The following is a 71,478-nucleotide window of genomic DNA, read 5'->3' on the forward strand; positions in this document are numbered from 1 at the left end:
ATTTGGTGTGGATCTTGTCTACAAAGGTTGACGGAAGTGAACTCCGGTGAGATGACACACAACGACAACGATGGTTGTTTCTTATTTTCAGAGAGAGAGAGAGAGAGAGATAGAGAGACAGAGAGAGAGAGAGAGAGAGAGAGGTCCCACATTTTTTATTAAGAAAACTTTAAATTAAATAGAAAAAACATAAAAATATTATCAAAAGGGTATTTTAGTCTTTTCATTTTAGTAAAGGACCAAAATCACAAGCAAACTACCTCAAAAGTACCGTCAATTCAAAAAAACTATGGCTTATACTAAAACTACAAAAAAATACATACATAAGGATATTTTTGTAGTTTTGTAGATACATTACTAATTTACTATTATATAAATTTTAACAACAATTTTTAGCCCAAAAGTGGTCATCGTGTTGTATTTAACTGAAACCCTACACTACAATACTACATGCTCACATTGGATTAACATCCCGGGTACAGAAAATCTTGGCCCATAAATTTGAAAGGGCCGCCAGTGTTGTGCTCGGTTTTAGGTAGGTTCCTGACTTGATTTGAATTGAAGGCTTGAAGCAGGGGCTGAGAAGCTGAGTAACAACCGTGCATTGGAAGGGGAAAAATGGAGGCGGCGACGTTCGGTTCTTCGCAGTTCACCAACATTTCTGGTTCAATGGTTTCACGGAGGAGGTTGCTGCTTAAATTGCATAGAAATAGCATCACTTTCAAATCTCCACCGAAATTCTCTGTCCGCGCTTCCGCTGTTGGAGGCGACGATTCTGGTTCTCTATACGCTCTCTCCATTTTAGTAGTCTTCCGTCAACTTCTGCACATATCGATTCTATTTTTAATACTATTTGTTAACTTGCATGTGCAGCCGTGACTCTCCTTGATTATGGTGCCGGTAATGTTCAAAGTATTAGAAATGCAATCCGGTATCTCGGTCTCGATATCAAAGATGTAAGTTCTTCTGAGCTTCTTTCGGTCTATTTTCTACAACGGCATTTCCGATTCATATGGTGAAAGTGAAATTTGGGTGTATAACAACAACGCCATATATTGTGATACATTATTGTCCAGGTTGAAACACCGGAGGACATTCTGAATGCAAAGCGCCTTATTGTTCCTGGTGTTGGAGCATTTGCTGCAATGATGGACGTCTTAAACAACAACGGGTAACTTTTACATCATATTTACAATGTTTTTTCATCCATTAACAAACAAAATCCATTTTGATTGTTTTAGGATGGCTGAAGCACTGTGCACTTACATAGAGAATGATCGCCCATTTTTAGGGATTTGTCTTGGTCTGCAGCTACTCTTTGAGTCAAGTGAAGAAAACGGGCCAGGTGAGTAGTTGGTTGCAACTCTGTTCTATTAATTGACTGAATATTTGTCTTGAATCAATGATTTATTATTGTTTGGTGTTTTCAGTGAGAGGTCTTGGTTTGATTCCTGGGGTGGTTGGACGTTTTGATCCTTTGAATGGTTGTAGAGTGCCTCATATTGGCTGGAATGCTTTACAAATCAAAAAAGATTCAGTTATTTTAGATGATATTGCAAACCGCCATGTATATTTTGTTCATTCTTATCGTGCTGTACCGGTATGTTTCCTTGTCTTTTTTTTTCACCAAATACCAATTATACCCCTGACCCTGGTTTTATACACAACAGTCTGAAGAAAATAAAGATTGGGTTTCATCGACCTGCAACTATGGAATTGACTTCATATCATCTGTTAGGAGGGGAAATGTGCATGCAGTTCAATTTCACCCGGAAAAAAGTGGAGGTAAGTTCCATATAAATTGTTTTATTTCTAGGGTGGTTTTTACTTTGTATGACGTTTGTTTTTAATCATTAAAAAAATTATCAGATGTTGGTCTTTCGATATTACGGAAGTTCTTGTTACCAAATTCTTCTGTTGCTAAGGTAACCTTTGAGCTTTTGAATAATTGAATTTGATATATATGTATATATAACAATTAATGTGAAGACAGAAGCCATTGGAAAGGAAGGCTACAAAGCTTGCAAAGAGGGTGAGTTGTGGAATTGTAATGCTTTTGTTGTTATAATAAATGTTGATCATATTTGAAGTAATTGTAATATGTTTCAGGTAATTGCTTGTCTTGATGTGAGAACAAATGATAATGGTGATCTTGTTGTGACTAAAGGAGATCAGTATGATGTGAGAGAGCAGACAAAAGATAATGAGGTAATTTGATGATGATATTATATAATAATATAAGAATCATAGATAAGTAGAGATGGAAACAGCATTAACAAAATAATATTTATGAAAGATGGGTTGAAGATATATTATGTTTTTGTAAGCAGAATAATTTAGAGTGGTATTTGTTATGTTGTATAGGTGAGAAACTTGGGTAAGCCAGTTGAACTTGCTGGACAATATTACCTAGATGGGGCTGATGAGGTACTTACTGTCTCTTTTTTTACATATTTACATATTACATATTACATATTGGGCCCTGTTTTGATTGGATAGAATGGAATGGAATGGAATGACCCATTCCATTACTGAGTTTTGATTAATTTGTGGATTCTAAGAGATAGTAACATTAACACACGCACACGTTGCAGGTTAGCTTTTTAAATATTACCGGTTTTCGAGATTTCCCTCTTGGAGATTTGCCAATGTTGCAGGTATGTGTTTTGACTTTTGACTTACATACAAAGAGATTAACCTTATCATAACAAATATAATTCATAGATATTGAAACACACATCGGAGAATGTTTTTGTACCACTTACAGTTGGTGGTGGTATCAGAGATTTCACTGATGGAAATGGAAGGTACTGTTAACTGTGCTTATATAAATATGAGGTTAATAATTAATTTAATAACTGTTTATTCCCATAATATAGGTACTATTCTAGTTTGGAGGTGGCTTCAGAATATTTCAGATCTGGTGCAGATAAGATATCTATCGGGAGTGATGCTGTTTATGCTGCAGAAGAGTATCTAAAAACAGGAGTAGGCAACTAACTTTCATCCTTTATATTTTATTTTACATAATTCATGTGCTTGTGTTTTTTGACTTTTGTAGGTAAAAACGGGAAAGAGCAGCTTAGAACAGATTTCCAGAGTCTATGGGAATCAGGTAGGTGATACACCAATTAAAAAAAAGAGTCTATATACAAAGAAAAGAAAGACATGTAAATATGTGATATGATGTTTTGTTTATTTGTAAATTGTAAAGGCGGTGGTTGTAAGCATTGATCCACGTAGACAGTATTTGACAAGTGAAGATGAGGTTGGATTCAAGGCTGTTAAACTAGAAAACTTGGGTGAGTAACAGTAAATTATACAGTATATTTTATGTTAATAAATTTGAATATATAAATTTTTGGTTTTGTTAGGCCCAAATGGGGAAGAGTATGCCTGGTATCAGTGCACTGTAAGTGTTGTTACTTTTCATTTTTACCAAAAAAAGTTGTTTTTTTTTTTTAATTTGGTTATGTATGTAAATTATTAACAGGTGAATGGTGGACGAGAGGGTCGTCCAATTGGAGCATACGAGCTTGCCAAAGCTGTTGAAGAATTGGGAGCTGGTGAAATTCTGCTCAACTGTATCGACTGTGATGGTAACTACTCAATATTATTTAATTATTTATTTTTTGAAAAACTGAATGTTTGAGTTTCTTTAATAAAAAAATTTCAGGTCAGGGAAAAGGATTTGATATCGATCTGATAAAACTAATCTCGGATGCTGTGAGCATTCCAGTGATTGCAAGTAGTGGTGCAGGAACTGCTCAGCATTTCTCAGAGGTTTTTGAAAAGACAAATGCTTCTGCAGCTCTTGCTGCAGGCATTTTTCACAGGAAAGAGGTATTGCACTAGTCTTTTACAGAAAAAAAATATATATATTATATTATATTAATATTTTTCATTTGTTATTTGTTTGTAGGTACCGATTGAGTCGGTAAAAGAGCACTTGTTAAAGCAAGGGATTGAAGTTAGGATGTAGCCGAGCCATGTGTCAACCAACACCTGGTCAACAATAAGAAGATTTTATGTCAAACTTTCCAATTCATATGGATCCTTTAGTGTACCATAAAAATATTGGAACTTAGTTTCTTTGCCGACCAATAATTTCTTGATTAGGTTTTTTTATCATCTTTTTGTATGATGTTTTTGTAACTTTTGTTGTAACCTTGTTCATTGTTCCTGTACTTTTGTGATATTGTTTGAAAATGTGATTGTTAAAATAATCTTGATAGCTTCCAAAGATTTATCAAAACTATGTGAGCATTTAAAGGGAATTTGAGGTAACTTCTTACATATAGATCCAGCTGCTAAAAAGTAACTTCTAATAGACGTAGGCTTTTTTTAACTGTATCGAGCTTGAATTGAGATTTTAGGCTTCTTTTTAAGTATTAATTGCAATGAGCACATGAAGTAACATCACAAAATAACTTCTTTTTAGTATTTCTTTATCCATCACTTATTTTTAAGAATTAATCAACTACTGGTTTCATCACAAAATAACTACTTTTTAGTATTTCTTTATCCATCACTTATTTTTTAGAATTAATCAACCACTGGCTTCATCCAAACTCTATATAATGGTTACGATTTCAGACATAATCTCGAATTACTTGGGGGTATATTGTAGAATGTAAAATACTAGTAATATTTTTGGTGTGTTAATATTTGAACCTTGAACCTACTTAGAACACTAGAAATATCTTTGACGTGTCAATGTTTGAATTCTTAACCTATTCTGAAAAATTAACCACCAACCGGGACAAATAGTATTTCATTGTATTTATTGGGTATTGAACCCATTACATGGCATATCACATAGGTAAATTGAATAAGACTAGGAGGGTGTTTGGGAGTGCTTTTTATACTTAAAAGTGTTTTTTTAGAAAAATGTTTATTGGCTTACAACTTTTTTCTAAAAGCAGTTTTAAAAATGTGTTTGGATTAGCTTTTAAGATAGTAAGCTAAAAAATCAATAAGCCCTAAAAAACCACGATTCTGTTTCTTTTCAAAAACTGCTTTTTACTTCTTTACCAAAAAGCCCTTTTTAAAAACATTTTTCATTTACCCAAACATATTTTCAGTTTATTTGCTTATTAGATAAGCAAATAAACTAATAAGCCTTTTTTATAAGCAATCCCAAACACCCACTAGAATTTGTATTGAAATGCGAAATTTAAACCATAAACCTCTTGTGTCGATTTTGTACCTTCACGACTAAACTCTCATATTTGTTTTATTTTAACCACAAGGATCTTTTTCTTTAGGAGTGAACAAAAAAATGGTGCCTCACGTAATAATCACATTTTATGAAATTATCATCATATCACCATAATCTTCGAAAAGACCATTTTAAAAAATAATTTCTGACATAAAGGTGTTTTGAAAATCAAATTTTTTGAATTCCGATATAAATATGTTGGAACCCAACCATATGATTTTCTGATGTGAAATTATTTCGAAAACAATTTTATTATAATGTTTGAATCCGTGCCACCTAGATTAACAAAAATTTATTCCTAACCAAAAGTAATTTTGAAATTTGATTTTTCTATTAATTTTGAACCTAGTTATTATTTACGAAGTAGATTTTTTGTGAAAAGGTGGTTTGAAAATTTCTAAAATTTTCAAAATATCTCTCCATTTAGTACATTTAATTTTACATCTTCGGTCTATTTAAGGGTATATTTATGTGATTCAATACATTATTAGTGTACAAACTGTATGTAACATAAGAGCCTTCTTAATGAGATGTGTTGGGGCTACAAATAAACACCATTCAAATTCATCAGCAAAGAGATTATCAAAACAAGAAAATCCTCCTCCTAGAAGAGATCTATGAATCTGTAGTAGGCCAATGACATACAACATGTGGTCCCCAATGCTTGAATAATGATCTATAATGCCAGATTCTTAAACTACATAAACAAGTCTAAATGATTAAGTTGTGAGAGATCAAGCTTTTTGACTTAATTCTTAGTAGTAAAATATGGTTGGGTTTAGGCAGATAGTAGGGATATAACAACAATAACAACGATTTAGGAAATTTATATCCACTTCTTGGTTCGATGGCAATTTAGACAAAAATGTGTTGGAGACTAAATTTTTACGTAGATTGTCATCGTCTAAGAAGTAGTTATATATTCATAGATCTTTAGAAAAATGTTGTTACGAAATCACAATAAGAAACAATTTATATTCCTTTCGATTTGTGATATGCACACATTAGTTACATTAATAATTTAAGATGCTTTCTAGGAGTTCTAATTTATAATATTCCATTTATGAGTTATTATTGTTTTCAAACAAAGTCAAGTAATGGAAATACAACCATCATAAAATCCTATTTTACATAATAAAACACTTTTATTTATAACCAAATTTCTTCTATAACATATTTCTTAGATAATGGATTATTCCGCGCCAAAAAAACTAGAAATGAAATTATATCTCTTATTCGACAACCTCTTTAGTAAAAGATTACTTCCCAACATTAGAGGTGACAAAAACTAACACGACATGTTAATCAACACGAATCCGACATGAAATTAACGGGTTTTAGTAAAAGTTTTCAACCCATTTTATTAAATGATTAAGGTTTGGATAAGACTTAATTTATATGCAAGTTTTTTTTTTGTATTTTTTTTGTTGATAAATAAGAAAGATCCAAATCCAAAACGAGATATAAAAGAAAAAGTACTTTGGTTGAGTCACATTGTAAAGTCTTGATTGGCCACTCTCCTCCTCATGATCTCTCCCTACGCTTTCCAACTCCTACCTTTTCCACTTATGTAGTGTTTTAACCCAAAATGACACAACACATTTACAAGGTCTATAACCTTACTGTTTGAGTGTCAAACCAACAATAAAAGAATAAAATAATAACAATTTAGAACAAGTCACTCTTACAATATACTAAGAGATAGTATAGAATAAACAGAGTTGAACCACTGAGATACGAGACTTTATTGTTTAACCATATTGTCACACACCTCAATATCATTTGTTAAAATGGAGGAGTTTTGTTGGCATCAAGTTTAACTTCATCAAACGATAAATTAAAGATTAAAATTCATAATTTAAAAGACATTTCTGATTCTAATTTCTATTCAAGTACTATGTTGTAAGGTGTAATATGACAATAATTCATGTTCAGTCTAGATTGGTAATCAAGATATTAATAAGCTCTAATATCCAAATTGACAAAAATATTTTACTCAAAACATCTATTCAAGTACTATGTTGTAAGGTGTAATATGACAATAATTCATGTTCAGTCTAGATTGGTAATCAAGATATTAATAACCTCTAATATCCAAATTGACAAAAATATTTTACTCAAAACATGATCCTTAAGTAAAACTTCATCAAGTTGATTTGATACAGATATGCTCTTGGTTTAAATCTTACTAATGACTTTAAATCCATGCAATTAATACCAACAATGTTCAATATTCCTCATATGATTGGGAATGTAAAAACATATATTCTTTGATTTCACTTACTTTGATTCATTTGAAACCAATTAAGTGATTGTCACCAACATCAAAAAGCAAAACATTTACGAATTTCATAATTTGACTAACAAGAATGATATGAAACCTAATTTCATTTATCAAGTGAAAAGAGTGCAAATCAAATATATAATGAAAACCAAATCAAAGATTACTAACTAACAAGAATAATAGAAACATAGAGTCTAGTACATATCACAATCTAAACAACATGTAATTAAGGATCTATAACCGGAAATTATGAGAAAAGTTAGCCACACATGACTAACTTAGAACACAAATTCAACAAGATTTGATCTTAAAACAAACTTACAAAATCAAAGAAAAAGTGTTTCCAAAGTGCTAAATGATGATATGATCTCTCAAAATCGCCCCTTCAAAGTACTTGGTCGAAGTCCCCTAAAAATGACAATAAATCTCCTTTTAATCGTAAGTTTCAAATCTAAGATAACTACCAGATCATGTTACACAACCCATGTAATGACATACCTTACATTACATGTAACAACCCGTGTAAAAAATTATTCAATGTAACCTGATCAATGACATGACACATTTACAACTCCTACCTTTTCCACGTAACAACAAGAGTACCAAAGCGTGGTTCGTGCTTTAACTCGATCAATGTCCATTTTTTGATTTTCCAAACTATTCAATTTAGCTCCAAAAATTTCGAAACTTTAATGAGAGCTCCCTCGAACATCCTAAGTATGCTCCAATCTTCAAATCATCTTGAAACATCCACAAAACCGTGAAAAGTAGATAGATCCTCGATTTGTCCCGAAAATGCAAAATACTTGTAAAATTACACTAAAATACAATGCAATGTTATAAATAAACATGAAATGAATATGTAAAATGGTGCAATTCATGCACCTAAAACTTACCCTCTAACTCGACATAAAAATAAACGAGTTAATACATCACGATATGTTATTAAACAACGGGTTATAGTTAAGTTCTCTCAACACGTTTAATGTTTAAACTCGACATGAACCCAACACAACACAACACGTAATAAAGGGTTGTTGTGAAACAAAAAACTAGTAATGAATTTCTATCTCTTTTTTGAGTATCCACGTGAAAGTTTATCAGTACTTTCACTTAGAAGATTATCAAAACAAGAGATAAAAAAACATTAATGTTTTTATATCTCCCTAAGGATCCTATCTACATCCTTCTAGATCCTACTTTTACTAGATCCTTCATATGGGACGTTTTATTACCAAAAAAAATTGTTCCCACACAATATTGGCGATGAATCTTGGCAACAAAATCCACCAAGGCCTTTAACTCCAGTTATAAGCGACATTCCCTGAGCCTAAAATACACCATATCATATACATGAGTGTTTGATTCGTTGGCTCCATTTTTCATGTTTTTGTAATATCTTAGAGCACACACACATGAATTTTTTGTCCCCCCCCCCCAAAAATAAAAAAAAATAAAAAATTAAGATTAGTTAAAAGTCATAAGAGAATTCGAAAATAGTCTATGATTTTCCAAGATAGAATAATGTCCATCTTTTTGCAAAAAGATTTCGAAGAAGGAACTTCATCAAATTAAAGATTTGTATAATGATTTTCGAAAATGTTTTAAAGCATTTTTTCATAGATTTTCAAAGGGAAATTTTCGAAGCTATGAACAATATTGTGAAAAGGATATCACCTTAAATAGAGGACTTCGAAAAAGCTATCTTTGGAAATCATCACTTCGAAAACATTACGAAAGCAGTAGAGTATAAATTTGAAGATCCAGATTTTCAAACATCGCGGTAATTTTCTTATACTTTTGAAAAGAGTGGGTAATATATGAGATGTTTATTTTTGTGGTCATTTATGATATATTTTTTCTTACTTAATCATTAAAGGTTTTTCTTAAAAGGCCATAATATTTTCTATGACAATTGTAGTTTTTTAGTGTACAAAAATCAATTTACAAATCTTTCGGAGGGTATGGGTGAAGTAACAACGTAAAAGACGTTGCGACATGTACAAGAAAGGCATGAATACTAACACATTTTGTGCGATAACCCTCCCATGTGGCATTTATTTCCCCGTCATCTCTTATGTGCACATATATACCTATTTTCAATGTGAATCTTTAAACACTTAAGGTAATCATTTTCACTTGATATACTTTAGGTGAATAGGTAATCCATTTTAAGGTGAATAAAATGGATCTATTTTCAAGATAAATTCATATAAATAAATCCATTTCGTATATCATGATAATATTTAAATTTAATGTTTTATATTTTTTAGTTATTTAATCAAAACTGAGTCTGTGAAATGAAGGAAAGAAAATATATAACCATTTGCATATAATTCAGAAAAAGTTTAGAAAAAGGAATAAAAGAAAGAGAAATAGTTAACTCTAAAAAGCTACATATCGACTTTAAGGATATTTTTTGCTCTCACTCCTGGTTTGCACAGTAATATTCTGTTTTGGAAAGACATGTGGTGCAATAATATTCCACTTCATCTCAAATTCCCTCATCTGTTCGCGCTAGTAACGGTTAAAAAACTGTTGATTGGAGGATAGATTTTCTAGTAACGGGTTTTCATGGATGTGGAGACATGAACCAACAGGTAGTATTGAACTGAATGAATTGTTGGAGCTATATTTGGACATTGGTAACATGACCATTGAGAAAAATTCCAAATATGGTTTCAGATTCCTTCTCAACCCCACGGGTGAATATATTGTGAAAACAATGAGAAATCTATTGGAATTAAAATTGATTCCGTTCAAAGGGCCGACAATTTGGTGGTCCAAGCTAATCCCTTTGAAAGTAAGTGGATTCATATGGAGAGCTGTGCTGGGAAGAATTCCAATGACATATACTTTGGCAACTAGGGGAATTAACATCCCCATAATTTTTGTCCTATGTATAATAAGGTGACAAAACTGTGGATCATATACGTGTTACATGTGAGTATTCTAGGGAGGTACAATATTGGATACTTAAATGGTGCGGAATTGAAGAGATTGGGTTCACCAATGTGAGGGAATTCATAGATTACTCGGCTATCTGGGGAAATTGTCCTAGGAAGAAATTAATACTAAACATGATGTTTCACTGTCTCATCTGGAATTTATGGCAAACCAGAAATGATAAGATCTTCAAGGGAATTGGAGTGCATCCGACGAAAATTGCAGACAATATTCTCTCTCTCTCTCTCTCTCTCTCTCTCTCTCTCTCTCTCTCTCTCTCTCTCTCTCTCTCTCTCTCTCTCTCTCTCTCTCTCTCTCTCTCTCTCTCTCTCTCTCTCTCTCTCTCTCTCTCTCTCTCTCTCTCTCTCTCTCTCTCTCTCTCTCTCTCTCTCTCTCGTATGTTTTGTGCAAGCACAAAGGTAGACTTGGTTGTAGGAATTGGATCGAGTGGAGTATCATTGTCTGTCACTCGTCTCTCATCTTAATCATGTTTATTTTTTTTCCTTTGTTATGTTTTTCTCGTTCACTTGCTCTGTTTTTGTTTGTATTGTTGATTTTTCGGTTGTTGTAGCTTCTTGCTATGTGTCTTCTTTAATGATATTTGTCTTTTCTAAAAAAAACATGGAGCTAATACGACAAATGTGAACCAAGGAAAACATATCATCCATCCTACTAAATTATTGCAAAAAAAAAAGAACAACATTCAAAAAGTATTTTTACGGTTAACTTTTTGTTAACTCAAATGTTTCATGGTTAAGTATTAAAACAAATTATTTTGCAAGTTAAACCGAACAAATTTCAACTGAATTTATTTTTGTTAGGGATTCAATTTACATAGTGTTTAAAACAAATAAAAGCCTCAATGATAATGAGAAAGACATTCTAGTGATGCTTAAACCACCAAAGAAGTTATTAACCTACAGTCGTTTGATGGATTGAGTGTTTGGGACTTTGGGGCGTTGAGCAAAATAATCGTTGGAGTCGGACCGATTTGGAACCAAATACGCAATTTGACTTGGTTTCCGGTTACTCTATATATATCTATAAATTCGGTTTCTATTTTTCGATTCCGCAAGGATCGAGCCCTATGCAGACGAAAATTATGGACTCGGTCCAGACGACTTGTCGTCGGTAAAGCTTATACCAACGACATGTGGTATGCAAAAGTGGTCTAGTTGATCTAGTTCTAGAAGCTTCTCTTAGTTCTATCACTCATCGGTAACTTTTAGGCATATATAAAATTTTATATTTTTATTACCAATTTTTCGTAAATAAATAAAATGGTATCTGGATGAATGTAGGCGATTCGTTATTTCTATCAAACTCAATAAAATGATAAAATCTTATTAATCGAGCTAGAATTACTCGGCTTGATTTGTTCGCCTTTGTATCCTGGATGGCTGCATGCATCAAATTTTACCAAAATAAATTATAATATGAAAACTGCATCGATCTGCATCACTGCAGCATGCATGGAAAAATTCTTATTTATCACAAATTTAGCTCCTTAATTAAGCTGATAACATCCATTAAAACACAAAATCCCTATGCTTGCAAAACACGCCGGACACATGCTTACGGCTGCCCATCCATACCTCCTCCACCAACACCACCGCTGCCAATCCCACCTAGACCACCGCCACCAATACCGGCGCCAATCCCCGCACCAATTCCCGCGTTACCCAATCCGGTGTTACCTGTTCCAATTCCACCACCAAGTCCAATGCTCCGGCCAAGCCCACCACCACCAAAACCTTGATCTCCGCCTATACCACCACTGCTACCAGCTACACCTCCACTTCCGAAACCCTGACCACCATTCGACCCACCACCTCCAAACACTCCACCGCCACCAAATCCTTGACCAAGACCCCCGGATCCGCCGCCGGGGCCACCAAGTCCGCCTCCCGGAATTCCAACACCAGGTCCGAAACTACCACCGATTCCACCGGCGACACCCGTATTCATCCCAGGAATTGCTCCTCCTAGAAGGCCACCACGACCCATGTTGGCTCCAGCTCCGATACCAAAGCTTCCAGATAAAGCATTTTCTTCCACCTCCGTTGCTGGAATCAACGCTAGCTTCCTGGTTGAGACTGCGGAAAGAAGAGCACCGGTGATCAAAAAATAGAGAACTTTACCTGAAAAAGATGACATTTTTGCACGCAATGTTTCTGGGGAAGAAAAACGATGCTTTTATAGAGGTTTTAAGTCGTATTGCATGCATGAACATTAAATGTTGATGCATAAAAGATGTCGTTGTCACAAAATTTAATTAACACTGGTCAACGAACTAAAATTAGTACTCGAATAGATAGTAAAAATATGACATTATTAATTATTGGCATGATTTAAAATCCCAACTACCTTTTGTCTTGGAAATACAAACTTAAATTATGAATTCCAAAGTTTAAGACGACGCGGTACGGGTCCAACGAGAAGCAACGGGGGGTGAGGTGGCACCCTTCAACGGCGTTATGACACGGGGAACACCGCCTCCCTGCTCGTTGCTTCTCGTCGAGGTGATTCTCGTTGGTGTGGCGACGGGAAGAAACGGAAGAAAATGACCGTTACACTTTGCAACGGTTTAAAAAAAAAGTTAATTATTAAAAAAAAACATTTTATCCTATAAATACTCTCATTTTATTAAAATTTTCACACACTTTCTCTTATCCTCTCTACATACTTTTAATTATCTTCAAAAAAAATATGGATCCTTTCGACTTGTCCGATGATTCAGATGACGATATTTTCTTTAGAATGATGTATTATTATTACACTACCGACCTACTACAACCAGACCCATCCCCGCTACTAACAAGACGTGCGATGTTAAACAGAAATCGCGAGGAAGGACACGAACATCTATATCGCGATTACTTTGCGGATATCTGTGTATACGGGGCGAAGGACTTCAAAAGAAGATTTCGTTTGAGTAGGGATGTGTTCTTGCGAATCGCCAACGCCTTGGAAAGCCGGTAGCATTTGTTTACTATATTCGACGATCAACGTTCTTGATCAGTCGCCAATATTCGACGATCTTTTGAATGGAAAAGCCCCGGATGCTCATTTCACGGTGAATGGAAACGAATACAAATATGGGTATTACCTTACAGATGGAATATATCCTCAGTATTCCACATTCGTGAAGGCATTCCGCCACCCGGTTGAAGAACGAGACAATTTTTTTAAGAGAAGACAAGAAGGAGCACGTAAGGATGTGGAACGTGCTTTTGGAGTGCTTAAGGCGAAGTGGCATATAGTCGAACATGCAGCACGACCATTGGATTTAGAAAATTTACGATATATCATGTATGCATGTATTATAATGCATAACATGGTAGTAGAAGATAAAGGGAGAAATATTGCACACTATATCCCAACAGAGTCCAGACACGTTCAGTTTCAACCAGAAACAACAGATTATTTGTATCGCGTTGTTGACATTCAAGACGCAAATAAACACAGACAACTTCGAAAGGATTTGGCGGATTATATCTTCTATGGTAACAATAACGATAACGAATAGCGTTGTCTTTTTTTTTTTTTTGAATTTGGATGTTATTTCTTTTTTTGTTTTTGGATATTATGTGTAATTTAGCCTTTATGTTAATTTTAATATTTAAAAATTTTTAATTTTTTTTATAATTTTGAAACATTATGTTTTATTTATTATTTATATTTAAAAAATATTTGTATCAATTTAAAAAAAAAAAATCGAAATAAATTATAAAATAGAAAAAAAAAAAAGTAACAAAAAAAATGAAATAGTAAAAATAAATAAATAAATAAATAAAAATATTTATTTTCAAAAAGTTGGTGTTGTATCTTAATGCATCTTGTTGTCCATTTCTCCACTTTGTGTCATAACACCATTAGCTTAGGTGACATATAAGGTGACACAACTTGATGTTGCACCTTGTTGCCTCACAACGTTGGCTTAATTTCTTGAACTGTTAATGACATCAACACTTGGTGGAAAAATACAAAAAATTTCCAACGAAAACAAATCAAATCGTCATAAATACTAGAATTAGTACTCGAATAATAGATAGTTTATTTTCAAATTTCATATATTAATAATATATATAACTTTCTTTTTTATATAAAAAATCATTGAAAAACCGTCGACCGTTTTTTACATGATCCCAGAATTAGAAATTTCATAAGCAACAAAACTAAAACATAAATGGATATATGAAATTAAAGTTTATTTATTTTGGTGAGGTAAAAAGTTTAATAGAAAGAAACGACAAAAGTGAGGTACAAAATCTTTTTGCATGGCAGTCTTCAGTTTGACCTTCCTGCTTCCATGCATCATCAACAGTGTCTGTGTGTTCATGAATGGTGAGTTTTTGAGGCCAATTAAATGAAACCCAAAACCAGTACTTGTTTTAAAGTTTACAGAGTAAATTACAGTTTTAGTCCCTACGTTTAGCACAAATTTGTAGCTTTGATCCTAATTTTGAAAATTTGACATGGATGATCATATGGTTGACATAAGTTGCATTTTGGTCCCAACAGAGTAGAGCCGTTAATTTTTTTTTAACCGGCGAGATTTTATTAACCAAGTTGAGCAAGGAGCCAAGCTGGAAAGAAAACTTAAAACAAAAACAGAATACAAAAAAGAAACAAAAGAAAAAAGACTCCAAATGACCAATACAATTCTATATTTTACTCATGAAGTTTAGCCATTCGAACTCCACCGAGATCACCGAATCTACCTTTAACATTTCAATAAGATGTGAGACTATAATCCTCGATGTTTATCTGGTTCAAGAAGTTACAGGGTATCAAGCAGATTGCAGCACCGATGAGTCCAATTGCAGATTCCCATTTTACCCCTATGTTTTATCCACCCATAAACCATAGACAAGAGTTTTCAACTGTCTACACGTATGCTAGCTATTAGACAGAGACAACTCATGAAGTTCATAGACTTCCAAGTTCTTTTTGCTTATTTTACTTTGTGATCAGATTTCAACTTTTTATTTTTGTTTATTTTACTTTGTTAGATAAAATGAGAGAAACAGAGAAGTGAAAGCGCCATACCTTTGAGCATATGAAAGAGAGATATGAGAGGAGTGCCTACCCCGGTGATGAATTCGTAGCACTCCGACGGGAAGAACAAAGGAAACAACGATGTTGTCTGGTCCGGCGTGTCACTTAGGAGAGAAAGATAGAGAACAAGAAAGCGACTAAAAGGAGATGACCAAACCCCGGTGATGGAGAGGGTGACTTTAGGGTTTCTTATTTTAAATCTTGAAGTCGCGAGTTAAAAATCAATCTTTTGGTATTTTCATAGAATTTGTTTTTTAATTTCCGATTTCTCAGTTGATAATGTTTATAATAATATGATGTTAGTTAGGACTTTTTTAGTTAAATTGGCTGATAAAAAAAATATAGAAGAGCCGATGAGTCTGATTCTTTTAAAATTAACTTGCATAATTATGGATAATACAAGCAGTTGATATTCAGAAGATAAAAACTTGGGGGGCCATGGCCCCCTAGCCCCTTCTAAGTTCCGCCCCTGAATGTCAATTTTAGATCAATATATTCCCTAATCAGGTCCACTCGGAATTTACCATCGGGGGATAATGTAAAACGTTAGGAGTCCCGTTCCCTGGAAAGTTCAGTCGAGTCGATAATCAAGTGAATTTGGGAGAGCTCGTCAGCCTCAAACAAAGTTGAAGGCTTTCTTTTCCAGGCTGCATTGAAATCATCATTGCAATTCCTTTCCGCTATATAGGCAGATTTGCATTTCTCCAAAATGAATAGGTGTGGGAATCGATCGAAGAGTGTTGAACTTCCAAACCATACATCCGTCCAAAAGCAAGTGTGTTCTCCATTACCTACATTCACAGAAAACATATTACTTGGAGCAATCCCAAGTGACTCTATATCACCCATTACCTTAACAATGTTACCCCAAACCATGTTTAAAGACTTTTTAGATAACGATGACAATGGCTTCCTATAGATGTTATGTATTCCCATAATGACAGTTTTCCATATCGAGTTCAGGGGACCTTTTAGCCTCTAGATCCATTTCATTAGAAGTGCACAATTTAGGGCACGTAAAGATCCCACACCAAGGCTTCTATTTTCTTTTTTGGCTTGTATTTTCTTCCAAGCTACCCAGTGGATTTTATTTTTTCCCTCATTTCCACCCAACAAGAATCTCCTTTGTGGTTTCTCCAATGTCAATCACTTCGATAGGTGCTTTAAATATGGAAAAGAAATAAAGTGGAAGACTTCCCATTACCGACTTCACAAGGGTGAGACGCATGCGGATAGAAAGAGTATTTGCATTTCCAAGAAGAAAACCTAACTTGAATATGATCAATAATAGGTTTCCAATTTTTAATGAGGTTCATATTGGCTCCTACCGGGACCCCCAAGTAGGTGAAAGGAAAAGCACATGCGTCACATTCAAGTAGACTAGCGCTAGATGTCAGTTCATGATCGGATACACCAATTCCAAACACCTTTGACTTAAAGAATTTTACTTTTAAACCAAAAGAAGCATGGAAACAACGAAGAACTCTAGCCAAGTTTTTAAGATTTCCTATCGTACATTCACCAAAAAACATCGTATCATCGGCGTAGAAGAGGTGAGAAAGGCTAGTATTACTCTTTGGGATGTTAATTCCATGAAATAGACCTTTATCCCAAGCATCCTTCATGGCGATATTTAGACCTTCCATAGCTATTATAAAAAGGAATGGGGAAAGTGGGCCTCTTTAACAGACCCCTTTAGTGAGGGGTAATTCCTTTGTAGGAGCACCATTTAACAACACTAAGGCACGGGCAAAAGCAAAACACCCTAAGATCCAACTTCTCCATTTAATTTCAAACCCCATTTGAGACACGACTGAGTCCAAATATCCCCAAGCCGTTACTGTCAGGTATTTTTGTCAAGTACAAGTAAAATGACAACTTACTTCTGTTTTCTCTCCCATGGTAGTTGTAAGGATGGTGAATTCATTTCAAAATTTTAAAAGTATGGCTATAAAACTCCAGATTTGTGCCAATCACAGTAAGATACCGAAACTAAAATTTACTCTATATAATCCTTTGATATTTGCTAATATATGTATAATTGGTAAAATACCATATAGTATATACTATAAAATTGCGGACGCATAACCTGCACCACATTAAATAAATTTAGAACAAATTATTGAAATCGTCCATGTGGTTTGAGTAAATTTCGTGTTGGGTCCCTAACGTTTTTGGCACTCAGACAGTCCCGAACATATTATTTTATTGTGTTTTTCGTCCCTTGCATATTACCCTTTGTATTTTCTCTTTCAGTTTTTTTATTTATTAATTAAAAAAATCAATTAATATACATGGGTCCCACCGTTACTCCTAACCCTACACAACAATCTCGCATTCTCTCTCATTCGCATTTCCTCATATTTGATAGAGAAAGTAACTTAGCCCCCCCCCCCCCCCCCCCCCCACGGCCACCGGAGATACCAAATCACGACCATCAATATCACCGAATCATGTCGGAACCACCAGATCGCCAGCGACAGAACCCACTAAAAACCCTTGGACATCCATCTGCTTCGTATTTCTTGACTCTTTCTTCTCGTCGCATCTATCTCTCTCATCGGAACTCGCTGAAAACCTTTGGACAACCTCCCAACGTCGATTTCTCTCTGCTCCGTCTTCCTCCTGTTAGTTTGTCTCAAACCACAATAGTAATAATCAAACAGAGAAAACAGGTTATGACAAAGCTTTAAGCTTTTCTTATTGAATTGAAACAGGAAAATTGACAATACATCACGTACATAATGCTAGTCTATTTAAACTAAAGAAATTGCATAAAAATAGGAACCGACTCCACTAGGCTTATGACCAAGACTTTCAAACACATAGTTTGATTTAGTCCACACTAAAACAAAGGACACGTGCAAATACTCTTTGTAACATGATTCTGAATTACTTCTCAATATTTTACCCCTTAATTTAGAGGCTCAAACCTTCTTGACTCCAATGAGACTTCACATCTCTTCATGTTTGACTATTCCCAGTGTCTTGGTGAGTATGTCAGCCTTTTGTTCCTTACTACTTACATGTCTCACTATTATTTCTCCATTCTCTATGCACTCACGAATGAAGTGAAACCTTATATCTATGTGCTTGCTCCTTCCATGAAAGACTGGGTTCTTCATGAGATCAAGGGATGAACGATTATCAACAGACAATGCTACAGGTGGCACATATTTCCCTTTAATTTCACCAAGAAGCCTTCGAAGCCAAAATTCCTTGGCAAGCTGCCAGAGTGGCTGCCATAAATTATGCTTTGCAAGAGGATAAAGCCACACATCTTTGTTTTTGTGAATCCCATGTAATCAAGTTCCCATTCACATAAAATGTCATGTGGTTACTATCCCCTGTATCTAGATAATACATACATGACTGGTTGAATGAGTTACCTTGTGATCTTAACTGTGGGGTCACATTCTCTTCTTTTAGGAACACTTTCTCACCATGTTCGAAAGTTGAAAAGAGTAAAGCATGCTCATTCTCACGATGATCTTGTATTGAATTACTTTCTTGATTCCTTTCTCTTCTTGGATTCTTGCATTTGGCTGCATAGTGTCCAAACTCTTGACAATTATAGCATTGGATTCCACTTTTGTCTTGACTACCAGATGTTTGATGATTTCCTTCCTTTTGATGGTATGAACCCCCTTTTCCACAACCACCACGGCCACCATTTTTCGCTCTACCATTGCCTCGACCACATGAGCTTCCAAAACCACCTCTATTCGACTTTTGTTTGGTGTCTCCCTCTGTTTTCGTCTTATTCCTCTCTGACCAATCCTTATGAGTCAAGAGAAGTTTTCTTTCATCGCTTTCTCCATGACCTTTCATCCTTTCTTCGTGGGCCTTCAATCTTTCAATCACCTCATCGACTGTCATTGTTGATCTAAGTCCCCAAATTGCTCCAACGTAGAGGAAGTTTGAAGAAACTTAGATGGCACCGCCCTTAGCAGCTTCTTCACCATATAGGACTCTTCTATGGTGTCTCCCAAAGTGCGCAAAGTACTTACTGTGTTGATCTCATTCACAGCAAACTCATCAACACCTTCTGTCTCCTTCATACTCGACGCCTTAAATTCAGTTTTTATGTAGCATCCCGACTCCCGGGTATAATATTTAATTAATTTGCATTCATGATGTTAGACCAACTCGACGAGTTGGATGCCCCAACTCGCCAAGTAGATGAGTTAATAGCCGCGTGATTTTTAGAGTTTACTCGACGAGTTGGAGGACCCAACTCGGCGAGTAGGAGCTGAGTGAGAAAACCCTAATTTTCAGGGTTTGTGTCCTATTTAAAGGACCTTAAGCCTTCATTTCTGCCTCCCTTATCATCTTAACACTCTGATAGAAACCCTAATCGAGTTATATCCTTGTGTGAGAGAAAGAAAGGCTAATATTTCATATTTTAGTGCATTTTGGAGGAAGATTGAGGAGCAAAAGGCTTGGGACGAGGGGGAGCTCTTGGATCTGATGTTCTTTCATTTCTAGCTTTTGTTTGAAGGTAAAAAGCTACCACCTTGATCATTGTTTGGTTAGATCTCTTTTCTAGGAAGTTTAGGGCCTTTTTCCATCCTTCTTTGAGTTCTGGAGTTGTTGAGCTTGCCATGGAGTTGAGACTTTAGATCTAGACAATACGAGGTCCCTTGAGCCCAAAGATCCAAGATTTATCAAGCTAGTGGCAAGCTTTTATGCATTAAACCCTATATAGAGCTTGTTTTGGCATTTCGATCCCTAGATGCCATGCTTGGACGTAAAGCTTGCAGCTTTACATGGTATTTCAGCCTTAGGAGGCTAGATCTAGAGTTTAGGACCTTATTTCTGCTTAGAATCGTCTGAATGAGAGTTAGTCTAGAGGGACTCGACGAGTGCATGAGCTAACTCGACGAGTCATCTAGGGTTTTCCCCAATAGTATGGACGCGCTACAACTCGGCGAGTTGAAGAGACAACTCGACGACTTGAGTTGGATTTTCCCGTTACTTTAGAGAAAACGATGGAACTCAATGAGTTGCATAGATGCACTCGACAAGTCGGGTCAACATGGACTGTTGACTCGGGTGTTGACTTTCGTTGACTTTTAGGGTTTGGTCAAGACATGAGTGAGGAAGACCAAAGAAGGGTAAAATAGTCTTTCACCCTTTCCAAGAGTAAGGAAAGAGGTTAGCCTAACTTGTAAGAGTTATAATTATAAAGTGTTAATTAGAGATGATTATATTATGTAGGTGGAGTCTAGACTGTTCGTGGGGTACTAGATCTACTTGCTTACTTACGAGGTGAGTCTTCTCACTATACTTACCTGAGCGGTAATACTATGTGACCGGAAGGTCTTATCTAAGTTATCGACCGGAGGGTCCTATGTGCTTATACTGAGTTATGTGATATTGTGCATTTTGTCTTTGCGATATATGCTATATTATTCTATGCCTTACTGAGTTAGGACCGGAGGGTCCAAACTGAGTTGTGAGATCGGAGGGTCTTCACTGAGATATAGGACTGGAGGGTCCAACCCGAGTTATGAGACCGGAGGGTCTTCACTGAGACACATGACCGAAGGGTCCACACCGAGCTGTGAGACCAGAGGGTCCTCACCGAGACGCATGACCGGAGGGTCCATGCCGAGCTATAGCCATGAGAGGCTTATTATTTGTGTATGTGGTATTTTGGGGAACTCACTAAGCTTCCTGCTTACCGTGTTGTGTGTTATGTGTTTCAGGTACTTCTCAGGATCGGTGGAAGGCGTCGGCTTGATTGTTCACACCTGTTCGAGATTATATTTGAGGATTATGGGATATTATCAGTTATTTTGTTGATTTGTGTTTTGACAATTGATACATTGGTGGTTTTTGAGAAATGTGACATTGAGTTTTATGTGATTTAAAAATGAAAATTTTGTTTGAAAATTTAGAGTGTTACATTTCAACGTCTGAATTCCTGTAGCCTTTACTCTATCTGCTCCCACGAACATTGTTTTTAATGCTTCCCAGGCTTTTTTAGTTGTTTTCTTCTCAGCCAAGGATAGTAGAAGGTCTTCTGGTATCCCTTGATAGATGGCTGCAAGTGTCATCTTATCCTTCTTTATTTCTACCATAGTATTTGATGTTCTAGGTTCCACTGCATCCCACACTCACTAGGCTTGCATGAAGACCCTCATTTTGATGGCCCATGTAGAGTAGTTACTTATTGATAGCATCGGATAATGGAGAGTGACCAAACCTTCTTTTTCATCATTACCATTGTTTCCTAGTCATATCTTTACGTGGTTGGTACTTTGGTATACACCAGGTTAAGCTCTGATACCAAGTGTTAGTTTCTCTCAAACCACAATGGTAATAATCAAACAGAGAAAACAGGTTATGTCAAAGCTTTAAGCTTTTCTTATTGAATTGAAACAGGGAAAGTAACAATACATCATGTAAACAATGCTAGTCTATTTAAACATAATAAATTGCATAAATATAGGAACGACTTCACTAGGCTTATGACTAGGACTTTCAAACACATAGTTTGATTTATTCCACACTAAAACAAAGGACATGTGCAAATACTCTTTGTAACATGCTTGTGAATTACTTCTCAATACCTCCGCTTTTGTCCCGATCAACTTGTTCATCTCCTTCCTGAACTAGATCTATTTGGCGGTGGTCGATGACAGTGGTGGTAGCAACATATCTAGATTTGGTGGTGGTAACTTAAGGTCACAATGGCGGTGTTGGCTTTAAGGTGGCAGTGGAATCAAATATGTATCTTCACTCTACTCTTTTGAACCACCTTCCCCTTTCAACCTACCTTCTAGATCTGCGTTTTTTTGAATCGTAGCTTGATGCGAAAGGCGGAGATGGCAACAGTGTGACAGACAACGGCTTCGGCTATAACTCTAGTAGTGGCAAAGATGGGCGTAGTTTGGTCGACGACTGACTGTTTATTGAAGTGGGTGGCACCAATGGGAATCCAAAGTAGTAGATGGTTGTAGGAAGATGGATGTATCTAGTTGACGGTGGTGTGACAAAGTCGATGACTCAGACAACAACTCCAGTGGTGGCTCATGTGATAGCTCGGGTGGTAGAGAGGAAGGAAGGTCAGTCGATGGAGAAGAATAAGAAGAAAGAGGCATATTAGGTTTATCTTTGTTACTGTTAGATGGGCCCACGTATATTAAATCATTTCTTTTAATAGGTTAATAACAAAGGAAATAAACAAACTGAAAAAAGATAATATTAAGGGCATCATAGTCATTTTGTATTAGATAGGGATTTACACCGTAACAAAATCAAAACCTAAAGGAGTACAAAAGAAAAAATAATGACTAAACGTGAAATTTTTGTAAATCATAAGGACAATTTCAGTAATTTGTTCCAAAATTTATAGAAATGCCCGGTGGATTATTGGAGCAATTATTTAGTCTCTATAGTTTTTAATTTAAAATAATTATATTTCTAGACCTATTGTTTTAATATGCATTAATTACGGGTTTAATCCTTATAGTCTTTAATTTCAGTTTTGGCAAATTTTAAGAAAGTTACTATAACATGTTTAACATATTAATTAATTGTAAGATTAAAGAACAACAAAGATCGGTATGTGTGCAACCCAACATAACATGTTTCATCTTGTACTAATCTAGCATGGTCCTTCCATTTTGTCACAAAGCTAAAAAAAATTAGATTTTAATAGTCACATTACAGGGGAGGAAAACCGATAATGAAGTAGGGTCCAAGACCAAAAATTCAAAAAACACAAGAATGACAAGATTCCCTGGTTCCCTAAAATTTCATAAGATAACCACAGTTTTGTAGTAATAAAATTTTAGTTTTTATCTTGGGACATTTAATCGACATCTTTATATTCAAAATACTATAGAACATGTATACTGTCGAAGGCAACCTGTTCACACGCAAAAAAAAAAAAAAAAAAAAAAAAAAAAAAAAAAAAAAAAAAATCTAAACCAAGAGCCTCTACTTTAGTAAACAATACAAAACAAAAAAAATATATATCACTCGTTGATTTTTAGATGTTTTTTTTAATATAAGATTTGTAATATTAGTATATTACTACTATGTATAATTATGATACCAGTAAATCATGATAAACACACACATTCGCATTCGCAACCAACTAAAGTCTAAATAAACAATCTTAATCTAATAAATAAGTCACTAGCAGATTGCAAGAAGAATGGTAATGAAATATATAATATTGGGAAATTGGGATATATAATTATATTATATATGCAAATAAAAGGTTTGGGCCAAATTTGAGTGGGGCAGTTAGTTTTAGTTGGAAACAAATTTGCTGGTATAACTATAAGTGTATGTATGGCCGATGGCGTACTACAGTTGTATGTATGTGTGGTTGAAGGCAATGTAGTCTTGTTAAACTCGTGGATTTTGTCAAAGAAACAGTTGGGGAAATGCAATTGGAAGATCCATCTATTTTTTGCACTTTGCATTTATTACTTAATTTTAAATTTAAATCTCTGTGGTTTTTGTTAGTGAATTGTACCGTACAAGTTTTTGTTGCATAATTTAACCTTGTATAAATGCAGCATCAACAATCCATCGATCTTCACATCTTCATCATCATTATCTCAGCTGAAAATGGCTTCTTCTAAATTCTTTCTTCTTCTTGTTTTTGGTGCTCTGGTTTGTACATCCTTGGCTCGGAAACTGAGTTCCAATGGCTCCAAGGGGACTCTTCGGGATGAGAAGAACTTCTACTCTGGTGTGCTTGGTGGTGGTGGATTCGGCGGCGGTGGTGGCGGTGGGTTAGGAGGTGGTGTTGGTGGTGGTTCTGGATTGGGAGGTGGTTTTGGTGGGGGTTCTGGATTAGGAGGTGGTGGTGGTGGTGGAGGGTTTGGTGGAGGAGGTGGTGGTGGATTGGGAGGCGGGTCTGGATTTGGAGGAGGAGCAGGTGGTGGTGTTGGAGGTGGTTCTGGGATTGGAGGGTTAAGTGGTGGCGGCGGCGGCGGTGGCGGTGGTGGTGGTGGACTTGGAGGTGGTTCTGGTGGAGGATTTGGTGCTGGTTCCGGTGGAGGTTTTGGTGGTGGATTGCCTTGAGTGCATGCATTTGTACGTATAATTACAATGTGCATGACATGGTTGAGTTAGTTGTGGTTTAATTTGTTTTTTCATTATTTTAATATTTGGAACTATGATTAATTTATGATTTCATGTTGTAATAAAATAAATAAAGCTGTTGTCTGTAACTTTATATTATAATAAAGATTTGTGAGGTGAGGTGTTGAGATTTTTTATTCTCTATTTATAATTATTATTGAGGAATTAACGATCATTTAAGAGTAATTCATTACAGACTCTACTGATGATGACGTACGTCGTTTTTTTCTTGAGATACAGCAATTGATGACCTGTAACTGTTGATACAACAGACAGCAGTTCAAATCTGGAATTTTGTCAACTGGGATGCCAGGAATATGCTGTCCATCACACCATAATCTTCTCAACTGCACACACCAAAAGTTCAAAATCCATCCATACCAGTATATATCTGTCCCCATTATTAAGGAAACACGAAGATCTATCTGTTAAGATTAAATTATGTCCCCATAAAATGAAAAATAAGCAGCACAGTAATTTTAAAACTAGAGGAACTCACTTACTTCTGCAACAACCCTGTACCAAAAAGATGCCATTTTCCTTAGAGTTTTCAAGCATCCAATGGCTTCAGCAAGCTCTACAACAAAGCTGTCAGGAGGGGCAGCATGAAGGTCTTTGAGCAAAGATATAATTGTTGGATTTGTCTCCAATTTAGGCGTACTCTTCCTTCCAGAAAGATGCCCTTCTGTGATTATCTTGCAAGGAATTGAAAGATCATCAAGGGCAATGATTGAATACATCTACAGACATTTACCAAAAGAAAGAAAAAATCTACCTGCACCAAGTAGTGAACTGATAAGTGACACAACTTTGACTTTCTCATCAGTACCAAACTCCATATCAATCTTATCTTCCTTGTCCCTCAGTACTAATGATTTCACTGTGGAGAAGTTTAAACCAGCTTTCTCCCTCACAGGTGAAGAATCTCTTGATGACATCAGAAGATCTTTCATTGACCTCACCATTCTGGTCGTCCTGCAGTTCAGAAGATCTTTCATTTACACAAAATTCACAAGTTGGAAATTTTACCAAAATCAAACAATGGGAACAACTTACTCAACACCTACTGCCAATTGCCTAAGCCAGGAGGTGCATCCCTAGTTACTTCAATTCAAAACGATTGGATAGATGTATAATAATCATTCTTCGTTGCTAGGTTTAATTCTAAATTCTTCTTCAAATAATATGAGAGCTAGGGAGAGTTAGAGAGAGAGGTAAATTTAATTTGTTCTTGGAGAGATGGATGGATGGATTGTGTTTTTCGTATACAGAAAACGGGAAACTGTATATTATCGTTGTTAAAACACAAATTACAAATTACAAATTACAGTTTACATGAATGGAATTGTCACTTGAATCCTTCCTCGTTAGGGTTTTCATCTTTACTTGCATCGTCAGATTGGAGGTCCTTCATCACGAATCCTGGCACCACAAAGTTGGCAATCCAGTAAAGAAATAAGAACGCCAGACTGTAATTGTAAACCATATAAACACAAAATCATTACAGATCTTCAAACAATATCACACACACACTCACACACACAGATTGAAGAGGAAACCTTGTGGGAATCAAGACTGTTAAATCTCCGGTGGTGGCGGGTGAATTGACACTGAGAACCACCAGATGAGAGGTGGTGATAGCCATGGCCTTGCTCCTCACGGGATTTACTACTGGCAAATAAAAATTGTATCTTGGAAACACCCCACCTGATCCTGATGGTGCATGCTGGTGATTCAAGGTGGAGAGTGGTGGTGGTGGATAGTGGTGATGGATGGACCTCATTCTTCAAATTTCAGTTTAATTTCCACAAATCATAGGCACATGCCTGTGAGAGAGTCTTGGGTGTGGATAATGTTTTTTTGGTTTTAGGTCAGCTGATCTTTGGAGATTGGTTGTGGGGGTGTTTGCGTAATTTCACACTTTATCACGTGATGTTATTTTTTTATTCCAACTATCATCTTCTAAATTTTGTCGAGACTATAGCATTTTGTCACGTTACTTTTTTTGATTCACTTTATTTTTATCCGTTTAACATTTAATTTTAGGATTATTTTTATCCGTTTAACATTTAATTTTAGGATTTGATAGGAGTGGTCATATTCTTAATATTTATTTTTTTTAGTTTAATTAAATTATTTTATTTTAATATATAAACATTTTTTATGCACAAATATTAAAAAAAAAATTATTTTTTTAAACCACAAACAATTTGAACAGTTGAATTGTAATTAAATTTTTTTAACTTTTATAATAAAAACTATTATTTTAATTAAAATGTATATAAATGAGGAAGTGTTTGAAAGTTAAATGAGAAAGTATCAAACTCTTTATAAAAGTATATAAAATAAATTAAGCTGTGGAAAATAAATGAGAAAACATTGGCAAATAAATGGGAAGTATATGAAATAAATTAGTTGGAAATGAGAAATCATTGACAAATAAATGGAAAATATATGTAATAATTAGTTGGAATTGACGTCTTCCACCAAACGTGTCTTCCACCAATCACAACAGGCTCTTGGACTCTCTCTCCCCTCGCTACAATGGCAACGACCTTTCCTTAGCAAGCCCCCTAGCGAGACCTAAGGGTGGTGTTCATCAACTTGCAGCCAGGATGGCGAATTGTTTTAGTGATGTCACTCTCCTTAGCCTAAAAAGTTACAAATGTCAGTGATATGTATTAAAGTGTCCATCTATTCAGTTCAGAATAAGCAACATAGGGTAATTTGCGTGTTTGATCTATAACTTATTTTTTTAACTTTGAGTAAATTACATGAATGGTCCCTATGGTTTAGGGTAATTTGTGTGTTTGGTTCCTAACTTATTTTTTTTAACTCGGAAGGTCCCTATTGTTTGTTTTTGTTACATGCTTGGTCCTTGTCTTGCCTAAAAATATTATTTTGCCCTTGGTTTTTTCATTTATTTAAATAAACACAACCTCAACCACCCCCCCCCCCCCCCCAACCTCACCTTACCTTATCTATCCCACCATTTTTTTCATATTTAAATAACAGTATTTTTAGATAAGACAGAGACTAAAACAAATATTAGGGACCAAGCGTGTAACAAAAATAAACAATTGTGACCTTCTAAGTTAAAAAAAAATAAGTTAGGGGCCAAGTGTGCAAATTAGTCCAAACCATAGGGACCATTCGTGTAATTCACTCAAAGTTATAATAACACTCTAAAACAAACATCCAAACAAAACAACCTTAGGTTTATCCTGAACTGAACAGATGGTTGGTTACTCATTTAATACATATCATTTGTAACTTTTTATCGTCTTTACCAAAATCGACAACATAATTTGAGTAAAAGAAATAACAACTAATTTCACACGTGATAAAGTGTGAAATTACGCCCATGCCCCACAACCAATCTCCAAAGATCACCTAAACTAAAACCCAAAAACATTACACACCCAAAACTCTCCACAGGTATGTGCTTATGCTTTGTGGGAAATTAAACTGAAATTTGAAAAATGAGGTCCATCCACGAACACCACTCTCCACCTTGAACCACCAGCAAGCATGCACCATCAGGATCAGGTGGGGTGTTTCCAAGATACAATTTTTATTTGCCAGTAGTAAATCCCGTGAGGAGCAAGGCCATGGTTATCACCAACTCCCATCTGGTGGTTCTCAGTACAGTCTTGATTCCCACAACGTTTCCTCTTCAATCTGTGTGTGTGAGTGATTGATAAGCCAAGAACAACAACAAAATACGAGATAGACCACAAATGTCAATTTAATTGAAACTGATAAATTCCATGCTTTCGAGAGGCAAGGATCTCTCCAAAATAGTTTTCACTACAAGTTTTTTCAATGGCCCTACTCAACCAAAACTGGGAGTTTAAATACTACACTAAGGCAAAAAGCAAATACCCTCCAGCACCATACTGGTCCCCTGGGACAGAACTGACATCTAAGGATAATGCTCACAACAAAATAAAGAACCAATCACAAAAGAAATGCCCCTCCCCCACGATTCTAACAGTTGGCCTCCTGAATTGGACTTGTCCCCTGTTTGGGCTTCCTGGGTCTTCTTTGATAAACCAAGAATGGTTTGGGCTTATCAATACCCGCGGCCCAAACTTTGACCTTGTCCTCAAGGTCGAATTCTGGGAACTGCAGTTTGAATCTTTCATAGTCTTCCCATGTAGCTTTGGCATCGGAAGTACCTTGCCATTGAATGAGGACTTCCAGTTCACCCGTGTCGCTTCATTTCTTGAGTCTTGCTCCCTTGAACTCTTCTGGTTTGACCACAAGCTCCAGTTCAGCAGTCAGTTGGGGAGGTAGCTGGGCTGGAGTAAGGGGGGCCCCAAAAGCATGCCTTAATTGCGAGACATGGAACACCGGATGAATTGAGGCTGTTTTGGGCAATTCTAACTTGTAAGCAACCATTCCAATCCTCCCGATGATTTTGAATGGGCCATAATAGCGAGCAGCTAGTTTTTCATATCGGTGTCGAGCTAAACTCTGTTGTCGCTATGGTTTCAGCTTGAGATATACCAGATCTCCTTCTTGGAATTGTACATCTCTTCGGCTTTTGTTTGCTTGGGTCTTCATTTTCTGATGGGCTCGCATTAGATGGATTTTCAAATCATCTAGAATAGCATCCCGATCTTCCAACATCTTATCCAAGGCATCGAGCGAGGTCACTTGACCTTCGTAACGCATGATGGGTGGAGGATCGCGACCATACAAAGCACAAAAAGGAGTACATTTGGTAGACGAGTGGAATGATGTGTTGTACCAGAATTCAGCCCAAGCTATCCATCGTGACCATCGCTTGGGTTTTTCGGAACAAAAACATCGAAGATACGTTTCCAGACAACGATTTACCACCTCAGACTGCCCATCCGTTTGCAGGTGGTAGGCGGTGCTTCGTTTTTGTTGTACACCGTGTAGTTTGAACAACTCCACCCAAAACTGGCTTAAGAAAATACGATCCCGGTCACTCACTATTGATTTTGGCAGTCCGTGAAGCCTAACGACCTCCTTAATGAAGGTTTGTGCCACCGTCGTTGCACTGAATGGGTGCTTGAGGAGTATAAAGTGAGCATATTTGCTAAGCCTGTCTACCACAACCCAAATGGTATCCCAGCCGTCTGATCTTGGCAAACCTTCGATGAAGTCCATAGTGACTTCATCCCATGTATTATCGGGAATCGGAAGAGGTTGTAGAAGACCCGCTGTAACGACCCAATTTTCACGTCCAAAAATTTCGTTTTTAAAACATTACTTTAGAAAACATTAATAATTAAAACATTGCTTAATTAAACCATTTCACATCGAAAACCGAATTGAAATCCATAACAGTTAAACAACCAAAATGTCAGAGTATCAATCTGAGGGTAAACTTATAAATGCGGAATCAAAGAGTGTGTGTGATGAGCCGCTACCGCGCCTGCTCCTTCCCCTTGGCTGAAGAGGTACCTGAAACAACAACTGAAAAACGTAAGCACAAAGCTTATCGAGTTCCCCCATCGTACCACATACCATACAACGCATAACATACATACTGCCAGGCTATTCTGGGGTGCCTGACTACCCAGTATGGCCATTCTGGGGTGCCGACTACCCGTGCGGTCATTCTGGGGTGCCGTCCCACCCGTGTCAAGCCATTCTGGGGTGCTGACTACCCGTGTCAAGTTATTCTGGGGTGCTGACTACCCGTCGGTCCTGACAACCGATCCTCGGGGACTATTTCACCCCCTACTGCTACTATCACATATATCATACATAACATATTATCAAATATATCTGGGGTGTCTGAACTACCCTTCGGTCCTAACAACCGAACTCGGGGACTGGTCCCCTCCTACTACCTCTATTGCATATAACATAACAAGCCAACATGCAAACACATAATCATATACTGTCAGACATTTCTGGGGTGTCCGAACTGCCCTTCGGTCCCAACAACCAATCTCTATCTCTATCACATAAAACATATCATGCTAGCATATAATATATCAGGTAGCAGTAAACCTAGATGATATCACAAAGACAATCATCTAACATACGACTCCTACTGGTGGGCCAGCATTGTGGCCGTAGACCCACCGCTACTGGAAGGTAACTCACCTCAAAGTAGCTGCTGATCTGATCGGGAACTGACTGTCTACTGCTGCTGCTGCTGCTCCGGAAATCCTCCGACTGCAATTCCCACAACATACTCAATCAAACACTGCTAACTGCCCTTTGGGTAAAATGACCATTTTACCCCTGATCATGTCATGAGTTAAAGTCAGAGTCAACTTTCAGTTGACCCGACTCGCCGAGTTGGCTCTCCAACTCGCCGAGTTCCTACCCAAACGATTGCCCTGAATCCCATTTCTACTCGTCGAGTTAGGCGCTGACTCGACGAGTTCTCCTTCTAAACTGATGTTCAAGTCCATCCTATTCGCCGAGTTGTATGAACAACTCGCCGAGTTCGTCTTCATCTGAAGAACACTTATGCTGTGACTCGCCGAGTTGTATGAACAACTCGCCGAGTCTATTCGTGATCTAAGGAGATTGCCTTGAACTCGCCGAGTCTAGGCATCGACTCGCCGAGTTCCCTTAAGGGTGGGTTTTGGCTTCCAACTCACCGAGTCCACCCTGGACTCACTACACAACTCGACACGACGAAAAAGGGGACAACTCGGAGACTCACGACTAGACTCGCCGAGTCTGCTTCATGCAAGAGCCATATACGCGATTTTACTCGAATCCAGTCCATGCCATTCATAGATCTGGGCTCCTAGGGCCTGGTTTACACGTAAAGTTTCCAACTTTACGTGTAGATCATCACCAATAAGGTTTTTAAGGCTTAAAGTGCACTAAAAGGGGTAGATCTAGAGTGTACAAGCAACATGGGTCCATAAAGGCGGTAGATCCATGTTCCAAGGACTGAATAGGGTCTAGATCTAAAGGCTAAACATCTTGAATCATCCAACAATGCACAACCAAACTTGGGGAAGGGCTCAAGAAAGACTTTAATGGAGTAATAAGCATAGAAACAGAGGGAAAACGAATTTTACCTCAAAGAAATCACTGAGAGAACACTAAGATGCTTGGCTTCCTTCCCTTCCTCTTGATCTACTCCACTTCCTTCTCAAAATCTTCAAGAACACACACTAAAATGTCTCAAACTCACAAGAACAAGAGCTAGAATGTAAGGAGAGCTTCTGAGGGTGAAGGGGGCTGGCTTGGGGCGGACATGAGGCTTAAATAGGGTGCAAACCCCTGAAACTTAGGGTTTCATCCAACAGCGGTGACTCGCCGAGTCTAGGATATGGACTCGCCGAGTCGCCAACTTAAACGTGTCCCGGGTCCCGTCTCTACTCGGCGAGTCGGACCTATGACTCGCCGAGTCCAAGGCTAAAAATGGAAAATACTCAAATAAGATTTACGTACCAGGAACCAGGTGCTACACCCGCTGGTGAAAGACTACTATGCTTGCATTGTTGACAAACAGAGCATTCTTTCACATACTTGCTGATATCGACTTGCATTCCCGGCCAATAGAGTTCACTCGTGACCCTCTGGTAAGTCTTCTTCTCCCCCGAGTGGCCCCCCACAGGAGAATCATGAAATTCCTTGATGATAGCCGAAATCAATTTCGATTTCGAGGGTACCACCAATCGTTCCTTATACATCAAGCGGTCCATATAGATGCTGAATCCTTTGTAATTTCCAGGTTCCGTTTCGACCCCCAGCTTGATTTTTCCAATAAACTCATCTTTTTTTATCTCCTCCTGCAACTGGTCCCAGAAGGTCCAACAACCCACTGAAATAACATTGCACACTGGTGGATGTTCCTGGCGAGACAGGGCGTCTGCTACACGATTACTAGCCCCGGTCCGGTACTGGATGTCAAATGTAAAACCCATCAATTTGGAAACCCATCTTTGGTAGTCGTTACCGATGACTCTTTGCTCCAGGATATACTTGAGGCTCAATTGATCGGTTCGAACCACGAATCGTCTTCCAAGGAGATACGGACGCCATTTTAGGACCGCCTTGACAATCGCCATTAATTCTTTTTGATAGATCGATTTTAACCTTGCTTGTGTTCCCAAGGTGCTGCTGTAGAAGGCCACAGGTCTACCCTCTTGCATTAGAACCGCTCCTAGACCGGTCCCAGAGGCATCCGTCTCGATCACAAAGGTTTTTGAAAAGTCCGGCATTACTAACACCGGAACCGAACTCATGGCCTGTTTCAGCTTTCCAAAAGCTAGCTCCGCCGCCTCATTCCATCCAAACTTGTCCCGCTTCAGTTGGTCAGTCAAGGGCGTCGCTATGCTAGCGTATCCCTTCACGAACTTTCGATAGTACCCTGTGAGGCCGAGAAATCCACGCAAAGCTTTGATATTTTTAGAAGTTGGCCATTCCACTATAGCCTTTATCTTAGATTCCTCGGTTGCTACCCCCTCCTTGGAAATCTCGTGACCCAAGTATGAGATTTTGTGTTGGCTAAATTCACACTTCTTATTGTTAAGATAGAGTTGATTTTGTTGTAAGATTTCCAAGGTGGCCTCCATGTGTATGACATGTAACTCCTCACTCGAGCTATAAATGAGGATGTCGTCAAAGAACACCAAAATGAACTTCCTCAAATAGGGTCGAAATAAATCATTCATCAAGGATTGGAAGGTTGCGGAGGCGTTCGTAAGCCCAAACGACATGACCTTGAACTCGTAGTGGCCATCATGGGTGCGGAAAGCGGTCTTGTGAGTATCCTCTGTCCGAACTCTAATCTGGTGATAAGTGGATCGTAAGTCCAGTTTGCTGTAAATCACTGATCCGTGTAATTCATCAAGGAGCTCATCAATCACAGGAATGGGGAATTTATCGGGAATGGTTACCCGGTTTAGGGCTCGATAGTCCACACAGAATCTCCACGACCCATCATTCTTCTTCACCAAGATGACTGGGCTAGAATAAGGGTTGTTGCTGGGTTGTATGATTTCAGCCTTGAGCATCTCCTTGATCAACCGCTCAATTTCTTCTTTCTGAAAGTGGGGGTATCTCTAAGGTCTAACGTTGACTGGGGTGGTACCCTCTTGAAGCACAATTTGGTGCTCTATGTGCCTCCTCGGTGGCAGCCCTTCTGGTTCCTTAAAAACGCCCTGGAACTTATGTATGACTTGTTGCAAGAATGATGGGATCTCTCGTCTTTTGGGTTTCCATTGTCTCAATGTGGCTGAGCTCGATCATCACCCCTCGTTTCTCCTTTCGCAACTCCCTTTCCATGGACTTAACTGATATTAAGGAAGTACCTAGAGAAGGATCTCCTATAATCGTAACGAGTTTGTCTCCCAAAGCAAATTCCATTGTTTGCTCCTTCCAATTTGTCCGAGTGGTCCCCAATGTTTCTAGCCATTTCATTCCTAGTATCACGTCAGAACTTCCAAGTCTCAGGGGAAGAAAGTCTTTTATAATGTCGATCTCTTGCAATTGTAGGACCCCTTGACATATACCACGACCATCTTCCTTGTCTCCCATGCCCATTCGTATCCCATATGGTTCAGTGTCACTAATTGGAAGCTCTAGGGTAGCAACAAGAGTGGTGGAGATGAAGTTGTGGGTGACCCCTGGGTCAATTAGGGTTACCACCTGATGGTTGCCAATAGAACCTCGGATCTTCATCGTTTTCGGAGACGTCAACCCCGCCACCGAGTTCAAGGAGACCTCCATCGTCGGCCCTACTTCGGTGGAGTCCATGTTGGGTTCGATACCCCCAGTCGCTTCTTCCCCTGGCGTATATTCGTCTTCTTCCACCAGAATAACGTTGACCTGTGTTTTGCATTTGTGACCACGGAACCATTTATCATCACACTTGTAGCACAATCCTTTAGCCCGCTTTTCATTGATCTGAGCTTCCGTCAACGGTTTGTCTTCTAGATTCCCGTTCCTCTTGTACCCGATGCCAGATCGTGACCAGGTCCCCGTTGTTTGGACAGACGATTTCCCCCCAAATGTGCGAGAGTTAACCACAGACTCGTTTTTGGGACTCAAAAGACCGAATCCGCTGTTTAGAAGAGACCGGTTCTTTTCTTCGATTTGTTGGGCTAAATGGAAGGCTTTGCCCAAATTTGCAGGCTCTCACATCCGTAATTTTGTTTTAATGGGGGATTGAAGCCCATCTATAAAGTTCCCCAAGGCGACTTGCTCCGTGACGCCGTCCAAGGGTGCCGATAGTTCGATAAATTTCCGGACGTACTCCTCCGTCGTGTCCGTTTGTCGGAGCGCCGACCACTATTCGTACAAGTTTCCCCCATGGATCAGCCTGAATCTCTTGAGGAAGACGGTTTTCATGTTTTCCCACGAAGATATCATTTGTTGTTTGCTTGTCCACCTGAACCACGCCAGCGCATCCCCATTCAGACTGAGAACCGCCGCTTCAATCTTCTCTTCATTAATCAATTGATAAATGGCAAAGTATCTTTCGGCTTGCAAAATCCACCCATCTGGGTCACGTCCATCAAAGGTGGGCATATCCACCTTCCTGTGTTTGTATTCAAATCTTCCCCTTCCTTGATTCACTCCCTCGAAGGAGCCGAACACAAGTTCTGGGATTCCACTGTTAGACCCACTAGGTCTTGGGCCTTCGTGGGTGAGATTTTTATCCACCCCAGTCAAGATTGGGGTGTTAATACCAGAGTTTGGAGTTTCAGCACTCTTACCTCGTTCAAGCTTATCCATCTTTCCCATCAGCATGTCGAGTTTCCGGATAATTTCATTATGCATGATTTTGTTGTCTTCCGTGGCTCTGGCTTGTTGCTGATTCACCAGCTTTTGTTGTAGTTGCTCATCCAAAATGGTTCCCAGGTTCTCTTCTACCGTCTCCAACCTCTTCTCCAAGGAAGTTGTATTCTTTTGGGGAGCGACCATTGCTCTGATACCAATTGATAAGCCAAAAACAACAGAATACGAGATAGACCACAAATGTCAATTTAATTGAAACTGATAAATTCCATGCTTTCGAGAGGCAAGGATCTCTCCAAAATAGTTTTCACTACAAGTTTTTTCAATGGCCCTACTCAACCAAAACTGAGAGTTTAAATACTACACTAAGGCAAAAAGCAAATACCCTCCAGCACCATATTGGTCCCCTAGGACAGAACTGACATCTAAGAATAATGCTCACAACAAAATAAAGAACCAATCACAAAAGAAATGCCCCTCCCCCACGATTCTAACAGTTGACCTCCTGAATTGGACTTGTCCCCTGTTTGGGCTTCCTGAGTCTTCTTTGATAAACCAAGAATGGTTTGGACTTATCAGTGATATTGTTTGAAGATCAGTAATGGTTTTGTGGTTATATGGTTTACAATTACGGTTTGGCGTTCTTATTTCTTTACTCGATTGCCAAACTTTGTGGTGCCAATGCAAGTAAAGATGAAAACCGACGAAGGATTCAAGTGACAATTCCATTCATGTAACCTGTAATTTTGTAATTTGTGTTTTAACAACGATAATATACAGTTTCCCTGGTTTTAGTTTTCTGTATACGAAAAACACAATCCATCCATCCATCTCTCCAAGAACAACAAATTAAATTTACCTCTCTCTAACTCTCTCTCTCTCTCTCTCTAGATCTCATATTATTTGAAGAAGAATTTACAATTAAATCTAGCGACGAAGAATGATTATTATACATCTATCCAATCGTTTTGAATTGAAGTAACTGGGGATGCACCCCCTGGCTTGGGTGGTTTCTTTGAAAAAATTGATGTGATTGATTGGCGTAGTGGGTTGTTGTGGTTTTCTTCTGTATTTTTAGGGGGTGTTTTCCCATTATTATTAGTATTATTATTATTATTGCTCTTGTCCTTGTTGCCAAACACGAAGCTTAGCCTTCTAAATCGAGCTTTTAGTTCACTGGAGGAGGCAGGAGTGTCTTCAGTTTGCTGATTCTTTGTGAGCCTTATGAACTCATTTGGGCTTAATACCATCATTACCACCGTCTCATACACCTACCCAATACCAACATAAACAAAAGTCAAAAATAAATTAACAAATTCTTTCACATATATAAATACAGATATTATAAGAAATAAGAATACCATACCTGACATATATCATCAAGTTTCTCAAACCAATTTTTGGCCTGACAAGAGGCCACAATGTAGTCTTTGCACTCCAGGAACATCTTGTACAAATATTCATTGCTCGAGGTTCTCGCCTCAGCAATCGCACATCCCGAACACACCTGAAAATCAACCTACCTAATTAATTTAACACACCCATTTTCTAAAGTCTAAACAAACAACATCTCAATGAAAAACATGACTTACAACACAAACATATAGTTGTTCAAACAAATCTGAAGGCGACAGATCCTCTAGCCCATGCAAAATGCCTTCCCTATAATAACCACACACACAAACATTCATGCACCCTGGCTTTCATCATCAACACTTGAATCACACACATCAACAAATCTCACTTACACAGACAAATCTTCATCATATAATGGAGACTGTTTCACAGCTGGCACCGGTTTTGCAGTTTCCCATATCTCTCTCCACAAATTCCCTGAACACCAACCATCATGGCATCATCATCATTTCCATTCCACATATAATTATCGTACATCATTAACTCCATTTTTTAAATAATATACCTTCTTTCTGCATACGCATACTCAAGTGTCCTCTAGAAGACGAATCAGAATCATCTTCTTTTCTTTCAACATCTCCAGCTGGCTCCCAATCAGGGGGTGAGTGCCATCTAACAAAATCTTCCAATATGCACCCTGGATTTGCAGCCTTGAAAGCTTGCATGTCTGAAAGCAGTTGAGAACACCCTGCTCCAACACTGACTCCATATATGTTTTTATTAAAAAAAAATCATCCATTTTCTTAAATTTAAAAAATAAATAAATAAGGCCACCAACTAACCTCCCTGTACGTAATATAAACTCCTCTGTTTCCTTGACAAGATCCTCTGTGAGCAACGGCTCTTCCTGCATGACAGGGGCGTACACAGGTTCACCAGTTTCCAACAATGTTAAATTCTCGCATTCTTTTTCAGCTCCTAACCGAACCACAGATTCCCCAGATCCAACTTTAGCATACATCATTACAGACTCTAATGATGATGACGTGGCAATTGCACGCCGTTTTTTTCTTGAAATACAGCAATTGATGACCTGTAACTGTTGATACAACAGACAGCAGTTCAAATCTGGAATTTTGTCAACTGGGATGCCAGGAATATGCTGTCCATCACACCATAATCTTCTCAACTGCACACACCAAAGGTTCAAAATCCATCAACACTAAGGCCTGTCTGTTTCCTTTTTCATTCTTAAGTGCTACTACATATGAATATGAAGAAAAAAACCTTCTGCCCCGAATGAATTATCTGGATATGAAAATTTGACCATTTTACCCTTCTGTCTAAATAAAAGTATATGTTATTGTACTTTCCCATTAATAATTTTATAATCTAAACCATCCACTACAGAAAATTCCGTTTTTCCCAAACTCATAGGATTAGTTTTTTAAAGAGGTTACACCCAAATATAAAGGGTCAATGTCACAAAATGGGAATCAATAACTCTTAATTAGCTAGCTCTTTAAGTCGCTTATCTTTTAGAGTTCTAATTGTACTCAGTAGGCCAATAAAGTCTTAATGGATAAGACACACTCCTTTCACTTAGCCCATAGAATCCATCTCTTTATATTAAGTCAAAAAGAAACACCAGTATATATATGTCCCCGTTATTAAGGAAACACGAAGATCTATCTGTTAAGATTAAATTATGTCCCCATAAAATGAAAAATAAGCAGCACAGTAATTTTAAAACTAGAGGAACTCACTTACTTCTGCAACAACCCTGTACCAAAAAGATGCCATTTTCCTTAGAGTTTTCAAGCATCCAATGGCTTCAGCAAGCTCTACAACAAAGCTGTCAGGAGGGGCAGCATGAAGGTCTTTAAGCAAAGATATAATTGTTGGATTTGTCTCCAATTTAGGCGTACTCTTCCTTCCAGAAAGATACCCTTCTGTGATTATCTTGCAAGGAATTGAAAGATCATCAAGGGCAATGATTGAATACATCTACAGACATTTACCAAAAGAAAGAAAAAATCTACCTGCACCAAGTAGTGAACTGATAAGTGACACAACTTTGACTTTCTCATCAGTACCAAACTCCATATCAATCTTATCTTCCTTGTCCCTCAGTACTAATGATTTCACTGTGGAGAAGTTTAAACCAGCTTTCTCCCTCACAGGTGAAGAATCTCTTGATGACATCAGAAGATCTTTCATTGACCTCACCATTCTGGTCGTCCTGCAGTTCAGAAGATCTTTCATTTACACAAAAATCACAAGTTGGAAATTTTACCAAAATCAAACAATGGGAACAACTTACTCAACACCTATCGCCAATTGCCTAAGCACAGCAGCTGATGGTATGATATCAATATTTGAATCGTCTGAACCCAACAAACCAACTTCTGCCTCCTAAAAGATATGAGAATCACTTTCAGTTGTATGATATGGAATGTAAAGATTCTTTAATACTAGAGTGCAATAATATACACATACAAATGAACATAACTAAGTCTTAAGAATCGATGTGAAGTGATTATTTTTGTTACCTTTGGCATAGGACTCAAGCTTGGTAGGAACATATTTTCATCGAATATTGGAAAAGATGTTGATGTATCATCGGATTTATCAGCTTCTGGAACTCCCTTTTTCCCAAACCTTATGTTTTTAAATTTATCCTGCCAATCCTGCTTCGTTTTAATTGGCTCAGGTCTCCACCTTGCATTCTTTTCCTGTCGATGATAAGACCAGAGTCAAATTCACCAAAGAAACCAGATTCAACATATGTTGAATGTAAGCAGCCAATAACTAAAGCTGAAATTGTTCACTTTTGCAAACCAGACCACTAATAGAAGGGGAAAAACAGCAAATTCCGATTCCTTTTTGTCTCCATCGATCATCCATGGAATTACAAAAGTGAACATCATAATTCCACTTGGAAATGAGAAAACGCTATAGACTAGGATTAGCTCTACCTTTGTAACGATCACACCGCTGGGAGAATCGTCTTTCTCAGAAATCGGCGATTGTTTACCGAGCTCCTCTTCAGTGTCAAACGATGCACAAATCAAGTCAAGATCCAAAGGATTAAATAAAGTAAATGAAATAAACCCCAAACTTCCAAAAATAGCACTTGCGATTTCGATTGTAATACGGAACTTGAGTTGGAATGAGATGAAATTTAAACAGAGAGAGAAGATTCAAACCTAGATCGGTGGAAGAATCGGATTTTTTAATATCGGTGAAGACTTTCTCGGCCTTGGCAGCGGCAGAATGGAAGGCAGTCCTTGCTTTAGACACAAATCCAGTGGAAGACGCCGCCATTTTCTGCAGTGTTGCGAATTTTGTTTACGAAAATGAGGGCATGTTTGGAGGGAAATGGTGTTTTCACCCAATCGATTGAAGAACAAATCAGAAAAAGCACACACACAGTAACTGCATGTGTAGATGTATTGTGTGTACAAAGAAAGAGATTCGAGAAACAGTCAAGGAGTGCGCATCTCGTATTTCATTGCTATTATCGAATTGGATATTACAACAAAGTTTATTTTTTTTTATTTTTTTTAAAACGTTTTATAAATTATGTTTTAACTTTAATAAAAGCGTTTATATTATTTATTATAAGTTTATAGTTAAAGGAAAACTTCAATTATCTAAAAAAATAAAAAATTAAATGTAAAATAAGTTTATCTTTATGTGCAAATTGTCCGGCATTAACATAAATTAGGTCAATAGCTTTTAAACAACTTATAGACATAGTCAAATACATATCCGATCAACCCCTAAGGCCTAAGATAGTCAACAAACACATAAATTGACGTTATTAAATATTTAATGTTTTAACATAATTCATATTCATAACTAACATTAATTTCAGTCTTCTCCAAATGTTACACCATAAAAACGGATTGGATTGGTTTGTATAAAAGGAATGATGGTATCAAAAGTCTCAAATGCACGTCTCCCACTCTATATTGAAGATATACAAAGTGTTATGCCATGGTCGCCATTTTGGAATTAGGTGTGATTACTTAATCATTAAGTTATGATTAACTTTACATTATATGGGATATCTAATCATCAACTAATAATTCATGTTTAATTATTATGTATTTATGTTTTTCTTTTGAAAATATGTTTAATAACCAAAATTTTATAAGATCGAACGGGATTAAGTTGTCTTATTATTACATAGTTTTACATAGACCTGGTAATTCATGTTTCTTTGTCACAAATTTACACAACACGAATGTGTGAAACACAAGCATGACATGAATTGTAAACCGTGTTTTGGGTGTCAAACACGAACATAACACGTAATTAATTTGTGTGACATGACATGAATAGACACGATTTTAACCGTGTTACACGAATTTATACACTCATTAAGATTTTATTTTGGCTAGCCCTATAGATGGGCTTGGCCAACATATGTCTCATGTGGAGTATCATATTATCCTCAAATATCGAATCATGGTCCCAATATTCTCAGCTGATGAGATATGTCTGGTGTGCCGCAAGGCATGTTTGGACTCTTTTGGAGAGCATGCAGTTCACTATAAAGACCTTCCCTTGTACTGGATATTGATAATGTCCTTAGGGGCATTAAATCATTCCCTAAAGGAACCTCGTGTGGGAGAGATGTGTTGAGAGTTCAACATATTTCGGATGCTCTTTGTGGAGAATGCTCAGTTATAGCCAAAGACCTCATATATGTTATTACATATGTGTTTAATCTATGGCTAGGGGGAAGATGCCCTTCGAATTTGGCAGAATTTGTTGCCTCTGCTCCTCTTACGCCGCTCTTAAAACCTGACAATGGAATAAGATCTATTGCAGTAAGCACTATATGGAGATGTTTGGTTTTCAAGTTGGCCATGAAAGGTGTTGGTAAGGAAATGAACAAGTATCTCAATGATTTTCAGTTTCGGGTCGGGGGGCGAGTGGCGTCAATGTCGTATTACATAGCACCAAAAGGGTGTTGAGTGAGTGTCGCAATGACGAGTCTTTTTCCATGCTTACCGTGGACTTCTCCGAATGTCTTTAACCTTGTTGACAGATCCGCATTACTTCATGAGGTCATATTGAGGTGCCCTTCTACCATTGTGGGTAGAATTCATATATGGTCAATGTAACATCCCAAAATATGGTCCCAAAATTTTCATTTTTAAAATAGATAAAATAGTATTTTCCAAACATCATACATGCATCCCAAAATATCCAATGTATCAATTGTCATAAAAATCAGAGTAAAACATCATATGCGGAAACCCAATTGTGTGTGCGATACAGTCAACGCGAGCTCTTCCCTTTGCTACTGGAAGTACCTGAAACATAAACTGAAAACAGTAAGCATAAAGCTTAATGAGCTCCCCAAACTATCCCATATCGGTACATAATAAATCACATAATGGGTCCTCGCACGACATCGGGCCTCGTCCGGCATCGAGCCCCGTTCGGTTTACAGATCTGTTATTTTTAGGCCTCGCCTGCCATACTCATTCAATCAATATCACATAATCATACTAATACACATAACAATCATAAACTCTAGCATATGTTCCAATCTTCAGGCCTCGCATGGCATCAAGCCCCGCTCGGTATATATAGCAGCACATAACACATGCAAGAGTCACGTAGACTCCTAGCATCCTAGCATAACCAATAAGTGTCGGTATTGGTGCCTTATACCTGCTATAGCTAGACCTAGCAAAATCTGGCACAACACGAAGTTAGCGGGTTAGGGTCAGAGATTTCGACTCGTTTATGTACACGGGTTGACACGACACGACACGATAATTAAACGCGTAGGGTTAGGGTCAAGACTTTCAACTCAAAGATGACCCGTTTAATTATATATATATATATATATATATATATATATATATATATATATATATATATATATATATTCAATATTATACATTTGAAGCGGCCCAAACTCAAGAATTAACAGTAAAATTCAAACTTTCAAAGTGACTTAATTTTGCTTCATAACTCTTAACTCTTTCCATTTTGCTTTTAAAGTTACTAGTATAATTTTTTTCCGTTCCACCTCACAACTCCAGCATTTCATTTTTTCATTTTTTTTCTCCATGACTCTTACTTTTCAACCTTTAAAATGTTTCAAACCGACATGACACGACATATTTATAAGGTTTAAACCTTAACCCGAAACCCGACACGAAATCGACACGATAATTAAACGGGTCGGTTAGGGTCAAGCACTCTCGACCCGTTTAATGTCTTGACACGGCACGAACCCGAAACGACACGACACGTTTGCCAGGTCTAGCTATAGCCTAGTGAGGGAACTCACCTCAAATACTGAATCTCACAGATAGAAATCCCTAGCCGCTGTCCTGATGACTCCTCGATCTATTAGTATAAAATAACACTCAATCAAGACTTGGGTTCCAATTAATATCCAATAATTCATTCTTGGGGTAAAATGACCATTTTACCCCTATCCTAATATGATCCATGGCTAAGGCCCAAATCCATCACATAAAAGGCATAACACTAAGTAATCTACTAAGGCCTACTAATGACCTACTGGGCCCAAACTCCTCCAATGGGCCTTACCCTAAAGTCCAAACATATTCTTAGCCCTGAAGTATGATTTATCATGACCCACTAAGGCCCAAAGCAATAATGTCCAAGGAATGGCCCAAACCAAGGCCCACATGTGCAAAGCCCACTTTGACTAAGTACGCAGGGCGTACTCAACTATACGCAGCGCGTACCGACTTCATGACCTGTACGCTACACGTACTAGCTTGTACGCCCAGTGTACTTCTCTATTAAGTCACTTTCGTTATTAAGCACTTAATGCTTCAAACCAAGGGTCCAAATCACATATCTGAGTTCTACTTAACGTCTAAACCTATAAAGTCACTAACTTGGTGACTTTACAAGACCCAAATAGATCCAAACTCAAAGTATAACATCCTTCTTTCATGAAAGAGGCCCTAGCTCATGCATGGGTGGATTTCAACCCCAAAAATGGCAAATTTATGATTCTAGGTCCCAAATAACACTAAGAGTGGCAACTCTAAGCTCTAAAAACGGCATGGACTCATGGGACTTCATCAATGGGGCCAAAAGAGTCCACAAACCCAACCCAAAAGAGATCTATGCAAATAAACACCAAGTTCAAAATGAAAGTTGTATCAATCGTGTATATAGAGAACGTCCAAAAATAAAGTGAGAATTAGCCAACAAATTCTAAATGAAAGTTGTATCACTCGTCGATAGCTACTTGTGGATATAAAGAACGTCGAAAATGGAGCTCGTATGAAAAATATACGATTTTCTGAAGTTTTGTAAAAAGCGGCACATGCAGGTAGGCAGGACGTGCGCTTCTAGAAGGTGGAGGTGTGGACCACCAGTTGCTCGACACATAGCAACATTTCGAAGAAACGACGTCGATGAGAGGGCACGGCGCGCACCCTAATAGGCGCGACACGCCTGCTAAATTGTCACACCCCAAAACCGGAACGGCAGAAACGTTCGGGGATGGAGGACGTCATGTTTAGTATCACAAGACATGCATCATAGTAATCAAAGTAATAAAACAACCATTTCATTAAAAAGAAAGTGTTTACAATGTGTGTGTTCACAAAACATAGAATACATATGTATATAACAAATCAAGACATGAAGCTATACTGCTCCATCTTCTAAATTCCCAACGCAAGTACCTGTCTACTAGTTTCCTGAGAATACAAGTTATTTTGAAAGAGTTGATCAGCAATTAAGCTGGTGAGTTCATAAGATTTTAGTGATGTGAGTAAGTTGTAAGAAAGTTTAGTAAGTTGTAAGTTCTATTTAGAAAACTTCGCCTGTTCCTCCAGAAAATCCTATATTTCCTGCTTTGATGAAAGATAAGTAAAAATGACTCTACAATCCTTTCTATGAGTACTAAATGGATACAAGCTATATAAAACTCATAGTAAACAAACAATCGATTGTGTGTATCTGCCCTAATCCCACAACCAAACAAGGATCAGGGAATGAGGCGGATGGAACACATTCCATTGGTTGTTAGATCATCGTTGTATATAACCCTGGTGTATTCACTTGGTACTCACGGAGTTAACTGTAATAGTTCCTTTATATTTGATGAAAAGATTCTTTAAGAAAACCCTTATTTCTTATAATAAAAATAGTAACCACAGTGGTTCCTTCTATAATCACTTAGTTTATACTAGCTATATATAATCTAATATCGAATAGATAGTTAATTGTACGAATTTTCCCTAAGCTCACAACCAAACAAGGAACAGGAAATGAGGCGAGAAGCACACATCCAACTACCTATCGGGTATTAGTTATATATAACATTGATGTTTAAACTAAAGTATTATAGGATTAACCACCTAAGGTCCTTTAAGTTATATTGGTTAATAAAATGGATTAAACCCTTTACTGGTAAGTTTCCAGTTTAGTCTACTTCGTGTTCTTCTGAAAAGTATATTCTTGTACTAGAAAGCGATGTATTTGAATTAGTTTACTATGACCTGACCTATACCTGGTACTCCTTATGATTACTTGGTGTAAACGGAATACATATATAACTAAGATCGGATAGATAGTAGACTGGGTGCATCTGCCCTAAGCTCACAACCAAACAAGGAACAGGAAGTAAGGCGGAAAGCATACGTCCTACTATCTCCTAGACCTGATTAATATATATATCCTTGATGTATACACTAAAGAATCATAAAGTTAACATTATAGGTCCCTTTCCACTTAATGTTCATGTTATGAATAAGTTATGTATCTTATGTATTATCGTCGGGTACCTTGCAGATGTACCCCTTATAAATAACTTAGGTTGGATATAATTATCATCTCGTGCCCGCTAACCCTAGTACGTGAAATCGTACTGGTGTCAACGCAAACCCGGAAAGATATATTATTACGTTTTATCACCTCGTGTCTGCTAACCTGGTATGTGAAATCGTACTGGTGTCAACGCAAACTCGAAAAGATATATTAACGTGTTTTTCCCGGTACTTGTTATAGTATGTTCCTCTCTGTACTTGTTATAGTATGTTCCTCCCTGTTTCTCTTTATAGTATGTTTTCTTATGTTATCGTGTATTGTACCTAGTATGAACTGAACCTCTAAACTATACCCCTTATAGTTTACTAGTGTTTTACTTGAACTATTTTTGAAAAGACTCATTTTACTACTAAGTTATGCTTGTACTTTAAAAATGGAGTTTTGTTAAACTAAAAAGTAACATAACTTTAAAAGAGTTTTTGAAATGTTTTGATCACTTATAAAAGACATAAGCAATCTTTTGAAAGATATTTATAACAAACGTTTACACAATTATCATTGTGTTCAACTTGTATTCCCCCCCCCCTTAAAACATTTAAAACAGTTAAAAGATTCATTACGGGGTATGAACTCACCTAATGTGGGTGATTCAAACGAATATGCGCGTAAGGATAAGAAGCTCCACGAATGAAGTCTCGAGACTTAACGAGTCCTAAATGACATATAATGGCATATAATGACATAAATAGAGTGTTTAAAAGCAACAAAATGCAAGGAAACACCTCACGGGACTAGGAAACACTTTGACCAAGTGTTGGAATCACATGTGATTCACTAAAAGGGAGTGTACGACCAATATGAAGAGTGTGCGATCGCACACTCATGGTAATGAGTGCACAAAAGTGTTTTCCAAAGGTAGGAATGCTTGTGGGACAATTGCTCTTCAAGTGTTGAAGCTAGGAGTGCATTTTGAAGGCCCTTTTAAGGGTGTTTTTGAAGGGTGTATGGCCACACATGGGTGTACGGCCGTACACACCTTATGTTCATGAGTTCCGGCATTTTCAAGGTGTTAACCTAGCGTTCTAACATGTACTAAGTGTAGGGAAGGAGTCCTTACGATGTGAAGGCTCAAAAGGGTTCACAATCTGTAACGACCCAAAATACGACCTAAAAATTTTTGTTTTAATATTACTAAAAATCACATCCTTGAATGTCATATATAATAAAAACCATGGAATGAGTAACTCAAAAGTCATAGTAATTGTGTCAAACAAAAAATGTATCAATCATATCAAAATATCTGAATAGAATCCTTAGGATAAAACTGAAGCTGTAGTGTGTGCGATGCCATCAACTCGAGCTCTTCCCCTTGCTAGCGGAAGTACCTGAAACCAAAACTGAAACTGTAAGCACAAAGCTTAGTGAGCTCCCCCAAACTACCACATACCAAACAATAACATATAAACAATTATTGGGCCTTGCCCACTGCATCGGACCGAAGTCTGGAAACTGCATCGGACCAAAGTCTGGAACTAACCAGGGCTTTGCCCTCTGCATCGGACCGAAGTCTGGAAACTGCATCGGACCGAAGTCCGAAACTAACCAGGGCCTTGCCCTCTGCATCGGACCAAAGTCCGGAACTGACTGGGACCTTGTCCCCTGTATCGAACCGAAGTCCGAAAACTGTCTGAACATAGCATAGCATAAACATATCAACTAGCATGAACACATATATTGCATACTGCATCGGACCAGAGTACGGAACACATAACATAAAACATGCTTGAATCACAAATACATTAAGCACTCTAACTACTGCATCAGACCGAGGTCCAGAACTACTGCTAACTAAATGGGTCGGCATTATAGCCATAGACCCGTTCCTACTGGAAGGAAAAACTCACCTCGTAATGCCGGCTGCTGATATGCTAACTCTAAAACTGGCTGACTGCTGCTCCGGAACTCTCCCGCTACAAATCCCAAAAACACTACATCAGGTACTGATAAACGCCCTCAGGGTAAAATGACTATTTTAACCCTGGTCAAAGTCAACTCCCTGGTTAAAGTCAACTTCCTGGTCAAAGTCAACTTTCAGTTGATCGGACTCGCTGAGTCAGGGCGTAGACTCGTCGAGTCCCTCCATCACTAGATCTGACTCTAACTCACCGAGTCCCTTCCCCACTCACCGATTCACCCTAAACTCTCAAATCGGGGAAAAACGGGGACTCACAACTCGATTCGTCGAGTCTGAAGAACAACTCACCGAGTCCTAAGCATGCAGATTCCATACAGTCGATTTCAATCCACTTCAATGCATCTAACTCATAGATCTAAGCTCTTGGGACTATCTGAACACGTAAAGTTGCTAACTTTACGTGTAACCAAGAAGAAATGAAGCAATAACACTCAAACTTTACTATTATGGGGTTAATAAGCCAAAACAAAGCCATGGCTGCCAAAAAGGTGATCTCCTTGAGCTTCTGGAGCTCAAGAGAGGCTAGATCTGAAGTATGATTCGGTTATAAGGCTTTATCACAAAGTATTTGGGGTTTTTGAGCTTAAAACCAACAATTTGGGGACAAACTAGATCTATTAGCTCAATAAGCAAGATGGAAACTTTATTACCAGAAAAAATGACCATAAAGGAGTGTATTCTGGATCTACTTCTTCTTCCTTGAGCTCTTCAACCTTCTCCTTCTTCTACTTGCTCCAAAATGCACTAAAAGCTCCTTCACAAGGCAAAGGTCACTCTCACACACACACACTTCAAGGAGGCTAAGTTTTGATAAGGAACGCTCTGAGGGCGATGGAGGCTGTGTTGGGGCGAAAAAGTTGTTTAAATAGGGTGCAAACCCTTGAAATTAGCGCTTCATCTAGACAAGCAGACTCGCCGAGTCCCAGCATATGGACTCGTCGAGTAGCCAATTTAAATAGCGTGAACATCTCGTCTCTACTCGACGAGTCGGGCTACTGACTCGTCCAGTACCCCTTAAGAAATGAAAAAAATAATTTATTTAAATCACATACTAGAAAATGGGGCGTTACACAATCACCAAGAACAAGTGTGTGTTCTTGGTGTTCTTGGTGAGATGGATGAAAATTTGAAGATATAGTCAAAAGAGATGTTTTCATGGATGAATCAAGAGATGATTAAAAGACTAGGAAGGATATCAAGAAGGATGGAAGAATCACTTACCACTTTTGAAGATCAATATGAGAAATGTGATGATAGTTGAGATAAAACTCGATGTTCTTGACCTGGAAACTGATGGAATGACTTGGAAATAGAAGGATATCATACTTAGGGAGGGATTTTACGGCTCAACATGGGTGTACGGCCGCACACACATGTGTACGGCCGCACACTCATGTATACGACCGTACACTCCCTCACATGGAGTGTATGGCTTGGTTTTTATGCGTAGAACTTACGCGACTCGATCCTATACCCAATGCTTTGAATGTACTGAGCTTTGAACCTTTAAACGGAATCTAAACAAGTCTAATTGATAGCATAAGCAATTCTGACACCCATTTGAGTTGACTGGATGGGCTTTACAAGGCAAAAAAATTTGTATTGTCACATAAATTCACTTATAAATAAGCTGCGAAGCAACCCCATTTCTCATATTTCTCTCTCAAAATATTTCCCAGCCTTGAGCCTGACTTTTTCTGGACTTCTGGATATTTTAGATAGGCTCTGGAGTAAATAGGAGCCCTAAGAAAAGAAGTATTTGGGTTAAAGTTCTGCCCGTACAATTTCCCGGTTTTCGCTAAAATTTCTGTAAGTTAACCTATTGTAACGAACCAAAAACAGTGATATAATTTTCATTTTTCAAATACCCCAAAATATAACCAATTTGTCTCAAAATCAACCAGAGTATAAAATACTCTCAATATCAAAGTAAACATAAAATGTCAATGCAGAATAAAAATCAAGGAGGGGTGTTGTGTGATCATGTCGGGCCCTTCCTTTTCGAACTGAAAGTACCTGGAAATCTTAAACCACAATACCGTAAGCACAAAGCTTAGTGAGTTCCTCAAAATCCCACATATGTAACACCCTGATCCTCAGGTATTAATATTAACATTTCGGTTTTGGATTTTTGGAAAACCTACTCAGCGAGTTGGCCTCTCTACTCGTCGAGTAGTAGCGGGTTTGGGCGCAAGGTTTAATGATCTACTCGTCGAGTCCATTATGGTACTCGACGAGTAGATGCTGGCAGATGAAACCCTAGATTCCAAGGCCTTGCACCCTATTTAAAGGGTCATTAGCCTCCCTAGGCCTCCCCTTTACAGCTCTATACCTCCTTAAAACCCTGATTCGAGTGTGAGTGTGTTCTTGGTGATTTTAAAGCTTGAAGGAGGGATTTGGTGAAGGAATCACTTGAGGAATCAAGCTAGAAGAAGCAAGGGCTTGTGGGGATTCTAGATCTACTTTTGTGGAGCACTTTCTGAAGGTATTAAGCTGTCTCTTGGCTCATTTCCACCCAAAACCCTCTTGTGCATGGATTCTAAGAAAGGGCTTTTGTGTTTAAGCCAAGATCTGAAGTTGTAACTTCAGATCTGAACTCCTTTTGGCCTTAAGATGCATAAAGTTATCAGTTGAGCTTAGCATGTACCTTCCCTCAAGTGTATCACCCCACTCCAAGCTTAGATTTGCTATTTTAGGGCCTTAAAGCCTTGCATGCACGTAAAGTTTGCAACTTTACGTGGAAAACATGCCTCAGGAGCCTAGATCTGTAGTTTGGAAGCATTGCATGGCTCAAAAAGGGTCTGTATGGCCTGAGATCTGATAGGACTCAGCGAGTCACAGGGGGTGACTCGACGAGTCATTTGAAGGCAGGCATGGACTCGACGAGTTGGATGAACAACTCAGCGAGCCCGATGAATATTGCCATGAACTCGGCGAGTTGGATGAACAACTCGGCGAGTCGGATGAAGATTACCTAGAACTCGGCGAGTTGAAGGAACAAATCGGCGAGTCGAGTAAGATTTCCCAATGGTGGGATGTTCGTAGACGTGTCGAGTATCAAGAAAGGGAACTCGACGAATGACCTTAGATTATCAATCAAGGCTGTATGAACTCGACGAGTCACCTCGATGACTCGGCGAGTAGATGTTATTCCTGGAAACTCGGCGAGTCACTAGCTGTACTAGGCGAGTTAGGGTCAACATGGACCGTTGACTTGACCTTGGTTGTAGTTGACCAGGATGGACTTTTGGGGAAATGACTGGATATTGTATGATCCTTTTTAGGCCGTTGCGTGGAGCATCCGTGGGGTATATTTGGTCGCAGAGTGTCAGTTCAGCATTCGTGACAGGTAAGTTTCTCACCATACCTATGGGTCTAAGGCACCAAGGCCGACCCATTATGTGATTATGATATATGTGTTAGACATTCTGTGTCTTGTTATGTGATTACGTGTTTTGTATGAAGACCTCGGGGGAAGCCCGTGGCATTGGATGTAAGACCATGTGGGGTAGCCCATGGCAGTTCTAGGTGAAGACCATGTGGGGTAGCCCATGACATTGGATGTAAGGCCATGTGGGGGAGCCCATGGCAGTCCTAGGTAAAGACCATGTGGGGTAGCCCATGGCAATCTCACAAGTTTCATGTATGCATGGCTTACGTGATATATGTGTAGCTTTTATAGCTAACAGGATATATGATATGTGGTTTGTGTGTGCGTGTGGTATGCTCTGGGAAATTCACTAAGCATTTCGCTTACAGGTTGTTGATTGTTTCAGGTACCTCAGAGCCGAAGGACAAAGGCAAGGCGTGATGACGTGGCGTGCACTCTACCTCTCTTTTTGTGTGTTGGGACTCTCTGATGTTTTCAAAAGTACAATGAAATTGTAATAATTGTGAATTGGGAAACAAATGGTTTGGAAATTTATGAATTATGGGAATTGTTTGAGTAATTAAAAATGAAAAATTTCTTGATAAAAATTGGGTCGTTACAACATACCATACAGACCAGTGGGCCTAGCCCTGGGGTATATTTCAACCCAATACATATTAGTGCGCCTAGTCTTGGGGCCAAGCCCTAGGGCATATTTCAACCCAATACACATCAGTAGGCCTAGTCATGGGGTATATTCCAACCCATCATATAATAGTGATCATACAATAGTGGGCCTAGCCCTAGGGTGTGTTTTAACCCAAACATACATACAAGTGTCAAAAAGACAGATAGCATCCTACATAACACAATCTAGTGGGCGGGCATTGATGCCTTAAACCCACAAGTATAGTGAGAATACTCACCTCACTAATGAAGTCAAAATCCGACGTCTTGCAAAGCAGGAGATAGGTGCTAAGCGCCACCTATATCGCCACACAAGATAAATACTCATGCCATATTTCTAAAACTATAAATTTGACTAAAACGCAGTGAGTCAAATGTGAACCCTCAAAGTCAACGGTCAAAACTAAGGTCAAAATTGTCAACAACATCCTTCCACGTTGTGGCCTTCCTTGGCCACGTTGTGGGCACAAAATGTAACGCCCAATATTTCAGGTAAATTTTTTATGTTTATTTAGTTTGCATGAAGACCTCGTACGTTGGGCGTACATGACGTACGTTAGGCGTACCTCGAAGGATGTTGGACACCGGGTTATACCCCTGGTACGTTGGGCATACGTGGGCCAGGGGCAAACCCTAAATTTTAGGGTTTGCACCCTATTTAAACATCGTATGTCCCATGGCTCTCACATTATCAGCCTCTATTGGCCGTTTAAACACTATCTCGTAACCCTCACCCATTTCTACAGAGAGTTGATCATTGTGTGTGTTTTGGTGTGTGTTTGGTGTATATTGAAGAATAAGAAGCTTGGTGAAGGAGCATTCATCAAGTAGGAGCTTGTAGATCTAGGGTTTACTCATCTTCCTCAACTTCTTAGAGGTATAAAGTATTGACCTTGGTTATTGTAACACCTGATTCCTGGTATGCCTACTATTCAAGTATTTTGTGTTTTTATCTGGGACTCGACGAGTTGGAGGCCCAACTCGTCGAGTAGAGTCGTGACCCGCAAACAGTTTAAGTAACCTACTCGACGAGTCGGTGGACTGACTCGACAAGTAGGTGTTGGTTGAGTGAAACCCTAAATATGAGGGTTTGCATCCTATTTAAACACCTTATCTCAGCCTCCATCGCCCTTATCACTCCCAAAAAAGCTGTGTGTGACATCCCCAAAATCACGACCAGAAAAGACCGGTTTAATTTATGCTTTTAAAATAATTTCAGAGTAATTCTTTGATTAAAAGAGTTGCGGAATTTGTTCCCCAAACAAAATATTATAAAAATAAGATTTACCAAAGCATTTCTTAAAGAAATGTATTTTTCATTATATTACAATACTCGGGATGTCATGTTCCAATAAACATACCAAAAGCATAAACATTTCAATACAGACCTTACAACAGTTATTTACAATAACAGGTCTATAATCCAAAAATAACCTGACAAGTCATCCAACTTATGCTCTAGCGCCACTACCTGTAATACAAAGAAAACTGAATGGGTCAGGCTTAGGAGCCTGGTGAGCATATAGGGTTTTCAACCCACAATAAATAATTGTATTTAATTCCACCAACCAACAATAACCCAATTACCCATTCCTGTTATTCTCACTTTACGTCCCTAAAACAACTAACACAGGGGACCTAGTCTTAGAATATTTCATCGGGGCGACAACGCTTGTGTGACATCTCCATTTTTACGGCCAGAAAAGACCGATTTTGTTTATGCTTTATAAAAAGCAGAGTATCTCTTTTAATAAAAATGTTGCGGAATTTGTTCCCAGAAAAAACATGATAATCGCGTTATCAAAGCATTTCTAAAGAAATATATTTTTATTCACTTTTAAAACATTTGGGATGTCATCGTCAATACCAAAACATAAGCATAAACAGAACTTACATTCATTTACTCTAGTGATCTACATCTCTTTTAAATCTCTCAGTGTAATGTGACTTCGTATCAACACCTGTGATATAAATAAACTCAGTGGGTCAGGTTGGGAAACCTGGTGAGTACTGTTGGATTAGTGTCTAAGTCAGTAACCATATTTGGTATATACTTGACCCGAGTGTGCATGGTCCTTTTGGGTTGCCTTCACCAAAGCAACTTGACAAGGTAATTTGATATGAGAGAGGAGATATTATGATTTATTAATATATTATAAGAATAATATATTAAAGGAGAAATCATATTTATTTAATTAGTATTAGTCATAAATTAATTAGGAATTAATTTGGTGACTAAAAGAGATTAATTAAATAAAAGGGTATAAACTGTCAAATGTGTGATAGTTGAGTTTTGGGCTAGGAAACCTAATGGACTAAGGGGGAACGAAATTATGATGAAGGATCATCATATTTTCGTCCAAAGGCCTCATTCCATAAGGTTCCTTGGGTTGCTTGGTGGCTAAGCTGTCCATTAGGGTTTTGACTAAAACCCTAGCACCCTATAGTATAAATACATGCCCTATGCTTCAATTTAAGGCCACTTGATTCCAAGGAAACCCTAGGGCCGAAATTAGCATCATTCCCTTCTCTCTCTTTGTTTCCTTCTTGCTTCAAGGTGTTTGTGAGCCATTAGAGGCACTACAATTGTGGTGCTTGCTTTCAAGAGTTCAAGAGAGTTCAAGAGATCAAGGAAACTAGTTGTTATTGTTATATAACAACAAAGGTATGTTTACTACACTTCTATGTAATTTTCGAAAATTATAGAAGCATGCCAGGGTTTTATTTTGTGTTCATAAAGTTGTATGTCTTATAGTGAAAACATAGATCCAACTAGGGTTGCATGCACACATAGGATTGTTTGTATAAAATCTAACAGTGGTATCAGAGCCATTGGTTTTTTGTTTTCAATTGGATTTGATGCATATTATGAATTTGACAAATTAGGGTTTATGGCAAGTAAACCCTAAGGCTTGGTGATTTTCGCAAATTAGGGTTGCAAAACCCTAGTTGGCGATTTTTGATAGGGTTCTTAAAACTCTTTTGCCTAGCCTCCATATTTCGAAAATTAGGGTTAAGAAACCCTAGGGATTTCGAAAATCCCTTGCCCCCCTAGATAAGATCCCAAGATTTTAGGGATTTGGATATTGCTATCTTTATGATTATCCATTTAATTGTTTAAACTAGATAATTGAAGATCTTGTATTATCCTTTCCATATATTTAAAAATCTAGGGGATAAAAGGATTAATTAAATTAATAATTTAATTTTATGATAAACCTTAAAGATTTAATAGTTCAAATTAATTGTTTAATTTTGATAATTATTAAATCAAAGTTTTCTTGGTGTTTAAATTTTTTAAATTAAATAGCCTTAATATTCGAAAATTTTAAATACACATTAAGATACTAGTATTTTGAAATGCTTTAAAATACACCCTTATACAATTATGATATTATAAGATTAATTATTATATATGTATAAGAATAAGCTAGTCTTATCGCTAGTAGGCCTCATTCACGAAGCCGGTCTATAAGGTGGGTATAAGGTTGCTGCCTATAAAATGGCGCTTAATGGATGTACACTCACATCTACCGCTTGCTTGACTGGTGGAGGGTCGTTAGCCGAACGGATAGGATAGGGCACTTAATTCCTCATTAAAAGTATAATGGAAATATTAAAGTAACTACATTGTTTTACAAATTCCCACTCTTAGTTACTTTAGGGTAAAATGTGAAAATGATGCTAATCCATGGAATTACACTTCGTACCCTTGTCAAACGTTGATGGAGCGCGTGTGGTTAACCGGCACATCAATTTGGGGATGACATAGGTAGCGAAGGGTGACTCGATGTTTGTCATAGATCAATGGAGCGTGTGTGGTTTACCGGCACATTGATTAGGTGATAGTGACGTTGAGTGCACCACGTTAATTCGCATGGTTATTCACAAATTTGTTTGCGATCCTCGGCATCCCAGTCGCAAATGTGAAATGCATATCGAGATTTAAACATGCCATTGAAAAGTTCAATGAATCTCAAAGATCTAGGAGTTTTCAATACATTTAAAACCTAAATTGCTTTTTCGTTTTTCATGGTGAGAATTAGTGAATCGTCATTCACTTACCTTCAAGTTATTTACTTTTAGAGTACGGCATCCCTTTCTAAGTTGTAAATAATGTTGTTGGATCCTAGCCCTAATTTCTCATTTGGGTGTTTAATTAGGGATTCATTTCTAATCAAGCTTTGTCCCTTTCTTTTTCAGATGTCTGCTAACAACAACAACAACAACGCTTCTGGGTCATTCTCATTGATGAACTTGTGTCAGAAAGTGACATTTGATGGTTCAAACTTCAACGAATGGATGAGATACATTCGCATGATCACACGCTACGAGGACAAAGAATATGTCCTCGATGAAAAGCTTGAGAAGATCATCCCAGATGTTGCTACTCCTGAGGAACTGGCCGCCTTTGAGGCCCACGAGCGTGATGCCACGAAAGTTCACTGCATCATGCTGGCCACCATGAACCTCGAACTCCAAAAGTCCTATGAGGACATGTATCCATATGAAATGCATCAGGATTTGCTGGACAGGTATCACCAGAGCGCGAGGCAAGAGCGCTATGAGATCATTACTAACATGATCACCGCTAAGATGGGGAGTGGAGAATCCCTAACCTCTCATTTGCAGAAAATGCAGAGGTATGTTGATCGTCTTCTCAAACTTAATGTTAAGTTTGATGAGGATTTGGCTATCGACATAATCCTCCACTCCTTGCCCTCCTGCTACAATCAGTTTAGGATGACCTACCATATGAACAAAGAGGAGGTCTCCTTGAGCAAGCTCCAAGGACTTTTGAGGACTGCTGAGAGCAACCTCAAAGACAAATCCGTTGCACCGTCCCCTACTGTGGCCGCTCCTGTGATGGCAATAGGTCAAGGAAAGGGTAAAAAGAGGAAGGCTCCATGTAAGAGCCACCATAAGGGGAAACCCCGTGATGGTTCGTCATCAAGTGGGACCAAAGCAGGCCCCATTAAACCCTCTTCCGATCCTAAAGAAGCAGAGTGCTTCTATTGCCACCAAAAGGGCCACTGGAAGCGAAGCTGCCCACAATATCTGCAGGACATAAGAGATGGGAAGATCAAGCCCACATTTGCAGGTATGTATTCTATTAAATCTAATAACTCATCATTTGCTACTTCATGGGTTCTTGATACAGGATGTGGTTACCACATTTGTTCTGATTTGCAGGGCCTAAAAAGAAGTAGGGAGATGGAGCATGGGAAGATGAACCTGATTATGGGAAACAGAAGATCGTCGCCTGTGACCAAAGTCGGTGTTTATTCTTTGGTGTTAAGTAATGGGTTAGGAATAGATTTAGAGAATTGCTGTTATTCGCCAGATATGGCAAGAAACATTATTTCTTTTCACGGGTTGTTTAGACAAGGTTTCAGATATTCTTTTGATAATAATAATGGTTCTATTAATGTTTATTTGAATGGTGTCTTTTATTTCAATGCATTACCTTGTAATGGGATTTATGAATCAGTGATGATTGTTGATAATTTTGGAAATAATGTTTTGAATATTGATTCGTCTACTAGTCTAGACAAAGCATGCTTGTGGCATTGTCGTCTTGGCCATGTCAACAAGAAACGCATAGCCCAACTCCAAAAGGATGGAGTGTTGGAGTCATTCGACCTTAGGGACGATGACACGTGTGAGTCTTGTTTACTTGGGAAGATGACCAAGTCACCCTTTACTGGCACTTGTGAAAGGGGTGAGGGTTTATTGGATCTCATACACACCGATGTGTGTGGGCCCTTTAGATCCACCACAAGGGATGCTTGCCGCTTCTACGTGACTTTTACAGATGATTATAGCAGATATGGATATATCTACTTGATCAAGCAAAAGTCGGAAACCTTTGAAAAGTTCAAAGAGTTTAAGAATGAAGTGGAGAATCAGCTGGGCAGGAAAATCAAGATGCTTCGGTCAGACCGAGGAGGAGAGTACCTAAGTCTTGAGTTTCACGACTATCTAAAAGAATGTGGAATCGTTTCGCAATTGACGCCTCCGAGAACGCCACAATTGAATGGTGTGGCTGAGAGACGTAATCGGACCTTGTTGGACATGGTTCGTTCTATGATGAGTCGGACTTCGCTACCAATAGCTTTCTGGGGGTATGCCTTAGAGACTGCCGCCCATATACTTAACTTAGTTCCCACTAAGAAGGTTTCTAAGACTCCTCACGAGATGTGGACAGGGAAGGCTCCCTCGTTGGCACATATCAAGGTTTGGGGTTGTGAGGCTTTCGTAAGACGAGAGACTCACGACAAACTAGAACCTCGCAGTGAGAAGTGTTATTTCATCGGCTATCCGCAGAAGTCTTTTGGCTACCTTTTCTATAGACCGAGTGACAATGTTGTCTTCGTTGCTAGAAGAGGGGTTTTCCGAGAAAGGGAATTAATAAGCCAAGAAGACAGTGGGAGGCAAATTGAACTTGAAGAAATTCAAGATCAAAGCGATGAAGGAACCTCGGACACTGGCACTCAACTTGAGGAGGAAACTCTTGTTGAACCTATTGACGAGTCCCTACCTCTTCGACGTTCCACTAGGGCTAGCGTTCCACCCCAGTTTTATGGTTTTCATATTACTACTGAAGGGGATACATTTATTAGTGATAGTACACTAGTAAATTTGGATGAACCTAGCAGCTATAAGGAAGCCATGGCAGGCCCAGAGTCTGCAAAATGGAAAGAGGCTATGGACAGCGAGATTCAGTCCATGCACGACAACCAAGTTTGGAATTTGGTTGATAATGTACCGGGTCGTAAGACAGTCGGGTGCAAGTGGATCTTCAAGAAGAAGACGGACATGGATGGGAAAGTGCATACTTATAAAGCGCGATTGGTTGCGAAGGGCTTTACTCAAACTCCCGGAGTTGACTATGATGAGACCTTCTCACCAGTTGCGAAGATAAAGTCTATTAGGGTGATGCTTGCCATAGTTGCGTTTCATGATTATGAAATATGGCAGATGGACGTGAAAACCGCTTTCCTTAATGGAAAGTTGGCTGAGGATGTCTATATGAATCAGCCAGAAGGTTTTGTCGATGTGAAGCATCCGAATAGAGTATGCAAGCTTGAGAAATCTATTTATGGATTGAAACAAGCATCTCGCAGATGGAATCTTTGTTTTGACGAGAAGGTTAAAGAGTTTGGATTTCTGCGAAGCGAAGATGAATCTTGTGTGTATGTCAAAGCCAGTGGGAGTATAGTAAGCTTCCTCGTATTGTATGTCGACGACATACTACTCATAGGAAACGATGTCCCAACCTTGCAGGAAGTCAAGTCCTGGCTTGGGAAATGCTTCGCTATGAAGGACCTCGGAGAAGCCGCTTATATTCTGGGAATAAGAATAGTAAGAAACAGGGAAAAGAGACTGATAGGACTCAGTCAGGATACATACTTGGAAAAGGTACTAAAGCGTTTTAGTATGGAAAATTCCAAGAAAGGGGAGTTGCCAATCCAAAGCAATACCAAGCTGAGTAAGACTCAGAGCCCGAGTACAAAGACAGAGATAGCTGATATGAGTCGAGTACCTTACGCTTCCGCAGTAGGCTCTATCATGTACGCTATGACTTGTACTCGCCCTGATGTGGCCTTCGCTTTAAGCATGGTCAGCAGATATCAAGGGAATCCTGGTAGGGCACATTGGATTGCGGTTAAGAATATTCTTAAGTACCTTCGGAGGACCAAGGGATGGTTTCTAGTCCTCGGTGGGAGTGATGACTTAAGGGTACGAGGGTACAGTGATGCTAGTTTTCAGACGGATCGGGATAACTTCCGATCGCAGTCAGGCTGGGTCTTTACCCTAAATGGAGGAGCAGTGACTTGGAAAAGTTCCAAGCAAGAGACCGTAGCTGATTCAACGTGCGAATCAGAGTACATTGCGGCGAGCGAAGCGTCGAAGGAGGCTATATGGTTGAAGAACTTCATTGGAGACCTTGGAGTTGTGCCATCCATAAAAGAGCCCGTGGAAATTTTCTGTGATAATGAAGGAGCGGTTGCCTTAACCAAGGAACCAAGGGATCATGGCAGATCTCGACATATCGACAGGAAATACCACTTTATTAGACATCGGGTAGAAGAAGGACTCCTCGTTGTGAAGAGGGTATCGTCAGAAGATAACCCAGCAGATCCCCTTACAAAGGGACTGAGTAGGGTCAAGCATTTGCAGCACGCTAGGAGCGTAGGGCTGAAGGACGATATTAGTTTAGATTAGATAGGTAGAAAACTTGTAATAGATAATGTCATATTCAACAAATGATGATTAAATAAAGGTGTGTTATTTATAAGAAAGTTTCTATCTTGTGTTGATTATTTATCTATTGTGTCGATTTTGCATGTTTTGACTTCCTGAATAATAAGATTATTCGAACAGTTCACAATTGCTCATATGTTGGAAGTAGATATGAAGGAAGATTGTCATAAATTTGTTTGTAGATTGTCTGAAAAGTTTTAGACATAGCAAAGGTTTGCTGCAAAGTTTATGAGTGCTTATGAAATTTGTATTGAGCATTGAAATAGACCCACACTTGCTGGTATTACTTCATGAATGTTATCACAAGTGATCGCAAGATGATAATATCATATAATCTTTAAACCTAGAGATATGGTTATTGTTTACTAGTTGATTATACATTGATAATGCGAAAACGCATCAGTAACTTGATGTTATAAAACGTATTATTGTGTGTGGTTTAACTAGTAAATGATAAAAGCATATTAGTCAACGTTTTCTGTTCCTTTTATTCTATGAGGATAAAAGCGATATCTCGGCCACTTGATGATTTGGTTTGACTTATGTGCCGGGCCCGGTCAGGATAAAGTTGATGTGTTCAACTGAGTTCTATGTCGAACAAATCAGAAATCAAGAAATAGAATGCTAGACAATAAGTATTGTTAGCATGATATCTAGAACAGAGGATTATACGATCCCTTATCTGAAGGACAGATTATTGGTCAGAGTTGACAGCGGCTATTGAAAGCTACGATTGCTATCGGGTACGGAAGTTATACGTGAGAAATAGTTACTAGACTTATCCAAGTGGGAGACTGTTGGATTAGTGTCTAAGTCAGTAACCATATTTGGTATATACTTGACCCGAGTGTGCATGGTCCTTTTGGGTTGCCTTCACCAAAGCAACTTGACAAGGTAATTTGATATGAGAGAGGAGATATTATGATTTATTAATATATTATAAGAATAATATATTAAAGGAGAAATCATATTTATTTAATTAGTATTAGTCATAAATTAATTAGGAATTAATTTGGTGACTAAAAGAGATTAATTAAATAAAAGGGTATAAACTGTCAAATGTGTGATAGTTGAGTTTTGGGCTAGGAAACCTAATGGACTAAGGGGGAACGAAATTATGATGAAGGATCATCATATTTTCGTCCAAAGGCCTCATTCCATAAGGTTCCTTGGGCTGCTTGGTGGCTAAGCTGTCCATTAGGGTTTTGACTAAAACCCTAGCACCCTATAGTATAAATACATGCCCTATGCTTCAATTTAAGGCCACTTGATTCCAAGGAAACCCTAGGGCCGAAATTAGCATCATTCCCTTCTCTCTCTTTGTTTCCTTCTTGCTTCAAGGTGTTTGTGAGCCATTAGAGGCACTACAATTGTGGTGCTTGCTTTCAAGAGTTCAAGAGAGTTCAAGAGATTAAGGAAACTAGTTGTTATTGTTATATAACAACAAAGGTATGTTTACTACACTTCTATGTAATTTTCGAAAATTATAGAAGCATGCCAGGGTTTTATTTTGTGTTCATAAAGTTGTATGTCTTATAGTGAAAACATAGATCCAACTAGGGTTGCATGCACACATAGGATTGTTTGTATAAAATCTAACAAGTACATAGGGTTTTCAACCCACAATAATATAATTATTATGTTTAAACAGCCAAACAATCAACCCAATTACCCATCCCCATTATCTTCTTTATTCTTAAGGATCTACCCTAAGAATCAGCTATTTCTCATTCATTCATTCCTAAGGATCATTCTAAGGAAACAACATGGAGTCCATTGTTGCCAATGACACATTGGTCAAGCGCAACTGCTAATCTTGTCACTTAGGCGCAACTGCCAGAATTGAGACATTTTCTATGAGGCGCTTCTGTCGGTATTGACCTTTAAACGCTACTGTCATGGTCATAAGGCTCCCTATTAGGCGCAGCTGCCGATACTGTCCTTAGAGCGCAACTGCTAGGACGTTTACCGTAGATCTAAAACATCTACGGGTTGTGGCGCAGCTGCCAATGCTCATCTATAGGGTACTAGGTCCACTGCTGCCAATGTATACCTATAGGGCACTAGGTCCATGCTACTAATGTTCCTCTATTTCAGCTTTTATCCCTCATCATTCATCTACCCATGTTTTACCCAACATATTTTGTAGATATAAAATACATATACAGTTTAAATCATTTAAAACATGTATAAAATCGTTCATCCAACATAGATAACAAGTATACAGATAATATGCACACATAGCATGTAATTTATATAAAATACTTCATATCTATATGTAAGATGAAAGGGACCATGCACTCACAACACATAATTTATATTAAATACTTCATATCTATGTGTAAGATGAAAGTAACTATGCACTCACAACACGTAATATATATTAAATACTTCATATCTATGTGTAAGATGAAAGGGACCTTGCACTCACCTGAAAGGTGGTGACTCAGCACTCGGACAACGCTTCGATACTGTCACACCCCAAACCAAGGATGGCGGAAACGTCCGGGGGTGGAGGACTTCATGTAGAGTATCACAACAACGAGTATAATAGTGCTCAAAGTAAATACAACCATCATAAATATAATTGAAAAAGTTACACCAAAGTATATGTTTACATGATTCGAATCAATTACATTATGAAACAAAATGAACTGTTTGACGATTTATCGTCCCATCCTCAAAACGTTGTTGATTTCCTGTTTTCACTGAATTCCTGAGAATACAAGTAGTTTTGAAACGTATCAACACAAAGATTGGTGAGTTCATAAGAGATTTTGTTGGAGAAGTAAACCGTTTTCCTTGTAAAAGCGTTAGAATATGTATCCAGAAAATCCGATATTTTCTTTATAAAATTTATGTAATGTAGTCTTACAACCGACGACCAAAATGTATAGGTAACCTCTCTTACTAATAGAAAATGATATGTGTTTGAATTGACATAAACGCGCTTGAATTAAATGAAATTCCCGTAAATTCTTATGTTTGTTAATACTTTATGTATATGTAGTCCTAAATCTCAGGAGCGAGAAAATAACAAGTATTGTCCATACTTAAAGTTATAAATGTGGTTTCAAATGGTGTGTAGTCATAAATACCAAAACCGAAAGTGTACAGTAATATCTGTACTTATTGAGATAAAAAGTGATTTTAAAATCGACATAAAACTCATATAAGTTTTATAAAAATCCCGTAAACTTTATGTATTGTTATATCCCCATGTGAGTCGTTATAATCATACTATGACTAAATGAACCTGCCACGACGTTTCTCAGGCGTCGTAAAACTGAAATGACATTTGTCACCCGTAGACCTGCAGGTCCCACTGTAGCTAGCAGCAAGGTGTGGGGTGTCAAACCCAATATAGATCTATACACAACTATCACGTTCTCCCTCCAGGAGACTCTGATTATAACTAACAGGAATTATATCCTGCACTCGGACGTACGGAAAGAGACTGTCTCACAATTTAGGTTAATAAGTTTACAAGTTGTGTGCGGGAGTGTAAAACCTTTCTGTATGAATGTACCCTTTTTGTACGTGTGTGTTATGTGATGTATCATAAACTATACCTATTATAGTTTTATCCAAAATGTTTGTAATATATAAGAACTCTTTTATGAAAAAGCGTTAGTGTTATGAAATCCATTAAACTATGTTTATTATAACTTATATACGTGTTCTAAATGAATGAATAATCTTATCATGAATGACTTATTTTCAGTTTATGATGATAAAATTTACAAAGGAACACATTCAATACTTAGAATTTATTATTATACACTTTGCTCAACATAATACAAAGTGTTATGAAAATTATATGATGTTAACTAAATTAGACCTTCCTGCACTGTTTTAGAAAAGCCATAGAAAAATCATACGAAGTCGAAAACTAAATCCGTAAATTCTGAGAGTTCCCAAAATGTGTCTAGTTTACTCATAATTTTTATCATGATTTTTAATGACCTCCAACTTGGGTGAAAAAGTCCATAATCACAGACTGGTCCGGATTGGTGTTTGAAATGATAGGCAGTTTTGTAAAAATCACCATAAATTGTAGAAAAATCATATGGAGATGTGCAAGTAGTCATTTTAAAGCTAAGAACGGGAACTATTTACACCTAAAACAGTTTTGAAAACTAAAATGTTTAAGTGGTCCAAAACAGTCTGTGAATGGAGTTGAACTTTTCTGATGAAGGCTGTTAGAAAAGTGTAGGTATGTTCTTGGTGTTTTAACTTGTATTCCCCCCTAAAAACTTGAGAAAACATGAAAATATGGGGGTATGAACTCACCTTGAGTGATTTCAGTAGGTAAGTGTTGAAGAAGAGAAGTGTTCAACCCAAGAACACTTGAAGATTCGAAGATCTAACACAATTATGAGAGAGTTTGTGTAAGATATCCATGATTTGAGTAGAAATAAGTGAAATAATCATAAGGAGAAGGGATTATTCTTACCAAATGTGGAGGAAAATCCCAAGATCAGCCCTCAAATCTCGAGTTCTAGAGAGGGAAAATGAGAGAGAAAAGTGTTTGCTCTTTTTGGTGAAAAGAGAGAAAATGAGAGAAATGAGGAGAGAGGAGGCTTTTCTAACCTTTGACCAATTGTGGGGTTGGAAAAAAGGTGGGAAAAGTACAATGAAATGACTAGGTAAGGGCTGATGGGGAATAGTGACATGGAGTGGGTGATGGAGGTTGCTTGTGTCATAAAATAAAGGAAAGTCAACACTCCACCTCTTTGTACTTTACCCACTTGCTTTTATTATTTAAATAAAGGTTTTTATGAAAATATGATTAAATTGTGAATATTTAGGGTTTATTATGTTAAAATATGATTTTGGGTGAAAATCAAGTGCTAAAACAATTAAAAACGGGCTTAAAACGCGAATTTAATCGAAAACCGGGAGAAAAAGGCTTCCTAGCGAGGCCTCTCGGTCCTAGGCCGAGGTTCGGGCCTTGCTGGTGCTGAGTCGGAAGCGAGATGCGAACCAGGAGCGAGAAGCGAAGGCGAAGGCGAGGGTTCGGTCAGAAGCTCAGAAGCGAGGCTCAGAAGGTTCGGTCCTCGGTCCTCAGAAGAGAAGGTTCGGCAAGCCATCAGAAGGGAGGGTTCGGTTAGGAGATAAAAGGCGAGAAGTCAGAACCGAATGAACTATAGTGAACAGTACCTTCGGTTCGGTTCCTCTTCATCAGAAGGTTCGGTTCCTAAGGGGACTTTCGAGTCCTAAGAGGGGTTTCGGTTCCTGAGAGGGGTTGCGGTTCCTTAAGTCCGTTTTTCGCGTGGACTTCCGTTTTTGGGCCGTTTTCGCCAAATTCGAGGGTCGGGATGCCCCGAGTGATCATAGAAAGTTGGGAGAGATTTCGAGAGAGATTCCACATACTCAGAGAGATTTGGGAGAGATTTGACATACTTGGAGAGATTTCACATACAAAGAGATATTTGGAAGAGATTTCACATTCTTAGAGAGTTTTGGGAGAGATTTGACATTCTTGGAGAGATTTCTCATTCAGAGAGAGATTTGGGAGAGATTTCACATACTTAGAGAGATTTGGGAGAGATTTGACATTCTTGGAGAGATTTCTCATACAAAGAGATATGTGGGAGAGATTTCACATACTTAGAGAGATTTGGGAGAGATTTGACATTCTTGGAGAGATTTCACATACAGAGAGATATGTGGGAGAGATTTCACATACTTAGAGAGATTTGGGAGAGATTTGACATTCTTGGAGAGATTTCACATACAGAGAGATATTTGGGAGAGATTTCACATTCTTGGAGAGATTTCTCATACAAAGAGAGATTTGGGAGAGATTTCACATACTTAGAGAGATTTGGGAGAGATTTGACATTCTTGGAGAGATTTCACATACAGAGAGATATGTGGGAGAGATTTCACATACTTAGAGAGATTTGGGAGAGATTTGACATTCTTGGAGAGATTTCACATACAGAGAGATATTTGGGAGAGATTTCACATTCTTGGAGAGATTTCTCATACAAAGAGAGATTTTGGAGAGATTTCACATACTTAGAGAGATTTGGGAGAGATTTCTCGTAGAGAGAGATAAAGTGAAAACGATTGAGAGAGGTTTCATTGGTGACCTTTTTGAGTGTTCGGCTTCGCAATGCAGGGTCCGTAAACCCCGTTAAGCCTTGTTTAAGGATCTTGCATACTCCCGATGAGTATGTAGCATTGTTTTATCGGTTTGGCTCTCCACGTACCACCGTTTTAGGTTAAGGAGATCTAGATGTACGCACTTTTCGATTTACGATCTCTCATTAGAATAGAGAGTTGTTTAGAAATTACATAACGTAAACTCTAGTACTCACGGCAAATTGAGTTGACCGGTTTGACTTGTTGACTTTAGTTTACTTTGACTTGACCGAAAATTGACGGTTGTCACATCATCCCCCCGTTAGAGGGAATTTCGTCCCGAAATTTGAATTTAGGCAAGGAGTGGGCATGAACAATCGAGCCATGATGTGGGGATACTTCCCAATCGGCTGATTCTCGCGCCTCCAAGTGACTCCAGGTCCTTGGTTAGTATTTCTGCGAACTTTCACTAATGGGGAGCAGCGTTGCTGCGTTCGCTTAACCTTTCGGTCCATGGTCACTATGGTTCTTTCATGAGGGGGAGGCTCTTGTGGAACTCGATCTCGTCGAGGGGGATTACAAGAGTCTCGTCGAATAGATAATTCTGCAAGTTCGGGACGCGTCGGGTAGAATGTACTTTACCAAACTCGCGAGAGTAGATTGAAGTTGCGATTACAAGGCTTTCCACGCTTTCCAAAGCGTACTAAGCCTACCCCGAGTGAGGTTTCCAGAGGAATTTGGTCTCTTATTCTGAAGTTCTAAAGGTTTCTACTGGAGATATTGTCAGGGCCTCTGAAGTTAATGGAACTACGAGCAATTTGCCTTTCTATTTGAAGAATAAGAACAGAGCTTTCCAGGGTGAGAAGCTTGGTTCTTCAATTTCATTGTTGAGTAGTTCGACAGGTTTGACCTAAGAGTTCTTGTAGCTCGATAGGAAGCATGTGGGTTTGGTTTACACGATTAGGCCTTCTTAGATGGTAGGACATTTACTCGCCCTCCTGGGCAACCTTGGCCCGAAGTTCATGGCAGAACTTGTACCATATCTTTCCCAAGCTTCTGTGCTTGGACCTTGTCTGCTACATGCGTGACATTCCCAAAGGTCTCCTGTAAGTACTTGTGATAAGGTTTCGGGAAGTATAACACTCCTCTGATGCGTGTTTTGGGGTTCCATAGCAAAAGAGGGTCCGTAGGTTCGTGCTGGATGTTTATGAGAGACGAAGGTTTCGATGTTTGGAGGGGTTAGGTGAAAGGTCCTTTTGTAGATGTTAAATTGGGAAGATGAGGGCTATATCAATGAAAATTGGATGACGACAGCAATATCTTTTTAGATAAAACTAGCTAAGCTGTATTCGCAAGAAGAGATCACTAGAGTGATAGAGTATCTTGTGTTTCTTTTCAGGGTGATAAACTTTGTTTGATGTTATCATTTATTGTAGATGATTCATACCATAGTGTCTAGCACTGGTAGTGGGCGCGTTTCGATAGCCAGTAATGATACTTGATATCATGATCCCTGACAGGTTTCCCTACGATCGGGCGGTATATGCATGTCGTATGTAAGTTGATGTTGGTGAAATCGTCGAGTGGGTGGCCCCACTCAGTTCTTACTACTAGACACAGATTAGGAGTCGGGATGAAATTATTTGTTTCAAGACTTCAGTATTTTGATTATAATTAACCCCGATGTATGTACAAAGTCATCACATCTTACAGGTAATGATCCTAAGATCATATATGAATGTATTTGGTTCGATTTAAACGAGAGAGTATTTTAACTACTTTTAGAAAGACGGTGACTTTAGCAAGCATAACAATTTTATTACAAACATATGGTACTTAAACGTTTTTGTCGTTGGAAACATTACAAAAGTCCTAATATAGTTTCCTACTGATCCTGTCGGTTCGTTTGTTACATTCCTCCGGCTCCTCCGTCATTCTTCTCGGTTGGACATTCTCTCTTGAAGTGTCCCATTTCACCGCATAAGTAGCATACTGGGTCCGCCCTGGTGCTGGTGATTGAAGGGAGATGCTGGGTCGGGGCCTTACAGAAACGGGAGGTATGTCCTTTCCTGTTGCAGTTATCACATTGTAAAATTCGGCAAGCTCCTGTGTGATGGAATCCGCACTTGACACACTTTGGGAGTGATCCCTCATATGGTCTGGCCGACGTTTGGGTGGCAGACCCCGTGGCTAGTGTTGAGGCATGTGTCGTGACTGCTGTTGTGATGGTGGGGGTGGCCATAGGTTGTTGTCTTTTAGTGGATCTTTGAGATTGGTGGCAGTCTTTCATGTTCCAAAACTTTCTCTTCTTGCTCGTAGGTTTGTGGCCCGAGGTATTTTCGCTGGCAGGCACCTGTTGGTGCTCCTGATTGTTACCACAATCTGTATTGTCAGTACCGCTTCCATTTCTGCTGGCGTTGTTAGCATTGAACTGTGCCATGACGGCTGCCACGGCTGCCGTGACTGCAGCCTGAAAAGTAGCAGCGTCTATCTGCAGAGTTGGCGCCTTACTAGTTGGTTGGTTGCCTCTTGGTGAAGACATAGCTCTGTTTCACGATGAAAAACATCTTCGTTAGTGGAAATGATTATCTTAAGTGCATCCTTACGATTTATATTAACGCATATAAATTTTTGCACATTACTGTACTATTCCTAGTGTTTCCGCTAACATTCTTGAAATGGAGTCACAGCAGTGGGTAGGGGTAAGTTTCATACGGGCGTTAAGCTTTACTCATCTTAGAATCATGTGTGTCCAAACACGCTTGGCTAAGGAGTTTTGATGGGACCCAGTGCATTAGTGTTGGTATGGTCGCACCCCTAAGTTTATGAAGAAGGAACTTCTCAACAAAATGTTTGAAGGTGAAATGGTAATGATTTTCCAGAATGGCTATACGTCGCGAGTTTCCAACTAAGTTTTATCTTATATTGATTTGTAACGTAATTTGGTCGTTAAGGGCGTTCTGAAAACAATTCATAACGGGAGTCTTTATATGGTAAACCCATGAATTTTTAGTAGTTCTGCATCCAAGTGGAGCCTTATAGTTGACCCAGGCTAGGTCCTTATTATGACCAATTGGAGCATGTTCTCGAAGATTTGACCTGCATCCCTATGATGCAGTCCTAATACAGAGTAGAAGTAAGTTCAGGTAGTGATCTTTTGATGTTTGTTGTTTGAAACCGGGTTCCATTGGTTGGTGAATAACATGATCCAACCTTGGAGAGAAGATCAGGAACGATTCCGGAGCTAGATTACTCTAGTCTTACAACTTGAATAGAGTGGGTTTTAGGCAGGCTCCTATGGCAGCATGATGGGAGTGTTTGAACAAAAAGGTGACACAGAATTCGGCTGATTGATACGTCATTGATGTTTAAGATGTAACAAATTAGGGAAAATTGACCTTGTAGAGGGTCTTACATCATATCGAAGCAGGAGTGTCTTGGCCGCCTAAAGGCCTCACTAAAGGTACCTACAGTACAAGATAGTTTCATAGGGAATGCCACATAGGGCATAGATAGGAAAAACGATTCCTTTTTAACATGAAATGAAGTAAGGCATCTACTACTGGCGGCGGTCATTTTTCTTGTGATCTCTCAGTTCAGCTAGCTGCCGCTCCATATCAAGCACGTGCCTTTCATACACCCTCTGGCGTACTCGGAGTTTTATGACATCGGTTCGTGTTTCAGCCAGTGCTTGCAGCAAGGCTTCATAGTCTTCCTCAGACTTTTCACGAGTGTGCTCAAGGCGATTGGTGCGGATTGTATGTATTCTTGCATTTTCATCAACCTCTGCGATACTATGGAGAGTTGTTCTGCCCTGAATCTCGTCTCGGGCAACTCTACGGACCAGGATTGGAAAAATTCTATCTGCTGGGGTTCCTTCGTTTATGTTGTAGAGGCCTCGATCTCCATCGAACGACATAGGTTGGTCTTGCTCTTCGCTCCAGATTTCCAAGCACTCTACCCAAGGAGGCATCGGGCCTTGAAAAGCCGGTCGAGGATTGGGATTTGGAACACGGGTCATCGAGGATAGGTTCACCATTTCAGGTTCGGAGTCAGAACCGTCAGCAAGGCCTTCAGCTTGGTGACCATCCACAGGGATTAGGTGATCATTCTCTGGCTCCTCTCCGAGCCATTCAGTATTGTTGTGGTTAGGGTAGTACGGGTCGTCGTGGGGATGAAATCCAGCCATGATATCTTCGCGAGAAATGGGGATATAAGAAATAACTAAGTAGATGTACTAATTAGATAATTATAAGATGATCTTTATCAGGTACTTCAATACATTGTTTAGTGCATACTAGTCATATGTATTTGGGACAGGATAGACCTTCGAATAAGCGACCCTAACTCTAAATCCCCAATCCAACGAGAACAGGAAGTAAAGCAAAGATCCACAGATTCTAAGTCTATGACGTCCTGGATACATATAATTTTAATGTATCCACTAAGCAATTATTGACCTATTGATAAAAATCTATTTAGTTCTCAGATAAGTAATTATAATAACACCAAATACCCCTATGGTATTTCATTGTGGTAGTGTTGGTAAGTTTTTAGACTTGTTGCCATATCACAACAATTTCCCTTCGATAAAACCTAATACCAATACCACTAGGGCTTAGTCTAACGATAAATGCGGCAAATTAATAGTCTAGCTATTATTATTATTATATAAGCGTTAAATAGCACTCAATATAACTCATAATAATAGCACAAATACTCATTATAAGTTCCTAATAACGTTATTATATTAAAACATAAGTTATACTAAAGATAGGGTAGGCATAGCTCACTTACAGTGGGTTTTCTCGAAAACTGGGCTTCACTGGAGCAGCGTTCCCGAGCCGAAAGGCTCTTTTCTCGGGACTCCGAGAGCCTCGGGGTTTCCTTCGGGTGCTAGGGGGTTTACCTAGGCTTTTAGGGGGATGGTGGTTGTCGAGGCCAACACAAATAATAACCCTAAATATTACACACTAAAATAGTGTATAGTGGTAAAGGGATCGAATCCACGGAGATTGGTTCAATTTATAACTCTATGAAAAATCTCTTTGTAAAAGTACTTGTAAAATGACAATAAAAATAAAATGGGGGTTTTGGTGTTTTGAAATACTTGAAACAAACTAGAGTTAACTGTGATTTAAATAGACAAATGCAACAAAAATAAGAGTTTGATGTAAAATCAATAAGAGAGAGATGGTTGACTTAAAGTTTCCTCACTTTGACTTTTGATGAACATATCATTAGAATCCAATGGTGCAATACTTTGATTTAAATCCTTAATTTGGTTATAGTAATCCAAGAAGCTTGAGATTACCTAGACTTTTCTTAATTGTTGAAATGGCTAGAGAAGTTCATAACAATTTCCTTAGTCAAAGTCAATAATTCCAAATAGCATGTAATTAGTGAAAGTCAACTAGCATTAAGAACCAAAAAGTCACCAAATCCAAGAGGAGTCAATTTCTTTCACTGCCATGTTGGAGGAAATGTTTTTATGATTGTGTGAAGCAAAAACAACACAAAAATCATTTGTTGCTTGCTAATTTGAGGATCATTTACTTAATCAAGAAATTAGCCAACTAATCACCACAAACACATTTAAACTCATGAATAAAAAC

At 38.4% G+C, this 71,478-nt stretch overlaps 5 protein-coding genes across 14 annotated transcripts; 2 read left to right on the forward strand and 3 right to left on the reverse strand.

The window, feature by feature from the left end:
- Positions 1 to 477: 477 nt before the first annotated feature.
- Positions 478 to 4,226, forward strand: LOC111883571 (imidazole glycerol phosphate synthase hisHF, chloroplastic). The gene is made up of 19 exons (XM_023879893.3): positions 478 to 778; positions 874 to 956; positions 1,077 to 1,171; positions 1,242 to 1,345; positions 1,431 to 1,600; positions 1,671 to 1,785; positions 1,870 to 1,925; positions 1,994 to 2,032; positions 2,110 to 2,208; positions 2,365 to 2,427; positions 2,595 to 2,657; positions 2,725 to 2,807; positions 2,880 to 2,988; positions 3,062 to 3,115; positions 3,215 to 3,302; positions 3,375 to 3,412; positions 3,494 to 3,599; positions 3,677 to 3,843; positions 3,923 to 4,226. Exons 1-19 carry the CDS (start codon positions 619 to 621, stop codon positions 3,980 to 3,982), a joined length of 1,752 nt encoding a protein of 583 aa, XP_023735661.1. The 5' UTR covers positions 478 to 618; the 3' UTR covers positions 3,983 to 4,226.
- A 7,630-nt stretch (positions 4,227 to 11,856) lies between these two features.
- On the reverse strand, positions 11,857 to 15,855 carry LOC111883580 (uncharacterized). 2 transcript variants are annotated; one of them, XM_042902357.2, is made up of 2 exons: positions 15,544 to 15,855; positions 11,857 to 12,547 (listed from the first exon to the last, which is right to left on the reverse strand). In XM_042902357.2, the coding sequence occupies exon 2, from the start codon at positions 12,456 to 12,458 to the stop codon at positions 12,027 to 12,029; it is 432 nt and encodes a 143-aa protein (XP_042758291.1). In that variant the 5' UTR covers positions 12,459 to 12,547; positions 15,544 to 15,855; the 3' UTR covers positions 11,857 to 12,026. The 2 variants fall into 2 exon arrangements, with proteins under 2 accessions (XP_042758291.1, XP_023735675.1); XM_023879907.2 differs by having other exon boundaries at positions 15,504 to 15,855.
- Positions 15,856 to 22,470: 6,615 nt separating this feature from the next.
- LOC111883567 (glycine-rich protein 5) lies at positions 22,471 to 24,563 on the forward strand. The gene is made up of 5 exons (XM_023879887.2): positions 22,471 to 22,617; positions 23,064 to 23,084; positions 23,193 to 23,302; positions 24,053 to 24,324; positions 24,373 to 24,563. Exons 1-5 carry the CDS (start codon positions 22,471 to 22,473, stop codon positions 24,561 to 24,563), a joined length of 741 nt encoding a protein of 246 aa, XP_023735655.2.
- A 177-nt stretch (positions 24,564 to 24,740) lies between these two features.
- On the reverse strand, positions 24,741 to 26,537 carry LOC111883582 (uncharacterized). 8 transcript variants are annotated; one of them, XM_052764123.1, is made up of 6 exons: positions 26,161 to 26,537; positions 25,959 to 26,045; positions 25,680 to 25,727; positions 25,399 to 25,598; positions 25,127 to 25,308; positions 24,741 to 25,048 (listed from the first exon to the last, which is right to left on the reverse strand). In XM_052764123.1, the coding sequence occupies exons 4-6, from the start codon at positions 25,586 to 25,588 to the stop codon at positions 24,800 to 24,802; spliced, it is 621 nt and encodes a 206-aa protein (XP_052620083.1). In that variant the 5' UTR covers positions 25,589 to 25,598; positions 25,680 to 25,727; positions 25,959 to 26,045; positions 26,161 to 26,537; the 3' UTR covers positions 24,741 to 24,799. The 8 variants fall into 8 exon arrangements, with proteins under 8 accessions (XP_052620083.1, XP_052620082.1, XP_052620081.1 ...); XM_052764122.1 differs by having other exon boundaries at positions 26,183 to 26,536; XM_052764121.1 differs by having other exon boundaries at positions 25,959 to 26,092; positions 26,183 to 26,531.
- Positions 26,538 to 36,030: 9,493 nt separating this feature from the next.
- On the reverse strand, positions 36,031 to 40,168 carry LOC111883581 (uncharacterized). 2 transcript variants are annotated; one of them, XM_042902363.2, is made up of 12 exons: positions 39,887 to 40,168; positions 39,656 to 39,723; positions 39,230 to 39,412; positions 39,001 to 39,092; positions 38,720 to 38,919; positions 38,448 to 38,629; positions 37,520 to 37,866; positions 37,243 to 37,436; positions 37,070 to 37,154; positions 36,914 to 36,983; positions 36,688 to 36,840; positions 36,031 to 36,592 (listed from the first exon to the last, which is right to left on the reverse strand). In XM_042902363.2, exons 1-12 carry the CDS (start codon positions 40,002 to 40,004, stop codon positions 36,269 to 36,271), a joined length of 2,016 nt encoding a protein of 671 aa, XP_042758297.1. In that variant the 5' UTR covers positions 40,005 to 40,168; the 3' UTR covers positions 36,031 to 36,268. The 2 variants fall into 2 exon arrangements, with proteins under 2 accessions (XP_042758297.1, XP_023735676.1); XM_023879908.2 differs by having other exon boundaries at positions 36,688 to 36,828; positions 39,887 to 40,167.
- Positions 40,169 to 71,478: the final 31,310 nt, after the last annotated feature.

This window comes from Lactuca sativa, chromosome 5 (genome assembly GCF_002870075.4).
Source record: "Lactuca sativa cultivar Salinas chromosome 5, Lsat_Salinas_v11, whole genome shotgun sequence".
Classification (NCBI taxonomy): Eukaryota; Viridiplantae; Streptophyta; class Magnoliopsida; order Asterales; family Asteraceae; genus Lactuca; species Lactuca sativa.

What these genes read in the sequence shown, in the direction of transcription:
- LOC111883571 (XM_023879893.3), top strand. Translation starts at nt 619, where the DNA reads ATGGAGGCGGCGACGTTCGGTTCTTCGCAGTTCACCAACATTTCTGGT. An exon ending in GACGTCTTAAACAACAACGG is followed by an intron (nt 1,172 to 1,241) that starts GTAACTTTTACA and finishes TGATTGTTTTAG; the next exon opens with GATGGCTGAAGCACTGTGCA. An exon ending in CAAATTCTTCTGTTGCTAAG is followed by an intron (nt 1,926 to 1,993) that starts GTAACCTTTGAG and finishes ATGTGAAGACAG; the next exon opens with AAGCCATTGGAAAGGAAGGC.
- LOC111883567 (XM_023879887.2), top strand. Translation starts at nt 22,471, where the DNA reads ATGGTTGTAGGAAGATGGATGTATCTAGTTGACGGTGGTGTGACAAAG. An exon ending in AGAAGAATAAGAAGAAAGAG is followed by an intron (nt 22,618 to 23,063) that starts GCATATTAGGTT and finishes ATTAATTGTAAG; the next exon opens with ATTAAAGAACAACAAAGATC. An exon ending in AAGATAACCACAGTTTTGTA is followed by an intron (nt 23,303 to 24,052) that starts GTAATAAAATTT and finishes GTATAAATGCAG; the next exon opens with CATCAACAATCCATCGATCT.
- LOC111883582 (XM_052764120.1), bottom strand. An exon ending in CAGTTCACTACTTGGTGCAG is followed by an intron (nt 25,309 to 25,398) that starts GTAGATTTTTTC and finishes AGATAATCACAG; the next exon opens with AAGGGCATCTTTCTGGAAGG. An exon ending in GGTACAGGGTTGTTGCAGAA is followed by an intron (nt 25,049 to 25,126) that starts GTAAGTGAGTTC and finishes TAATCTTAACAG; the next exon opens with ATAGATCTTCGTGTTTCCTT.
- LOC111883581 (XM_042902363.2), bottom strand. Translation starts at nt 40,004, where the DNA reads ATGGCGGCGTCTTCCACTGGATTTGTGTCTAAAGCAAGGACTGCCTTC. An exon ending in GGTACAGGGTTGTTGCAGAA is followed by an intron (nt 37,867 to 38,447) that starts GTAAGTGAGTTC and finishes TGGTGTGTGCAG; the next exon opens with TTGAGAAGATTATGGTGTGA. An exon ending in TATGATGAAGATTTGTCTGT is followed by an intron (nt 36,984 to 37,069) that starts GTAAGTGAGATT and finishes TGGTTATTATAG; the next exon opens with GGAAGGCATTTTGCATGGGC.